The following is a 72,089-nucleotide window of genomic DNA, read 5'->3' on the forward strand; positions in this document are numbered from 1 at the left end:
AGGAACTTTCTGATGGCGTCGACCTTGGTTGTCATGGGTTTTACCCCGCATGAGGATACGCGGTGACCAAGGAAATCCACTCCTTCCGCACTGAATGTGTATTTGTCGAAACGTACGACCAGGCCGTTCTCCTGTAGGCGTTTGAGGACGGTGTGATCGTGCCTCCTGTGTTCCTCCTTGGTTTTTGAGAATATCAGGATGTCGTCGACGTAGCAGACGCAGAAAGGTAGGTCACCAGAATGCTATCCATTAGTCGTTGGAAAGTCGCCCCAGCGTTGCGTAGACCGAAGGTTGAGTATGCGAAGGTGTAGGATCCAAACGGCGTTACAATGGCAGTTTTCGGGATGTCTTCCGGAATTACGGGGACCTGGAAGTAAGACTTGAGGAGGTCCATCTTGGTAAAATACTTCGCGCCGTGCAATGCGTTCGTTAGGTCCTGCATGTTGGGCAGCGGGTAGTGATCGGGCGTTGTGATGAGGTTGAGGCGCCTGTAGTCGCCGCAAGGTCTCCAGGACCCGTCCGGCTTTTTTACCATGTGTAGGGGCGATGCCCAGGGGCTCGATGGTTTCTTACAGATACCCATGCGTTCCATGTCCTCGAAGGCGCGTTTGGCATCCTTCAGTTTCTGGGGCGGGAGGCGGCGGAATTTGGCGTGAGTAGGAGGTCCTGTCGTGATGTGGTGGTAGATCCCGTGCTTGGACGGGGAACCTGGCGAGTGTCGGAGCTCGGGCTTGAAAACCTCGGGAAATTCTCGTAGGAAGTCGGCGTAGGGGTGCGTCGTTACGGCGGATACGGACATTTTCTAGTTCTATATTTGTTCCGTAACCGAAATACAAACCACGCTATTTACAAAGGGTATTAATTTTAGCGCAGCTGAAATGACGAGCCAATAGTTTTTAACGAGGGTTAATTACCCCCGCGCTAGTTAGCGGGGGGTGGGGAAGGGTAGCTTGCTACCCCTCCCCCCTCCACACACCGGTGACTTGCTTCACTTCACTTTTGGCTCGGCGGTGATCAGACGTGTCTGTTCATCGCCTTCGTGACAGCCTTTAATTTTCTTCTTTTTCTTTTCAGCTTGTGTGATTGGTTGGAAGTTGACCTTCAGTTATTTTCTTTTATTTAATATGCGGACATGCCCTGGAGTTGCCGGCCGTCCTTGTGGGACTTTCATGTCGGACGTGATTACGGATCCTCACACCCTCTGCCCTCAATGTCGGGGCCGACGGTGCGACCAGGATAACATGTGCCGTGAGTGCAGGGAGTGGTCTGCCTCCCAGTGGGAGAGGTTTGGCCGTCGGCGTAAGAAGAAGTCCAAGAGAGACCGTTCTCCTCCGGGGTTAGCCTTGAAGGAGGAAGGTTCTCGGGACTCTTCTTCCGCCGCCCAAACCTCCTCCGAAGCTCCCTCTCGTCCGCCTCCTAAGGAGAGTCGTCCGAGTGGGAGCGCAGGCCCTTGTTCTATTTCCCTACCTTCGGTGGGGGGAGAGGGCGTCGCCTCCCATAGCGAGGCGGTTCCCCCTCCTCCTCCGGGGGAGGTTATTGATAATAATGCCTTATCCAGTGATGATCTTTTACAGATTTGGTCGTCCCTGGGGCTTAAGGGCTTGCCCTCCAGGGTCGCTCTTATTGACCTTGTCTCGTTGGGGGCCGCTGTTAAACAGTCGCCGGTGGTAGCGGAGGTAGACCCTCTGTCTATTGTCGACGTCGTGGTGACAGAGGCCTCCGACGTGGCTGGGCCTTCCGACGCAGGTGCTGTTGCTGGTGATGGTGCTCTAGGCTCTCCTCCTCCTTCCGTGCATCCTTCGAAGGGGGAAGTGAGTCCTTCGGTCTCGACTGCTGCCCAGCTTCCTTCTGAGGGAAGTGTTTTGACGGAGACCCCTTCGGAGGACCGATGGTCCCGACGATCTCCCCCGAGGCCGCCTCCGCCGTAAGGCTCACCGCCCTCTACGCCACAAGGGTCTCCCTTCCCCTTACAGGGGGACTAAGAGGCGCCTTTTTGGGTCTTCGTCCTCCGGGGGGGACTCTCCTCGTCAGCCTCAACCGACTGCTCCGCCCTCCTTGAACCTCTCTGCAGACCGCTCACCATCTCCTGCCGGATCTTCGCCTTCTGGAGAACTCGTCACCCGACGGGCAACGGTCCCTTCGGGGCTAAGGGATTCTTCCCTTACGCGAGCAGGGCTAGCGCACAAGCGCTCTCCTGCTCGCCAGCGATCTCCTGCTCGCCAGCGATCTCCTGCTCGTCGACGATCTCCTGCTCGCCAAGACTCTCCTGCTCGCCGACGCTCACCTGCTCGTCGGCTCTCTCCTGATGTTCGCCCCCCTCGCCAGCGCTCTCCTGCTCGTCAGCTCTCTTCCGAGCGTCAGCGCTCATTTGAGGACCATCGCCCTGCGGTCTCTGACCACCCTTTAGTTCCTGCTGAACTCCCTGCTCACCATCCACCTGGTCCTGTGGCTACGCAACATCGTGCTGCGCGTGTGTCAGAAACACATGTTCGCCAACGCGCCAGCGATCTTCCCGTTCCTGCTCGTGAAAGGGCCGCACCACCTGTCCTCTCACAGGACACGCGTCGACCTTCTTCTCGCCAGCGATCACCAGCTCGCCAGCGATCACCTACACATGCTGCCCGCCATCGCACGACCCTGCATGATCGCCCGCTTACGCATGCTGCTCCTCATCGCACTACCCTGAACGATCGCCCTCCTGCGGATGCTGATCACCATCGCACCCTTTCACGCGATCATTCACCTGCGCATGCTGCTCGCCATCGCACAACCCTGCACGATCGCCCGCTTACGCATGCTGCTCCTCATCGCACAACCCTGAACGATCGCCCTCCTGCGGATGCTGATCACCATCGCACCCTTTCACGCGATCATTCACCTGCGCATGCTGCTCGCCATCGCACAACCCTGCACGATCGCCCGCTTACGCATGCTGCTCCTCATCGCACAACCCTGAACGATCACCCTCCTGCGGATGCTGATCACCATCGCACCCTTTCACGCGATCATTCACCTGCGCATGCTGCTCGCCATCGCACAACCCTGCACGATCGCCCGCTTACGCATGCTGCTCCTCATCGCACAACCCTGAACGACCGCCCTCTTGCGGATGCTGATCACCATCGTACCCTATCACGCGATCATTCACCTACACATGCTGCTCGCCATCGCTTACCATCACGCGGTCATTATCGCCAGCGATCTTCTTCACCTACGCGGCAGCACGATCCCTCGCCGTCGCGCCATCGCTTGCGTTCGTCGCCTCGGACACGTGTTCATTTACCTGCCCACCCTCACGCCCACTCGCCTGCGCACCCGCGCGATCGCTCGCCTGCGCGCCCGCGCGACCGCTCGCCTGCGCACCCGCGCGACCGCTCGCCTGTGCGCCCGCGCGACCGCTCGCCTGTGCGCCCGCGCGATCACCCGCGCAACCATTCGCCTTTGCGCGACCGTTCGCCCTCGAGCGACCATAGTTCGCGGCGAATTCCACAGCCGGTGGTAGCAGCAGGGACGCGTGCTCCTAGACGGCACTCGGGATCACCTCCATCCAAGCACAGGTTGGTATTGCAGGACGAAGACAGGTCAGTACAGCATTCTTCCCCACCTTCTTTTCAGGCAGGTACCGTCGTGTCCACTCCAAAGGATCGCCCGATCCCTTTCACCTTAGCGAGGATTTCGGACTCTGTGTCCTTTGAGCAGCAGACTTGGTTTGGTCCGCTGGCACGGGCGTTAGTGAGGGTTATGAAACCAGCACTTGCCGGCCAGGGTAACAAACCAGCGGCTGTCTCTCCTACGCTGAAGAGAAAGAGAGGAGTGGACTTCGTGGTGACTTCCCCCAGGGCGAAGTTGGTTCCCAAGAGGTCGGTCTCGAGGGTCCCGTCTCCTGCACGAGTACTCTCTCCTTCTCCCGTGGACGAGGCCTTTCCGTCCTCAGGTGACTCCAGTGGGGCGGTAGTCTTCCCCTCGGCACCAGGGGGGGAGACTTCGCTTCAGGCAGGAGAATCGTCTCGTGAGGAAGGGGCCCCTCGAACCTCGTTGTTGGGATCCTGTATCCCTCCTAGGAGGGAACCCAAGGATTCCAAGACCATCCCTAAATCCTCTGCAAGGATTCGTCAGGAACCCACGACTACCCAGGGGAATGTCCACGTATCACCCCAGGAAGAGATTCCTGGGGCAGGAGACTTAGCTGCCAGCCCGCAGGGAGGAGAACAGCAAGAGTCCGAACATGCCTTCTGGCAGGTCTTAAGCCTGATAAGGCAACTTAACAGTCTTACGGATCCAGTCATCCCCCCCGTGAAGGCAAAGACACGATTCTGGATGAAGTGTTTGACGTTCGGAAGGCCCCTAAGACCAGTGCAGCTCTGCCCTGGTCTCGGGGGCTGAAGAGTGCCAGAGCTAGGGCCAATGCTCAGCTCGCACTTCTTGCCTCCTCCAGTCGTTCCACTGCCGGGAACAAACTCATCCCTCCTCCTCGCCTTCAGCAGAGGAGGTATTTCGAGATCCTGGGTGAGCAAAACCTCGCTCTTCCTCTCCATCACTCTGTGGAGGAGCTGGCGAAGGGAGTTCCCTTGGAGAAACTCTCTGCCCGGCAGGTGTCGTTCTCGGCGGCAGAGATCCTTAACCACGAGAAGTTCGCTAAGTGTGCCATGCAGGCCACTTCGTGGCTAGACTTCTGGTTAGGATCTCTGGGCATCCTATTGCGATCGGAGGACTTGTCCAAGGAGACCAATAGGAAGGCCCTAGAGACCTTCTTGCTCTCGGGCACCCGCTCCATCGAGTTTTTGGCCCACCAGGTTACCACCCTGTGGGCCAACTCGGTGTTGAAGCGTCGCGATGCTGTGTCCGAGAGATTCCATCCGAAGGTCCCCGCCGTAGATGTGTGTAGGCTCCGACATGCCTCCCTCCTGGGGGAGAGCCTGTTTGAGCCTCAAGACTTGGAGCGAACGGCTGAGAGGTGGAGGAAATCCAGCACGGACTCCCTCCTCCACAGGGCCCTTACAACTCGGCCCTATAAGCCTCCAGCCCCGCCACAACAGCAGCAACAGCCTCGTAAGGCTCCCAAACAGGCACCGGCAGCTAAGAAAGTGGTGTCTAAGCCCCAGCCCTTTCCAGCCAAGGTCAAGAGGGGCGGTAAGTCCTCCAGGGGAGGCAAGACTTCTAGAGGTGGCGGCCGCGGCTGCAAGCCCTAGGGGTGGCAGTCCCCCTGCGTGTCCACCTGTGGGGGGATGCCTTCAGCGTTGCGTCCGCAGGTGGCAACATCTCGGGGCCGATGCTTGGACGGTCTCAGTGATCGGCCAAGGTTATCGCGTCCCGTTCACGTCATCTCAACCTCCCCTGACAGCGAATCCAGTGTCGTTGAGCTCCTATGCCATGGGATCGGCAAAGGGGCTGGCCCTTCAGGCCGAAGTCGAGACCATGTTCGAGAAGGGTGCTCTCCAGGAGGTCGTGGACGGCTCTCCAGGCTTCTTCAGTCGACTCTTTCTTGTAAAGAAGGCTACTGGAGGCTGGAGACCCGTCATCGATCTCTCGGCTCTGAACAGGTTTGTCAAACAAACCCGGTTCAGCATGGAGACAGCAGACACTGTCAGACTTGCGGTGAGACCACAAGACTTCATGTGTACACTGGATCTAAAGGATGCGTACTTCCAGATCCCAATCCATCCATCTTTCAGGAAGTACCTGAGATTCTGCCTAGACAACAAGATCTACCAGTTCAAGGTGCTGTGTTTCGGTCTCTCCACAGCTTCTCAGGTGTTCACCAGAGTGTTCACCCTGATTTCGACTTGGGCGCACAGGAACGGCATTCGTCTCCTTCGTTACCTAGACGATTGGCTGATCCTAGCAGACTCTAGTCGACCCTTCTTCGACACCGAGACAGGCTTCTAGATCTTTGCCAGGATCTGGGGATCGTGGTAAACCTCGAGAAGTCCTCTCTGCAGCCGTCCCAACGACTGGTTTATCTAGGCATGCTAATAGACACCAATCTCCACAAAGCCTTTCCATCAGACGACCGGATAGCAAGGCTGAGGAGGGTGGCGGAACCTTTCCTCAGGCGAAAAGAACTCCCCGCCCAATCGTGGTTGTGTCTCTTAGGCCACCTATCCTCCCTGGCCCGTCTGGTTCCAAACAGCCGCCTCAGGATGAGATCCCTTCAATGACGGCTCAAGTCCCGGTGGAATCAAGGATCCGATTCCCCGGACACTCTGATCCCAATGGGGTCTCTGGAACAGACGGACTTGCGGTGGTGGCTGGCCGACGAGAACCTGCGAAAGGGAGTGAGTCTTCTCGTCCTCCCCCCGGAATTGACTCTGTTTTCGGACGCGTCAAAAGAAGGGTGGGGGGCGCACGTTCTGAACCAGAGGGCCTCAGGCCTTTGGTCAGAATCAGAAAAGTGCCTACACATCAACCTGCTAGAATTGAAGGCCGTCTTTCTGGCCCTTCAACAGTTCCAACGGTTCCTGGCGGGTCACTCCGTGGTGGTGATGAGCGACAACACCACGGTAGTGGCTTATATCAACAAGCAGGGAGGCACTTTTTCGCAACAGCTATCCCATCTTGCAGTAGAGACTCTGAGGTGGACCGAAACCCACTCGATAACACTATCAGCTCGCTTCATTCCTGGCAAGAGGAATGTGCTCGCCGACAGTCTGAGCAGGCCTTCGCAGATAGTGAGTACCGAGTGGTCTTTGGATCCTCAGATAGCCAACAAAGTCCTGACTTTGTGGGGTTCCCCGACGGTGGACTTGTTCGCGACAGCCTTGAACTTCAAGCTGCCCCTGTACTGCTCACCAGTCCCGGACCCCAAGGCACTCTGGCAAGATGCTTTCCAGCAACGGTGGGACAACATCGACGTGTACGCCTTCCCACCATTCTGTCTGATGAGAAGGGTGCTCAACAGGACCAGACTATCGGTCAACTGTTCCATGACTCTAGTAGCTCCGCCATGGCATCACGCGGAATGGTTTCCGGACCTTCTGCAACTCCTGACGGAACTCCCAAGGGAGCTTCCTCCACGACACGAGCTTCTCAGACAACCCCACTCCGGTGTCCCTCACAGGGCCGTAGCCTCGCTTCGGCTTCACGCCTGGAGACTATCCAGCATCTCCTCGCGGAGAGAGGCTTTTCGCAACAGGTTGCGGAGAGAATGTCTCGGCACCTGCGAAGGTCCTCTGAGGGAGTCTACCAAGCGAAGTGGAGAGTCTTTTGTGGTTGGTGTCGTGGAAGGGGTATCTCTCCACTCGATGCCACTATTCCAGCAATAGCGGACTTCCTTGTGTATCTGCGAGAAGAAATGCGCCTTTCTGTCTCGGCAGTGAAAGGCTATCGCTCAGCCTTAAGCTTGGCCTTCAGATTGAAGGGCGTTGATATTTCTTCATCGCTAGAACTCTCTTTACTCATATGTAGCTATGAGCTTACCTGCCCCCAGTCGGAAGTGAGACCCCCTCCTTGGAACGTGGTTCGAGTCCTCAGGTCTCTCAAGAGACCTCCCTTCGAGCCATTACGCCAGGCCTCCGATCGCCACCTGTCTTGGAAGACGGCTTTCCTACTCGCCTTGGCCTCGGCCAAGCGAGTTAGTGAACTTCATGGTCTCTCGTACGACATCGCCCATTCAAGGGGATGGGGGGAGGTAACGTTCAGGTTCGTCCCTGAGTTTGTGGCCAAGACTCAGAATCCTGGAGTGCCGGATCCTCGGTTCGACTCTTTCAGGATCGCGAGTCTCCGTTCTGTAACAAACGACCCAGACCAGCTGCTACTATGCCCAGTGAGGTGTCTGAGGTACTACTTGAAGAGAACGGCTGCAGTCCGTCCTCATGTGCGAGCTTTGTTTGTGAGCACAGGCAGGACAAAGAGGAGGGTCACCAGGAACACCATCTCTGCTTGGATTCGAAGGGTTATCCACCATGCCCTGAATCCTGACCCTCCTCCGTCACGTCGCCCTCGGGCCCACGATGTCAGGGGTATTGCTACATCCCTGGCCTTCAAGAGAAACTTCTCTGTGACGCAGGTACTTGAGCTGGGGTCTGGAAGCGTCAAACGACCTTCACAGCCCACTACCTGCAAGACGTGACCCACAGGAGCCTCGATACGTTCTCTATCGGCCCTGTGGTGGCTGCACAACAGCTGGTCTAACCTCAGGCTCCTTTTTGGACAAGTAGCAGTAGGTTGAGGGCGTTGTTACCCGGTCTTAGTCTGTGTGAATGAAAGAGTATGTCTGACCCTTACTTCTTTCTTCATTCTCCCCTCTCTTGGGGAAGCAGCGTCCTGGTCCTCGCATAGCTGACCTCGACCTCTGCAGGTAACCCATGCTTCTTTGTGCTCCTAGTATTAAGCTTAATACTGTTGCGTCTCCCATACCCTGACGAGGTGGTATGGGGAACGTCCTATCCTAGAATTCCTATCTGAAGGTCTCAAGGTCAACTTCATAGGACGAGTCACACTCTCCTCCTCACACTACTTATGTAGGCCACTCGTTCCTAGCGATGCTAGGAACCTGTGAGGTACAGGGGCTCCCTCTCTCTAGTGCTGCTCACTGAGGGATCGAGCCCCCGGGCAAGCCGAAGTCAGTAAGGCTGGGGACTTTCCACCCTTCCTAAGGGGTAAGTCACCCTTTGTAAATAGCGTGGTTTGTATTTCGGTTACGGAACAAATGACAAATTCGAAGATAATTTGTATTTTTCCTAACCATACAAACCTTAGCTATTTACACATATGTGCCCGCCATCCCTGACCCCCAAGTCAAGTCCTACCTCTAAGTGAAGTGAAGCAAGTCACCGGTGTGTGGAGGGGGGAGGGGTAGCAAGCTACCCTTCCCCACCCCCGCTAACTAGCACGGGGGTAATTAACCCTCGTTAAAAACTATTGGCTCGTCATTTCAGCTGCGCTAAAAGTAATACCCTTTGTAAATAGCTAAGGTTTGTATGGTTAGGAAAAATACAAATTATCTTCGAATTTGTCATTTTTTTGTGTAAATTCTCTCTAGCTTTGGGAAATCTTCTACATAGGACACAGCATACAATAAGAAATCTGACTTGCTTTTTCTGCATTTGTTCACCTGACAAAGAAACAGTACAGGTGAATCTTCATCAAGGAACAAAACGTACTAGAGCAAGTCAGACTTCTTCCCTCTGCTGAGTACATCTTGTAGAATATTCCTTAGGTGTTCAGAATAGATTGGGAACAGTCGCCATTTTTTTATTTCTCTGCTGCCATCTTCTTTTTCTTCTTCTTTTGTATTTTCTAGTTCTATATTTTTTTGTGTAATTTCTCTCTAGCTTTGGGGAATCTTCTACATAGGACACAGCATACAATAAGAAATCTGACTTGCTTTTTCTGCATTTGTTCACCTGACAAAGAACCAGTACAGGTGAATCTTCATCAAGGAACAAAGCGTACTAGAGCGAGTCAGACTTCTTCCCTCTGCTGAGTACATCTCGTAGAATATCCCTTTTGTATCCAGAGTAAGTTGGGAACAGTCGCCATCTTTTGGGAATCTCCTACTTAGAACACAGCATACAGGAAGTCAGACTTGTTTCTTTTGCATGTGTTCACCTGACAAAGAAACAGTACAAGTGAATCTTCATCAAGGAACAAAGCATACTTGAGCAAGTCGGACTTCTTTCCTCTGCGGAGTCCATCTTGTAGAATATCCTTTAGGTGTCCAGATTGGTTTGGGAACAATCGCTATTTTGTTGTTTCTCTGCTGCCATCTTCTTCTTTTTCCTCGTCTTCTTCTTCCTCTTTTCCTTCTTCTTCTTCTTTTGTATTTTCTATTTCTATATTTTTTTGTTTGTATTTTCTCTCCAGCTTTGTGAAATCTTCTACATAGAACACAGCATACAAGAAGAAGTCAGACTTGCTTGTTCTGCATTTGTTCACCTGGCAAAGAAATAGTACAGGTGAATCTTCATGTAGGATCATAGCTTACCATTGCAAGTCACACTTCTTCCCTCTACTGAGTCCATCTTGTAGAATATTCCTTAGGTGTCCAGAATAGATTGGGAACAGTAGCCCTCTTTTTTTTTTTTTTTTTTTTTTTTTTTTTGCATTCTTCTTCTTCTTCTTCTTCTTCTTCTTCTTCTTCTTCTTCTTCTTCTTCTTTTTTTTTTTTTGGGAGGGGGGTTCTAGTTATACATATTTTGTATTTTCTATCAAGTTTTGGGGAATCTTCTTCAGAGAACACATCATACTAGAAGTCAGACTCGTTTCTTCTGCATTTGTCGAACTGACAAGGAAACAGTACAGGTGAATCTTCATCAAGGAACAAAGCATACTAAAGAAAGTCAGACTTCTTCCCCCTGCTGAGTCCATCCTGTAGAATATTCCTTATCCAGAATAAATTGGTAACAGTCACCATTTTGTTGTTTCCCTGCTGCCATTTTCCTCTTCTTCTTCTTCTTCTTCTTCTTCTGGACATCTAGTTCCATATAATATTTTGAATTTTTTTTTTTTTTGTGGGGGAGGGGAAGTTAGTTTATATGTTTTATGGATCTTTTAGTTTTTATATATTTTGATATTTTAATATAAATTTATTCTCTTTATTTTTACTCTTTCCATTGAATAACCTGTTTATTTCTTGTATTCTAGATAAAGCTGCCTCCTTAGCATCTCTTCTTAGAATTTCTTTCAGTACCACATATTCTTCCACATCCTTTAGTTTAAAGTTATTCACATTTTCAGTATTTCCTGTTCCCTCAAAAAGCTTTATAAATTCTTTCACTTGTCCTTTTTGAACTTCTACTGGGTTTGTTTTCTTTTTCCATATTCCCTTTTCTCTATCAAATTCTCATACTTTTGAACGAGCTCTTCAACTATTCCTGTCACGTGTGACCTCTCGTATTCCAATATTTCCCGTATTCTAGCAAAGGCTGAGTCCTTAGCACCTCTTCTTAGAATTTCTCTTGGTACCACATATTCTTCCTCACCCATTAGTTTGATATTCACTTCAGTATTTCCCGTTCCCTCAAAATGGCTTATAAGTTCTTTCACTTGTCCTTTTTGAACTTCTTCTGGGTTTGTTTTCTTTTTCCTTATTCCATTTTCTCTCTCTATCATATTTTCATACTTTTGAACGAGCTCTTCAACTATTCCTGTCACGTGTGACCTCTCGTATTCCAGTATTTCCCATATTCTAGCTAAGGGAGAGTCTTGAGCATCTCTTATCAGAATTTCTCGCATTGCTGTATATTCTTCATCAACTTTCTTCATATTAGTTTGATTTCCGACAACATTAACGTTTTCATCGAATTCTTGAACCCTTTGTTTTACATTACCTTTTTTTCCTTGTATAGCAATTCTCTCCTTCTTCCTTATTTCTTCATGGCTTTCCATAATAGATTCGTATTTTTCAATTAAACCTTCTACAACAGTCTTGTTTCTATTATAGAGTTTTCTCCTTCCTTTTGGGCCTTATAAGATCGTGATTCATTCTCAGACATTCCTCTTGCTTGTGAAATAAATGTTCCTGAATCTAAGACGGAACAATAGTAACAACATAAAAGCTTACCTTGTGAAGCTCCAATAAGATCCTCCATCAAATCTATAACGAGTCCTTCCTTTTGGGCCTTATAAGATCGTGATTCATTCTCAGACATTCCTCTTGCTTGTGAAATAAATGTTCCGGAATCTAAGACGGAACAATAGTAACAACATAAAAGCTTACCTTGTGAAGCTCCAATAAGATCCTTAAGAGTTTGTTCCAATTCAGAAACAATTTTAGCATCCAAACCGTCACCACAATAACAATTACCCTTAAAACTCTCCATATTCAATCTAACTTCTTTCTGCCCATCACCACCTTTAGTTTTAAAAAACGGAGTCTTCACTGAAGTCTTCTGAATGTCTTCACAACGAAACTAGATCCCAGCGACATCTGTCATTTGACGAAAGATTTTTTATATTCTTTTCCTAATTTGTATTTGAAATATTGAGCATATATATATATATATATATATATATATACATATATATATATATATATATATATATATATATATATATATATATATATATATATATATAATATATATATATATATATATATATATATATATATATATATATATATATATATTATACACACACAAGAGTAGACAATATCTTAGTGGAGTCCAAATATCAAAGACAAAATCTCTTCGGACATAGTGAACTCCTGCAGGTTTTCAGGATGAGAAAAGTACAGCGATCTGACCGGATTTCTCACTGAAGTTTCCTGGATGTCTTCACACCGAAACTGGATCCTGAAGGCATCTGGGATCTGACGAACGATTTTTGATTCTATCTTCCTAATTTATATTTGAAATATCGATTATATAATATATATATATATATATATATATATATATATATATATATATATATATATATATACATACACAAAATAGTAGACAATATCCAAAAATCCCTCCGGACATACTGAGCTCCAGTTAGTTTTTAGGATAAGAAAACTACAATTACATACATCCATTTATTTGGTGTCGACAAGCATTTTGAATCACTTTTTCATTCTTGCAACGGAAAAGAAATCGATTCTTCAGGAATGCCTCTCGTGTTCAAAGCAGAACGAATTGGGAGGCTTGCTAGCCGCGCCATAAGTTTATGTCCGGATCTGCGGCTATCTCCGGTTCGATTCTCTTTGGAATGGCGTCTCTCGTATGACAGTCTCGTCGCTCGAATGTTTTCTCCTCAGTGAAGATGTTTCTGCAACCCCCGTCCATGATTTTTCTCTTCAGTCTCCGATGGAGTTCAAGATTCCACAGTTGGGAAGGGGTTGATGTTCAAATTGGGTCTTGCTTGTGCAGGGCAGTTTAGAATGAGAGGCTTTCTCGCAATTCCCCCTCACAATTTTTTACACTTGATCCATAGGTCCACTTCATCTGGAACGGTTTCAATCCCGCAACAGCTAAAATGGTTTGTGGCTGCAGGATTTTTCGGGAAGTCTTGGCTGCAGGATTCTTCGGGAAGTCTTGGCTGCAGGATTCTTCGGGAAGTCTTGGCTGCAGGATTCTTCGGAAAGTCTTGGCTGTAGGATTCTCCGGGAAGTCTCGCAGCTTCAGCGTTTTCTTTCCAGTGAAAAATCTTCTGCTCTTTCATTCAGTTTATGCACGACTTGCCACTACTAAATGCGGTACTTGAGCATGTTACTTCACGTTTATAGAGAGTAGATAATCCCTGTAATGGCGTCCAAAGGAGCGAAGACAGGATCTTTCTGGACAAATTGATCCTCAGGAAAACTGTATTTGCTTCCCTCCATTCCATTTTCGTTGTCTTCTAAAGGACTCATCATTTCCTCGAGAAGGAGGTTATCGAGCGTCGTCAGGAATACTTTGGCTGAGTGATGGAATTACGCTTTAATATAAAGGCTGTGGCGGTGGAAATCAAAATTTATTCGGATACTCTGAAATTAATTATCAAATATTGATAGATGAGAACTTTCGAAATACAAATGATTTTCGTATTTTCGCAATTTCTTCAGGTTTTCAGGTGTGAGCGCTCTTTTTCAATTTTAGAAACACGCGCAGAGAGAGAGAGAGAGAGAGAGAGAGAGAGAGAGAGAGAGAGAGAGACGGGGCTATTTATTTACAAACTAAAATATTAATAGAGAGAGAGAGAGAGAGAGAGAGAGAGAGAGAGAGAGAGAGAGAGAGAGAGAGAGAGAGAGAGAGGGGTTATTTATTTACAAACGAAAATATTTGGAGAGAGTGAACTAAGATGAAACAAGTTACATTTTCCTTTTTAGGATAGAAAGAGAGAGCGAGAGCGGAGTGCGTATTCATTTACAGACAAAAAAGAATTAAGAAATAGCAAACTAAGAAAAGTTACTTTTTCTTCATCAAACTTGATGCTAATAACATTAATTTATGACCTAGTCAATGTCATAGTATTATTGTAGCAGTAATACTTGCTCTAGTAGTGAGGAAGGTGTTACAGCAGTAGTAGTCGTAAAATATGTAGCCTTAGGAGCTGGTAAAAAGATGGAAAAAATATACCAGCATTTATAGTCTACGTATTTTATTTTCTATTTTAAGCGTATTATCAGATCATATTCAGTTGTATTAATTCCCTTAAACAAACCTCGTATCTATTGAACTCTCATTCAATTACAATTTCAATTTTTTACCTCCGTCAACGAGGTTGGAAGGAGGTTGTGTTTCACCCCCTGTTTGTGTTTGTTTGTTTGTTTTTTTAGTGAAAACCTTCCTGCCCACAATTTTAATCGTAGAGTAATGAAACTTGCATGAATTAACTGTTATGTAAAAAGGCTGAAATGATTGAATTTTGGAAGGGCAAGGTCAAATATCAAGGTCACGGTCAAGCAAAATGTCCGATTCATGTAATCAGTCAAAAGTATGGACATGGTTGTCACAGAGACCCCAAACTTGGTTCATATTTGACATTATGAAAATCCCCGCCAATTAATACATGTTAAGGTTGAAGGTCAACGTCGAGTCCATGGTCAAGGTCAAGCAAAAGGACAAATTCCGAGCATTAACCATACGGCCACAATTTTAATCGTAAAGTAATGAAAGTTGCAGGGATTATAAACTTTTATGTAAAGAGCTTGAAATTATTAAATTTTGGAATGTCAAAGGTCAAGGTCCCTGACGAACAAAACATCCATATCGCGTAATCAGCCTTATATTTGGACATCGTTGTCACAGAGACTTCAAACTTGGTTCATATTTGGGTAGGAAAATCCACGCCAATTAATACATGTTAAGGTCAAAGGTTAAGGTCATCGTCGAGCAAAAGGTTGAGAAATAAATTGCTGTGGCGGAGGCCTGCACTCTATTGAGTGCCCCTCTATTTTCGTATAATTTGGCGCTAAAACTTATTTAGTTGAAGGATAGATATTACACCGCTCCCACATTGTATTAATTCAGAGTAAACCATTATATGACGCAAGCTACCTTAAACACAAGCAACAACCAATCACGGAAGAGCATGACGTACGAAGCTAGTCAACACAAACAACCAATCACAACTGAGAATGGCGTAGCCAGTTTGATTTGGGAAAAGACAAGCTTTTACTAATGGGTTTATGAACTGCTGTTTGCAGAATCGATCACATTGTGTGCCACGTCATTCAATATTTTTTTTTATTCTTCGATTTTTTTTAATTATCTTTAATTATATTTTCCTGGAATACATGTAGTCAATGTGCAGCGTAAAATTTCTTAATCAGCTGTGTATTAGTTATTAATTTCCAATTTCCCGTATATATATATATATATATATATATATATATATATATATATATATATATATATACTGTGTATATATATATATATATATATATATATATATATATATATATATATATATATATATACTGTGTATATATATATATTATATATATATACTGTATATATATATATATATATATATATATACTGTATATATATATATATATATATATATATATATATATATATATATACTGTGTTTATATATATATATATATATATTATATATATATATATATATATATATATATATATATATATATATATATATACTGTATATATATATATATATATATATATATATGTATATATATATATACTGTATATATATATATATATATATATATATATTTATATACATATCTCTATGTAAGTATGTATGTATGTATGTATATGTTACACCCGATCTGTGAAATTGCCCATTTCATGAAGTGGGCTAACCACTTGCCCATTTCATGAAGTGAGCAAACTACTTGCCCAGTTCATGAAATGGGCAAGTGGTTAGCCCACTTCATGAAATGGGCAAATGAACCCTCACCCATTTCATGAAATGGGCTGCCATGATGCATGAAAATATATCTTTGGTACAAAAAGAACCTTTTTATATAAATGAATCTCGCGCTGCTGCTCCAAGATCAAATCTTTCTGCACTTCAATGTCATACAATATTATTCAGAGAAATTCAAATAAATGATCGTTATAACGACCATTAAAGTGTTTGTGCAGGAAGGGGGAAAAACTAACCAACACGAAAGGACTTTACTTAATGAAACAAGCTACTTTAAACACAACTTAGTGAAAGAAATATTACTACAACTGAACAGCAATAAATACGGACTTACACAAACTTATATATTTTTTTTCTTAGTATTTGGGTCAAAATAAGGAAACCTAATACAAATATTGTAAGTTGAAAAAAAATCTTTTGATAAAATAAAATACAATTTTTTTTAACAGCTGTTTTAATCATTAAAAATATAGGCAAAATTCACGTCTATGTAAGCTAAGGTCATACATATCAAACAAATTTACAGTAATTATTTGTTAATATTGTCACATTATTTGTGGCTGTGGCAAGCACTGTTGCATCGAAGGCTAGCTTTCAAACAAGAACACCGCTTTGACAAGCAATTGCTCCTGCAAAGACATCTTTGGTAGCCTTGGCCACCACACACACCTTCTGCTCGAACTACTATGAGATTCAGGGCCTCTGTAACACGGTTTTTTGGACTTTGCTCCTTATCAAAGCATCGGATGTAGCTGAAAGTTGACATATGTATATTTTACAACCACACACAAATTTTGTCAGCATTATCAATAGCCTAAACCCGATAGTTTTAATTTTTATAGAGTAAAAATGATCTAGTCGACGCCATGGCCAGTGATAAGGAGCCAAGAGTTGAAAACATTCATTACGTAAGCAACGTAAACACCTTTTGACAAAATTTTGCCCCGCCCATCCACCAGACACCCATTCACCTTGTTCCATCTGCTCTGAAACCCATAACAGTCAAGAATGGCTAACAGGATTTGGAATTGCCCCCGTAGTTGCAAAACTGCATTTTTCTTACGACTTGCAACTTTATACAGTCAAGAGAAAGCCCGTGGCCATATTTACTATACCCTGAATAGGTAATTAATCAGTTTCTAGTTTAAATCCAATGTTTATGGTCTGATTTGTATTTAGCGCAACATGATTATAATACTTGTAATGTCATTCAGGCTTTTGAACATTTCCATTAACTATTCACTATGCCACCAAGAGAGAGAGAGAGAGATTGTATGTAAACAGTCTTTATATAACTATTTTTGTTAAAATAAGAATTTTGTGTTAAACTCTCCATCAGACCAACGGATCATCCGATATCATTTTTTTTCTTCTTCTTAGTCCGTACGACCGTGTTGGCTATGTTTTGGGCATGACTGCATTTTGTAAATAAATCAGGAATATTTTTAGGAGTTTTATTTGTACATCTAATGGGAATTTATAGAAGTAAAGTGAACATAATTCATTTATCCTTTCAAATAATTACTACATGTAGCAAAACGAATAGTAGTAAAGATGATAATGCAATGAAGGAATGATACCATACTTTATCTTTAGCTTCAACATCGGCAATAACATACCCAGTTGCCATAATTTGTTAGCTTAATGAAATAACCTATCATCTAATGTTAAACTTAATTTCTGAGGATACCATGGCTTATTGCACAGTGAAAAAAACATTATAAAGACTTTATGAATGGCGGAACGATACATAAATGTGGGTGGGGTATCTGTGCTAGCGTAGTAATACTACTGTAGCAGTAGTGCCGCAACAGTAGTATACATGAATTAAACGTTTAGCCCAACTGCTGGGATCCTTGAGGATCATTTAGCACTTCTTAAAACTACTCGAGAAATTAGTTTTTATAGCCAGAATTTAAATTTTCTGATCCAACAATGCCCATGATAGCCTTCAGTGTTATCCTGAATTATAACCAGGCCAAAGTGGGTGGAGCCTTATGAAGTCATCATTCTGACGATAATTATTGGTGAAGGTTTAAAGCCAAAATACGGTACCGGCTATTTTTTTGTTTCTTTTTTTTACAGTAAATAGGTAGGTAGATAGACAATAAATTAAAATTGCTTGACATTGGATATAGCAGTTATCAAATCAAGCTTGTTCACTACGTTTTTGAAAATTACCAACTATTCCTTACACCTTGTCAATCTGATTGTGACCTATAAAGTAGACTGTAATTTCTTAGGAAACTTATTTTGTGAGTTAGACTAATAATCCAAGTGTTTTTGTATTTATTAACATATTTTGTTGGTTTGTTCGTTATGACAATTATCAGTGGAGAGGTTTCAGAGTTCATAAAGGTGTACTGCTTTGCTTTTATTTAAACTTTTGTGTCATTGTTGGCAGAGGTATAGCCTTCGTTACGTATAGCCAATCATCGATCGAGAAAGAGGGAAGAAATGCCGTCATAAGTTACGTAACGAGTGCGTTCGAAACCTTTTCTCTGAGTAAGTTGGCCCGTCTTCAAAAAACGTCACTTTTACATTATAAGTACCAAATTTATTCAACCTACGTAATGCAGAATATAGTCAAAATTTATGTGTAGATATAATGTGCATTCTGAAGAAGCGTTATATTTATGAAATTCATAGATAAAAAGTTATTGCGAAAAAACCGTGTTACAGAGGCCCTGAATCTCATAGTAGTTCGCGAATACTTAACTGTTGTTTGGGGATATTTTCAGGCAAAAGTCCTTTGTACTGAACAAATTCGAATTGATTTCTGGCAAGTTTACCATTGATAATTCCAATTTGTGCCAATCACATAACCACTGTCTTCAACTGCTAATACAACACCTACTATGTTAGTGGGGGGGGGGGGGGTCTCCTTTACTACGGTTAAATTGAGACACCAGTACAGACACATTGTCTCCAACATCAACTGCTCGCATTGATCAAGTGCTGCGTACTAACATACGTTGAGCTTGCTCCCTTTCTTGCCTTTTTTGCTGGATGCAGTACTTCGGTTGAGATATTTTCTTGTTCCATAGCAGGTTGCTCATGAGAGTCTGCAACTGGATGTGGTTCACGTTCAAATTCAGGGTCTACTGATATTAGGTCATCCCGAGCTGAATCTCCGGTAAGTGGAAGCCTTTCACGTTCTTCTTCAATATCAGACGATATTTTGCTGATGAATGCATCTGCTAAATTTGACTTAAGACAACATCTTGGCTTGTTGCCAGTGAGCGCTTGATAGGGAGTCATCTTGATTGCCTCATGATATGAAATGTTCATGGCCCACTGAACAAAACGGACACCATAACTCCATTTAGCACAATTATTGTCTCTTATCCATGCCATGAGCTTGAGTTTCATATCCCCATTACCTCTTTCAATAGATCCCAGACTCCGGGGATGCCGAGGACGCCCATTTACTAAGATGAGTTCAGGCCATAGTGAGGTTAGTTCTTGGATCACTTCAACTGTAAATTCACGTCCATTGTCAGACTGAAGGATGTGTGGTGCACCTATATCCAAGAAGATGAAAAGAAGTTCATTGACAACCTCAGCTGCAATCTTTGATTTCAGGGGACGAATTACATGAAACTTCGTTAGATACTCCATATAGTGTAGAATAAAGCGATAACTTCCATCCTTCATAGTCTGCATGTCGACCAGATCTACTTGTCCTCTTTCAGTGAGATCTCTTACGGACAGTGGTCTGACCACAACTCCTGCTGCCGTTTCTTTTCTGCGGCGCTTTTCAACAAAGCGCTCACAATGCACGATATATAATGATACAATTGATCTTGGAATATTTCCATATTTTTCACACACCTCCTTGTAGGTCTTCTTATCGCCACCATGGCCGGTGTTAATGTGGGCTTGTTGGATAATTCCTATGACTGATTCTTTAGTTGCCATATATTTTCCATTCTTCTTTTTAACTGTTTCTATTTCACCAAAGGAGGCAATCTGAAAAGTTTGCAAGATGTGGTAGTGTTCTCTTTTAAGCGTCTGTCTAGTCTTTCCTCTCTTCAAAATGGCAATTACAGTCTTATCATATTCAGTAGACCACAAGGTAGCACAACTTGCTATTTCTTCTTCCATGACTAAAGCTTGAAAGGGTTATACTTTGAAAATGCCAGCATATATTATGCTAAAAGTGTTTGTATTACATCACTTAATAAAAGACTTTAAAATAACTTTTTCTGGTTTAACAACTCGTTTAGAACAAATTTTAAGTTTCATGCATGAAACTGACCATTTCAGGAAGTGGGCAAGTGGTTTGCTCACTTCATGAAATGGACAAGTGGTTAGCCTAATTCATGAAATGGGCAATTTCACAGATTGGGTGTAACACACACACACACACACATATATATATATATATATATATATATATATATATATATATACTATATATATATATATATATATATATATATATATACTATATATATATATATATACTATATATATATATATATATATATATATATATATATATATATATATATATATATATATATATATATATATGTTACACCCAATCTGTGAAATTGCCCATTTCATGAATTGGGCTAACCACTTGTCCATTTCATGAAGTGAGCAAACCACTTGCCCAGTTCATGAAATGGGCAAGTGGTTAGCCCACTTCATGAAATGGGCAATTTCACAGATCGGGTGTAACATATATATATATATATATATATATATATATATATATATATATGCGCCCATGTAAATTATTAGCCTTTTAAACTAGAATATTGACATTTGGTTGACCACATGAGTAACGAAGTTATGTTTTACACAAAAAAGTAAATAAATAAAATGGTAACCTTTGTGTGGTCTAGTATATCCAGTCATTCATTCATTGACTTATTCATATATTCATTTGTACATTTTCATTTATTCTTTTTGTCAGAACGCCTCCTCCATATAGAGGCGTTGACGCTTTGTCCTCGAAAAAATCATGTTCTCTGTCACCCGTATCTTTTTAGGTTTATTTTGTTCCATTTTTTATTCATTTTTTATACAGCAGATAAAATGGCTTTGTTTTTCCTGCATATTTATTTTGCATTCGATATTTATTTATCTTTTTTTGTTTCATCGTAAAATCTTGCATGATTCAATATTTAATATTCCATTTATTGTTAGTATTTTTTTAGTAGCCTTCGTTACAAATATTTTGATTTCGTTGTAGTTTCTCAGTTTATTACCACTCAATATATTTCTTATTTATTTATCATCCTTTTTTCCAACTTTTCTTTTACTTCAATTTTCGTTTGTTTTCGTCATTTTTTCGTAGTTTAACGATCTCCATCCTCAATTCGTCTCGGCATTTCAATTTCGTCTGCCTTATTTGGTGTGACACCAGTTTGTTTTGCTAAATTATCTCTCTCTCTCTCTCTCTCTCTCTCTCTCTCTCTCTCTCTCTCTCTCTCTCTCCACACACATACATATACTGTATATGTACTGTATATAAATATATGAATTTTATATATATATATATATATATATATATATATATTTATTTAAATATATATATATATATATATATATATATACACGTACTTATATATACATATATATATATATATATACATATATATAAATATATATACATATACATATATATATATACATATATATATATATATATATATATATATATATATATATACTGTATATATATATATATATATGTGTGTGTGTGCTTGTGTGTATGTGTTTGTTTGTTTAGATTTATAACCTTTTCTATAAAACGAAGTTCGATGAACCAAGGTTTTAACTTACAAATTCTCACCCACTGAGAAGAAAAAGAAAAAGAGAAAAGAAGGGGTAGAAAAAGTTGCATACCTCGATCATCATCATCATCGCCGTCGTCTGTTTGCAAGCAGGAATAGATGATTTATTTCCAACAGAAAATAATCCTGTTGTTTATCCGCCGTAGAACAAAATACTTCCATTTTGTTTAAGCTAAAAAAAAATTTTGGTGACGCTGTATATGTTTATGGAACCTAAATGTCACTTATCTTGGGAGGAAAAAGTGCCCAGCCTTTTCTCAATGACTTTTCTGTGTTGTTTAGTAATTAGTATATATTGTCAATATTTGCTGCCCGATATGTATATTTATATAGGCTTGATGTTGGATAAAGTACTCGATTCTTTTTCGAAGTAGTCTGCCTGCTTAATGAAGGTAGGGTAATTTTTAGGTTATAGGTAGTGATTTTGGTTTTTTTTCGGTTTTGGGCAAATATTCGGGAAAAAAAAATGTTTTTCAGTTCGTAAAATAGTGGATTTAACTTGTTATTGCACTCCCCGTTGGGTATAATTAATTTAATTATATCTGATTTTTGTGGAGAATTTTATTCTATAGATTTAAATTAGGTTGCAATTGAGAGTAGGTATGACCAATTCAACACCATCCCTTCTTGTGTTGCGAATTGCATGATTACTTAAGGACTTGTTCTTCTTGGTCTGAACAGAGGACAGAGTAAAGCAAGTAGAAAAGCCACAAGCAAATCAGGTGAGAGAGGAAGAGAAACAAAAAACCTGGTATGCCCGAGAAATAAAAATGGTAGGTGGAGGCCGCATAGTATACTAATATATGCAGCTTGTGTGTTAGGGCAGGTGGGTGTGGCCTGAATATTGTGTAGCCTAGAGCTGCCTCCCTACCACATATATATTGTACCAGTATCTCCACCACAGACAGCCACTGCCATAACGAAGAACCGCTATCGTTCAAGAAAAAAAAGATAGAAAGGATAGGAAGAGAAGAAATTTCATCCTAACCTCGACTCCTTGACTACTCTTCGTCCTCCAGAAAATGTAGTCATGTCTCTATGATTTCCAAGAGTTTCCTTATTCTAACACTCAAACGGTTTACAAGGATGATTCGACCAGCTGCTGTACCCACTATTGTATCGGTTGGAGTTCATTCAATGCGGACCATCTTAGAGAGAGAGAGAGAGAGAGAGAGAGAGAGAGAGAGAGAGAGAGAGAGAGAGAGAGAGAGAGAGAGAGACCATCTGGCTCAGGGGTCCTTATTCGGGCGTGTTTGTCAGCCGGTCGAGGCGCAACCGAGAGAGGAGGAGGTGGGGTTCAAAAAGCAGAAAAAGGTGGTGGGGTTTGGGGACCTGGGAAGGGAAAGGGGTGGGCTGGGCATGGAAAACAGCGTCAAGCCACAGGTGCAAGGCGTCTGTCTGTCTTCTTCGCATATAAAGGTCAGAACAACCATGCACTGGTCGTAAAAAATTAGCGAAGGAAAGATGAAGCATTGTAGGACATAACCGCTTTGCTCTGCGTCTAGTTTTCACACCTTGGCCCCGTGCGGTTTTGCGTCGCTGATGGGACGATTGCGTTTGACTTTTGTTGTCTTCTAGACTGTTAGCGTCTGGAACCATTAGGAAACAACTGTTATTGCTATCAATTTAATAAAATTTGAGAATAAATATGTAAAAAAAGAAAAAAAATACGAATAAATCACCCGCACATTATTGTAAGCGTTAATTCGTTTAAAAACCTTAACCACATCAACAGATTTATAAAGTTAAAGCATTCATTATAAGTGAATGAACTTCCTTACATATAAAAAATACACGCTCCTCCGTCTTCTTCGCTCTTCTGCATGGCATTTTTATTATGGTCTTTCTTTTCAATTTTTGTGTTGATATGTCACTAGTTTGGTATGAGATCCATTAAATTTACTTTACCTGTACTTTTAATGTACCCTTAATATTATTTTTATTTATATCATTAACATAGTTGTATTGATTGTTAAATTTATTTCTACTAACAATAGCTTATTACAAATAGTAATGCTAGCATGATTGCCATAACATTATTATTATGGTAATGATTTTGTTAATGATCAAATTCATTGCTGTCATGAATTTTAAGCTGTAGCATATGTCATATTCGCATTATTGTTATTACTCGGGTAGTTACTATTACTGATTTTTAGTGTACCTTGGTCTCAGTTGTATCTACATTTAGTACTGCTCTTTGGCATTGAGCTTAAGCAATATTACATATAATGATGATGATAATTATTATTATTAATATTACTGTTATTTTTATTATTAATGTTGTTGTTGTTGTTGTTGTTATTTGTTTGAAGACTCGACCATAGGTTGGTTATCCTGTACACATATTTCTGTGTTTATTTTCGGAAGATGAAGGTTATAGAAGGTTTATACCGGGACTTCTCTCTGGAAGTTTTTTGTCAACAGATTTACATGTAGATACTACTACTCTCTCTCTCTCTCTCTCTCTCTCTCTCTCTCTCTCTCTCTCTCTCTCTCTCTCTCTCTCTCTCTCTCTCTCTCTCTCTCAAAAGGACGGCAGATTTTTATGACCTACATATGTGTTTGAAATAGGTAAAAAGTGGCAGGGTAATACAACAGTGATTACGTTCATTTGGAGTCAAGTGCTTGATGCTCATCGGTTGATCTATAATTCTTTCAAAGCAGGCAGTTCACTTTGATGTTCAAGATTACACTGCTTTATCATAGGTCATCGCTTCTCCGATGGCGCTTAGTCTGGAACTAACTTCCTGCTCGACAGTCTCATTAGCTGTTTTTTTTTTTTTTTTTTTTTTTTCTATTTTTAGTTAGGTAAATAATGGTTCGGCATAATATGTGGTTCCACATAAACTCTTGGCGGCATTCCCCTAAGCTTTATAGTAATGATTGAAGAGGTATATTATGTTTATAATGGTGTCAGTTCGTGGGACCTGGTTTATAAGGAGTGCCGCTATAAACTATAAGAAACAACCCTCCTAATGTGTCTAGTGAGGACTTTACTCTTATAGTGTTCTGGGTCTGGCTATGGACGCATAGCTAGATTGCCGTTCTTCACCCAGATCTAGATTGTTCTTCATATACATATCCTTTCGGTTTTGTTTTTGCAAAAATTCAAGGATATTTGTTACCTATACTGCCCCTTTCATGGCTATAATACATACTCATACATAAATATATATATATATATATATATATATATATATATATATAATATATATATATATATATATAATATATATATATATATATATATATATAATATATATATATATATATATATATATATACACAGTATGTACACATAAACATATACACATTTATATATTCTTACGAAGTTGGTCTAGCGTAGAGTAAATATTTATTTGTGTATTTCATGTGTGTATTTAAGAGGTGAATAGCCAGCTCATAAGGTGATTTCCTCTCATGTAGGTTTAAGTTTTGTATGTAAATTATGTAAGACTTTCGTCGTTCATTTATTCTTCATTCAAGTTAGTGTATGTAAATTTACGTTATTTTTAAGAATTAACTTTTAATTTCACGAAGTTTTACATAGTCTGTTTAAGAGTTCTTTACGACCCTACGAGGTATGAATGAGGGCTTATGTAATTTTTTTTTTATGTTTTCATGAGGTATTGCGTCATGTTTGTGAGAAAATACGCAATTCTTATATTTGCCACGTGTTTTTGAATGTTCTCGAAAACCCCAGCATTAGGGTTAATTTTTTTTAAATTCTGAGAACGGGGTGGGCGGAGCTGCTGAGAGAGGGTTGCCCTGCAAGCGAGGTTAGATTCTGTTCGATACGTGATAGTTGGTAACTGAGCCAGCCAGCTCCCAAACTTCTAGATCTCTGACCTAGAATAATCTAGAAGTTACTAAGTTCATATATATACACCCCCAGGGATGTGTAGCAGCAGATAGAGAATTCCAGCCTTAAGTCATAAGCCATCGACCCTCCCTCTCTCCCTCTCTCACAGGCCTCTCGTATTAGATCGGTGTATTTTTTAAAAGTGTTCAGTGATTGTGAAAATTCAAAGTTTTGGTGTGACGGGTTTTTGTAAACATAGCAAGTATTTCATAAGAAATTGTCTTAGATATTTTTGTAACTGGCCCTAGGATACTTATATGAAATCGTGAAGTATGTTTGTATCGCTATCTGGTTAAACTTCGTGTGAGCTAAAAACTCGTAAGTTTATCAATTACTTTATGTAATTTCTTTAAGAGTTTAATCCGTAGAGTGTTAAACGTTATAATCCTTAGAGTGTTAAAGGTTATCTATTTTCATTAGTTATTGAGACAATATTTGTGTAAAATTTAATTTCCAGTGAAACAAGTGATTATATAATTTTCAGAGTGTAATAATTTCTTTTTTCTTAGTGTAAGGTTTTATTCAGATTTAATATTTCGAGTCAAGTGATTATATAATTTTCAGAGTGTAACATTTTCTTGTTTTAATCTAAGTTTTGCTCAAACTTAATATTTCGAGTGGTTTATTTTTTATATAAATTCTTTCAAAGTGTTGTGATTTTTATAGAATATAATATTTATTTTAGTAAAGAGTGTATTAATTCGATCACCAGTGTTTTTCACAGAACTCTCTTGTATCCCTGTTAAAAAATCGAAGTAAGAGGAGGTTTTGAATTGTTCTTATTAATAATTACCCAGTTTTGCTTTGAGTGTACTTAAGGAACCTTTGGATATTCAGTATTTTTATATATTGCCGCCTGGGAGTTATATAATTTTCTGAGTTCGGGTATTATTCAAGTATAACAGATTAATGTAAAAACAGACCGGTGAGTTTGGAACTCAAGAGGTTGTGTAGTTCTCCAGCCGTAATATATATATATATATATATATATATATATATATATATATATATATATATATATATATATATATATATATATATATATACTTTTGGTTCCCAGACCACTGGACCATAATATATAATATATATATATATATATATATATATATATATATATATATATATATATATATATATATATATATTCTTTTGGTTCCCAGACCACTGGACCATAATATATATAATATATATATATATATATATATATATATATATATATATATATATATATATATATATATATATATATATATATCAGAAATCACTGCACTCCTTGATGGTACATTCTTATTTCTTCAATATTACTTCCTCTAAGGAAGGTACCATGAAGGGACCTGCAGTAGATAGCTGTTTCAGGTAGACCCATTCTTTGACTATGTCAAAATTGGCAGAGAATTCTGGATGGTGATCCCCTAACTATAATGTTGCTCAATTTCATGCAGATGTAATTCGTTGATGATGAGCTCTTTGGTTTCATCCTTGATTGTGTGATGAAAAATAAAATTATATATATTTTTTTGTCTATTACTTTCTTGTAGTTTAGTTTTATTGTCAGTTTTTTTCCCAAAACAAGACATCTTGTGTACTTCATGAAAACGGACTCACAACAAATATAGGCCAACATCGAAGATAATTTAGTTTATTCCAGGAAAGACTGGATTTTAACCATAAAATAAACTAACATTTGATAAATAATATTGCAAGCTTTCAATTCAGAGGATTCGAATGAATCTGTTCCTGTGAATAAAATATATTCCAAGCGTTTACCAGGTGTGTAGAAACACCTGGGCTGTAATAGTGTACCTTTTTAGACACGTGTTTCAATCTACCTTTCTGCTTGCAAGGAGTGGTTTTGTGTCAGACTTCTGTGTAAATAATTCAGGACAGGCATTCAGTTAATCTCGGCTAGCATTTCCATCCAAACTATGACTAGCATATTGGTGATCCTAGAATGATTGGAAATGTTCGACCCCACCAACTCTCCCGACAAAATTAGCGCCAAATCCTCTGTCCACCAGCCTTCTATCACAACACACAACCTAGAAACCTGGTTAATTCAAGGGGAAAAATATCTTAAGGTCGAAGATCAAATTGTCGTCACAGAAAGCTGATGCTATACCTGAATTTTAACCTGACAATGTCTTTGAACAAATAGCAGAATGGTTAGCTAAGGCAGACCACCATCACATACAAAATTCTGAAGGCCCAACTAAGGTCATCTTTCAGTATGCCTCCAGCCCTCAATGACAGAAAATTTCGGGACAACATAGGAATGGCAATAGGAGATTAGTGGCCCTCGCAAGACTATAAAAAATTCTGATGACTAGTAACAATACACATTACAGACGGCCAACAAAAGACGGGCCAATTCACAAAACATCCATTATGCCCCATAAGGATTTCCTTCAAATGGTAGATGGTGTTCATTTGGCCCAGATAGCAGCAGAATCCACTTAACCGCCCATAGCAATGACTGCCACACACCCTCTACCTCAAAGGGACGAGGAGGCATGATGAGCTATATTTCTCTGCTGCTTGCATACACTGTTCAAAGAACAAGTGTTTTATCAAGCAACTGCCACAACAGAAGATACAGCTAGAAAAACCAAAGGGCCTTTGTTTATTTCATTTGGAAAATGGGGGGTGAGGCTCAAAAGTGTGAATAAAAAAAACATGCTGCTAACTAATTGCGTTATATGGGTAAACAAGTCTCTCTTTCAGGAAATGGAAAAGACTGATGTGTGTTTCTACATCACCGAAAAAATATCTGACACAGAATTCCATGTTGATACGGCCACATGTAAGTCGCTTGTCTCCGGTACCCCAAATGAATGATTGAGTCCAGCTCCCAAAACTCTCCTTCTGTCTTCCACAAACAGTGCATCGCTAAAGATACTTGGAACCAGAAACATGTAAGTAGCTTTCACCGGCAAACCATACGGTTGGACATTCATCACGTCAGATGTCACCTTTGCAGTACTTCAAGCAGATTTCCTGAAGGCACATGACATGCTGGTAGGTGTAGTCTGACAGCAACAAGCTCCTCACCAGAATCAGAAATCCCTCGCATCCTTCGGGAATTTCCTGAAGCATTCAAGAACGACTTTCAGCATGACCTTATGCCCCCTACAAAACAACACATCAAACATCATATTGCCACAGAGGGTCCCCCAGTGCACGCACAATTCATACAGCTGGCTTCAGACAAACTAACCCACACAAAGCAATCATTTCAGGGCATGGACCAGGTAGGAATCTCCCAAAAATCCTCGAATTCGTGGCCATGTCCTCTACACATGGTGTCTAATGAAGACGCATAGGGTGACATTGTGGGGACTACCGGGTACTTCGCATTCAAACAGTACCAGACAGATACCCTCTTCCTAACAGCACGGGTAACTGACCTACTAGATGATTTGAAAACTGAACTCCTCAAGTCCTGTTAGTGGAAGATGTTAAAAAGACAGCAATCATTGCCATCCTCAGGACATATACTTTTAATTACAGCTGTTTTGGCATTTGAAATACAGGTGCCATGGCAACATTCTGGGACCTGTACCTCCTAAGCTGAAATTTGAACATTCTACAATGGTAGTTAGGAAAACTCTTCAAAACAATTCACCAAATTTATTATAAACATTTCAGAGAAGTAAAAATGCAATAAATTGTCTATTCCGATTGCTTGAAGGTGGTTATATCTAGGGGTAATTTCCAAACTACTTTCAGCTTTTCCAACCTCACCTGTATAAACAACAAAAAGGAATATATCAAAATATAATAAAAGAAAGGAAATTATATAAATCCAATTTGAACAACGTATATATGAATAAATCGTAAATTGCATATATGATCTATATAAACCTAATAAGCCATTACCGATAATGTTGGAAGTGCTCGCCAATGTAAGAAACAGGGAATTTATCCTCGGACTAAGCCACTTCAATTAAACATATGGATAAATGATATCCTGGAAAATGAAATACATTCCGACATCAAACACTGTCCTGAGGCTATAAATATAAGCAATATAATTTTGTATAATGTACTCACTATAACATTCACCCTTCGAATTAAATCTTAATATAAAGTCTTACCAATAATGTAAATAAGAAAGATGAACGCAGGATGATAACCCAGGACGACCTAGCTTCACCAATTATACCTAAGCGAAAGTATTGTACAAGTATCAAAATTAGTTTAATAGTACACAATATATATATCTATCAGAGAGGAAGGAATTTATTTTAATACTGGTGCTTTGAAGGCTTAAGGCAACGGATAATGATTACCATAAAACATTACGAAACCCCTAACAATGCTTGGTTCTCACCTTTATCCATGCAAGCTATGAGACGAGTCGAATGCCCTCGAAGTTTAAAATTTCATGCCGAAGGAAGCTCAGAGTCCAAATTAAGGGAAGTTAGATCATGTTGAATAACTTCGTCAATGCGGAAACACTTGAATTGCTCAACCCAAACATCGTACGGTAAAATAGCAGCACAGCACAAATTCAATAATAAAAATCTTGTAGCACGAATCTAGCAGCTCAAATCTTCGTGCCGAAATACTGCCAGTGAAGATATGGACGGTATGGTTTGCTAGGCCAGACTGCCTTGGGTATATCCATGAACCTCCCAAGTAAAGAGAAAATGGCATGATTAGCAGGCTTGTTAGCTAATTACTTAGCTCGTAGTAAGCAAGCAGGACTTAGATGGTACCAAGCATATAAATGTAATTCAACTAGTTATTTTAATAGTTTAAGAGAAAAGTCCTCCTTACTTCAATAAATACATATATACATATACTAATAAACAAATGTAAGAAATCTTAATTTCCGTTTAGTCCACGGAAGAGGATGAAGATTTTTCAAAGGTAAAAAATCTTCATCGCTGTAAATGAACATATGAAATTAGAGCAACACTTTTCTTGTTCTTTCCTCACTTATCGTAGCAGCTTTTCTTTTAGGCCGTGCGGAAATTTTCTTTCTAACAGCACCAGGAACATTCTTAGTATCAGTATTACAAACTATATCATCAGTAGTATTACTCTCAAGGAAAGGAATTATTTGACTTGCATGTAACTTGCTAATCTTTTTAGTTTTCCCTTTCAGTACAGTTACTTGGGTCGCCTCTCCCAAATCATTACTTACAACTTCGCGAACTATTCCTTGGGGATAATTACTCCTTTTACTTCACAAGAACTACATCTCCTGGCTTTATCAATGCATGAGAAACCGGACGATACCTGTCCTTTTGGTCAATAGCTTGATATAATAAATTACCTAAAAACTCATTATGATAAATATTATTAAGATTTTTTTTAACCTTGCACAACTCCTGGCAACTCCTCTCTATGTCTCTGGAATCAAAATCTGGATCTTGTGGAATGCTCTGCAATTCAGGAATCAAATTTAAAGAAGACAGCTCATACCCTCTGATCAAATGTTCAGGGGTGATTGGTTCAGGAAGAGAATCTTTACTATCATTTCTAACAACTTCCTTAAAAGCTATGGGACGTCTATTAGTGAGATGGATCACATTACATACTAAAAATTCAAAATCCGAATAGGATAAAATGTTATTCTTTATTGCTCCAAAAATTAACCTTTTTACCATTTTAACGCACACCTCAACCATAGATCCCAACTGACTAGCACCTTTGGAATATTGTTGAAAGGAAAGAGGGGCAACATTATTTTCTTCAAAATAAAGCAGAGTTTCTGGATCCCTGATAAATGAGGTAATAATATTAGCTCCGGCTACAAGCTGCTATCCCTGATCACTAATGCACAACTGAGGGATCCCATACTCCAAGCAATGCATCTGAAAAGCTCTTAAAAATTCACATACAATTAAACTTTTAACTATCTTCATATTAATTGCTCTAGACCAAGTACAAGTCAAAGATAATAACCATACTTTATGTGTCCCACCACTAACTTTAACTGAAAATGGACTAAGATAATCTATAAATATATTGGCAAAAGGTACATTAGGTGGATTACAACGGAAAGCTCTATAGGAATTCTGATTAAGTTTAATGCTACGACTATTGAACCGACGGCAATGAACACACTGCTTCAAAGCTTTCTTAACAGTAGAAAAATGTTTGGGTATGAAATAATTTCTTCTTAATTCGGTCAATACGGCATAACTACCAGAATGAAGTAATTTATCATGAGCATTCATTATAATAAGTCTTGTGAGATAACTATCATTAGGCAGTAGAATGGGAAACTTTTTATCTTTGTTTAAATACCACTTCTTAAATTTACTTCTTACTCTAAGTAAACCTTGCTCATCAAAAAATATGTTGAACTTTGTCACAATAGAAGGAATGTCTTTAATAGGCACATTAACTTGACTGAAATATTCAAAAACCTCAGGAAAATGTTTCTTCTGCTCAAAAGATATCAATAAATTAATGGCTTGAGCAAAGTAGGGAGTACTAGAATCATCATTATCACACTTCAACCCTGCTCTGACTTTCCATTTCTGGACACACATCAAAACTCTCCGATATACTAGCACTAGTCTCCTAAAAGTGGAAAACTTGTTAATATCAATGAGAGGCTCCGCACTGGACAAAAGCACAGAAAGACCATGGGAACAATTGCTCTCTTCACCAATTTCAAATGCTGGTATTGAGACTGATAGCTCTGGAATATTGGCTTCATCCAAACTAGGTCCTGAAAAATAATTTGAATTCATAAGTTGATTATACGACACACATCTTGTCACCAAATCTGCAGGATTTGCCTTACCAGAAACAAATTTAAAAGTAACAGGAAACATTTCACACTTTCTCTGAATATTATGAATCCTGTTGCGAACAAATGTTGTGTGTTTATTCATTTTATCTAGTTTAGATGCAGATGCATTAAGCCAATATAAAGCACAAATGGAATCTGTATATAAAGTCATATTCATAATCTGTAGAGGCTTCATGCAATGTGACCCAGACAAGTCATTGAAAATTTCCATAGCACATTCTACTCCCAAACTTATTGCATTTAACTCAAGGGCTGGTATCGACTTGCCATCTAGCTGTTTATTAACTAGCCTATTCTTGGCATGAACGAAGCTAAGCTTATTAGATTCCTTATGAAGCAAATAAAGGACACATCCATATATATCACGACTGGCATCTGTAAACACTACAATACTATATTCACCATTACGAGGACCAACAGATCTAGAAATACGTAAAGGTGCTGCTCTGTTACACTGCTTCGAAATATTTTGCCATTCCTTCTGCAACTCCTGAGATAGTATTTGATCCCATCCAAGTTTCTTTCGACACTGTAATTTATGCATAAATAATCTACACCTGTTAAATAATGGCATATTAAATCCAAAGATATCGAACTGGGAAGCAATCGTTTGCAATATGGACCTTTTAGTCTTAGCTTCAGCATTTAGATTAATGGGCTTTGTAAATATCTCATCAGAGTACCTATCCCATGTTAGACCGAACAGTTTATTTATTTCAGGAGTGACTACTTTATTCTCTACATCAATTACATCCTGTAAATCCCTATCATTAGTGACAATCTGCTGAACCTTGAAATTGTATGGCTCAAAAATACATGGAATCTGTTTATAAGCCCAATATAAACTCTCTGAATCATTGAAAGTGACAGCTCCATTATCCATATATATAAGTGAATATATTGAATGCTTCAATTCAGACAACATTGACTGGTCAGATGCTTGTGCAACTAATATGTAATACAGAGATATCATAAGTAAAAATGGGCTGCATCTTAATCCAAACGGAAGCCTAACATTCTTGAATGCAACCAAGGAAAAATCTCCCTTACTAACATTCTTGTACCAGTAAAACAGTAATCTAGCTTGGTCAGCTTCACTTAAAGCAAGCATATTAAACGCCTTCTGCAAATCAAAAACTAACAAATTCTTATCAAACCGTAAATTAAGGAAAGATGATGACAATTTCTGATTCAAAATAGGTCCTGAAAACATACACTGGTTATGTGATAAATATGTGCTTTTAGAAGATTCCTTGAGATTAGACAAAAACACTACCCTACATTTAGTCGACTCTCTGTCTGGCTTAAAAATAGGCATATGAGGCAAAAAAGAGAAGTAGGGATGTTCAGCCTTGTAAACCTCTAAATCATATATTGGCTCAATGATACCCAACTTAATCTGCTCTTTAAAAGTTTGATCAACTAATTGTAAATGACCTTCATTCTTCCTGAGTTTCTTAAGGTTTGACTTAAGTATGAGCTTAGATAACACCTCATTTTTAGAAATTAAATGAGACACTTTGGTATTCCATGACAAAGGAACTTCTATCCTTCCGTCAGATCTTCTACTAATCTGTTTTAAAGTAAATTCAGTTAACTTTTCGTCAAGGTCTGTATTAGTTTCACAATAATTCATTTGATCATAATTCAAGAAATATTTGCACTCAGATTCGAGAATTTGATCAGTGGCACGCTGCAATTGTCCCTCCAAAATATCACCCTTATCATTAAGGACTGAAAAAAATGTATTAGTAGTAAACCCTGATAGGCAATTTTCTTCCAAAATATCAACAATATTGCTAAGAAAAAAAGAATTGCTATAAACATGGATATTTGAACAATTAGCTTCCTTACTTACTGATAAACAAGCTCCCAATCCCCCATCTGTACCTCTGAAATTGGCAAGCAAAGCTTCAATATTACCAGTGAGCATTATTCCTGCTTTAGATTCAATGTACACAGAGGGACTCACATTACCAATCACTATCTCTTTTCCTGTTAGGCAACTGAAAGAATCTGTGCCCAGCAAAAGATGCACATTATCAATTTTCCTCAAATTACTATTCAACAATTTATCAGCAAGTACTAACCCTTTACTGTGCACAGCTTCAACAAGTTCACCAAGAAAGGGTAACTCCAAATTAATGCTTATCTCCGGAACCACAATTGCCGAAATATGCTCCACTGAATCTCCAATCCTAAGAGGCATCTTAATAACTTTAGTACAGTACTTTTTACTCTCATTAAATCCCTTGACAGTGAGCTCAATGTTTGAGTGAACAATTTTAAACTTTCGTGAATTTGCTAATCTAGCAGACACAAATGTACTCTGAGAACCGCTGTCCTTCAAACCCCTATAGACACTATCATTGTCCTCAAGAGAAAAAGTAAATGTGGGCAATATGGAATTCGTCGAATACTGTTGGGTTACAGCAACTCCACTGCTAGCCTCCTGTTTGGCATTAGAATTATGTTTATTAGTCCGAGATGATCCATCCCTTGCAGATTCTGACACACAAAGGTAACTCATGTGTAACCATTACAATTTATGCAACGCTTTTTAAACCTAAACCTACACTCGCTAGACATATGGTTTAACATTCCACATTTTACACAACCTCCGAAAGACTCAATTATGTGAACTTTTTCTGCAGGAGTAGAGAATTTTTGACATTTATTAACATAATGATTAGTTTCCTTACTATCACTTCTACTACAAAGGAGACAGTTTGGTACAGAAGATTTACTTTCCATTACTTTAGTTTTAACGGCCAAACTATCAGTACTGTCTTTAACAGGAGTATTTCTGAACTTATTTCTGAACTTAATCTCTTGAGGAGTTTTACATTTAGTACTTTCGTACCTCTCACTAGCATTGAAAAAATTATCAAGAATATCATCCAAAGAGGGGTGAGTTTTCGTGGTGATTTGAACCAAGTGACTCTTGAAATTATCATTAATACCACGCCAAGCAAAAAACCTTGTAAACTCATTAGCATCAATTTTTAACGTCCTAACAGCCTCGCAAATAGTTCTCAGATTTGAGATATATATGAAAGGATCATCCTTCTCTCCAAGCTTAAGATTCAACAATTTCTGGATGGTAGAATTTATTCTAGCTTCTTTAGAAGCAAAAGCTGAAACCAACAACTCCTTGGCATCTTTATAAGATTGCTTGTCAGCTTCTAAGCTATACAACAAATACGTAGCCCTACCATCTATTTGCTGTTTTAGTAAGAGCAACAAATCCCTATCTGGATAACTAAATGCGCTGGTTGTGTTTTCAAACTCGGTTATGAACCTTAAAAAATCTTCCCCTTCTCTACTACTAAATTTTGGAAGAGGAGCTGTGGGCTGCTTAAGCAAGCTTCTAGCAGTATCAGTTACATTAGAACAAGGATTTGCAGGAACATCAAGCAAGGGCAATAACCTTTCAATTTTATCCAAATAATCTTGACATGAATTTAATTCAGTTTCCAAATCAGCCTCGATAACAGTTTCTCTATCAAAAAATTTCTCAGCTATAATCTTACTATCGAGATCAGACAACTTTTCCTTATAATGTAAGAGAATAGCTCTCTCAGACAAACGCTCAGAAGGATTAAAGGAATCATAATTATTAACATTATTAAAACATTCAGTGACCTTTTTCCTAATAGTCTTCCGCTGACCTACAAATACCTGTAACTTATTCATAATTAACAAAATATAACGAGCTAGAAAAGAAAATTGATTATTGGACTCTGAGCAACCCTTAAACACAAGAAATTTACTCCGGCAAATTCGGCAGTCTCCATCAAAGCCCCACGTTGGGCGCCATAAGCTGAAATTTGAACATTCTACAATGGTAGTTAGGAAAACTCTTCAAAACAATTCACCAAATTTATTATAAACATTTCAGAGAAGTAAAAATGCAATAAATTGTCTATTCCGATTGCTTGAAGGTGGTTATATCTAGGGGTAATTTCCAAACTACTTTCAGCTTTTCCAACCTCACCTGTATAAACAACAAAAAGGAATATATCAAAATATAATAAAAGAAAGGAAATTATATAAATCCAATTTGAACAACGTATATATGAATAAATCGTAAATTGCATATATGATCTATATAAACCTAATAAGCCATTACCGATAATGTTGGAAGTGCTCGCCAATGTAAGAAACAGGGAATTTATCCTCGGACTAAGCCACTTCAATTAAACATATGGATAAATGATATCCTGGAAAATGAAATACATTCCGACATCAAACACTGTCCTGAGGCTATAAATATAAGCAATATAATTTTATATAATGTACTCACTATAACATTCACCCTTCGAATTAAATCTTAATATAAAGTCTTACCAATAATGTAAATAAGAAAGATGAACGCAGGATGATAACCCAGGACGACCTAGCTTCACCAATTATACCTAAGCGAAAGTATTGTACAAGTATCAAAATTAGTTTAATAGTACACAATATATATATCTATCAGAGAGGAAGGAATTTATTTTAATACTGGTGCTTTGAAGGCTTAAGGCAACGGATAATGATTACCATAAAACATTACGAAACCCCTAACAATGCTTGGTTCTCACCTTTATCCATGCAAGCTATGAGACGAGTCGAATGCCCTCGAAGTTTAAAATTTCATGCCGAAGGAAGCTCAGAGTCCAAATTAAGGGAAGTTAGATCATGTTGAATAACTTCGTCAATGCGGAAACACTTGAATTGCTCAACCCAAACATCGTACGGTAAAATAGCAGCACAGCACAAATTCAATAATAAAAATCTTGTAGCACGAATCTAGCAGCTCAAATCTTCGTGCCGAAATACTGCCAGTGAAGATATGGACGGTATGGTTTGCTAGGCCAGACTGCCTTGGGTATATCCATGAACCTCCCAAGTAAAGAGAAAATGGCATGATTAGCAGGCTTGTTAGCTAATTACTTAGCTCGTAGTAAGCAAGCAGGACTTAGATGGTACCAAGCATATAAATGTAATTCAACTAGTTATTTTAATAGTTTAAGAGAAAAGTCCTCCTTACTTCAATAAATACATATATACATATACTAATAAACAAATGTAAGAAATCTTAATTTCCGTTTAGTCCACGGAAGAGGATGAAGATTTTTCAAAGGTAAAAAATCTTCATCGCTGTAAATGAACATATGAAATTAGAGCAACACTTTTCTTGTTCTTTCCTCACTTATCGTAGCAGCTTTTCTTTTAGGCCGTGCGGAAATTTTCTTTCTAACAGCACCAGGAACATTCTTAGTATCAGTATTACAAACTATATCATCAGTAGTATTACTCTCAAGGAAAGGAATTATTTGACTTGCATGTAACTTGCTAATCTTTTTAGTTTTCCCTTTCAGTACAGTTACTTGGGTCGCCTCTCCCAAATCATTACTTACAACTTCGCGAACTATTCCTTGGGGATAATTACTCCTTTTACTTCACAAGAACTACATCTCCTGGCTTTATCAATGCATGAGAAACCGGACGATACCTGTCCTTTTGGTCAATAGCTTGATATAATAAATTACCTAAAAACTCATTATGATAAATATTATTAAGATTTTTTTTAACCTTGCACAACTCCTGGCAACTCCTCTCTATGTCTCTGGAATCAAAATCTGGATCTTGTGGAATGCTCTGCAATTCAGGAATCAAATTTAAAGAAGACAGCTCATACCCTCTGATCAAATGTTCAGGGGTGATTGGTTCAGGAAGAGAATCTTTACTATCATTTCTAACAACTTCCTTAAAAGCTATGGGACGTCTATTAGTGAGATGGATCACATTACATACTAAAAATTCAAAATCCGAATAGGATAAAATGTTATTCTTTATTGCTCCAAAAATTAACCTTTTTACCATTTTAACGCACACCTCAACCATAGATCCCAACTGACTAGCACCTTTGGAATATTGTTGAAAGGAAAGAGGGGCAACATTATTTTCTTCAAAATAAAGCAGAGTTTCTGGATCCCTGATAAATGAGGTAATAATATTAGCTCCGGCTACAAGCTGCTATCCCTGATCACTAATGCACAACTGAGGGATCCCATACTCCAAGCAATGCATCTGAAAAGCTCTTAAAAATTCACATACAATTAAACTTTTAACTATCTTCATATTAATTGCTCTAGACCAAGTACAAGTCAAAGATAATAACCATACTTTATGTGTCCCACCACTAACTTTAACTGAAAATGGACTAAGATAATCTATAAATATATTGGCAAAAGGTACATTAGGTGGATTACAACGGAAAGCTCTATAGGAATTCTGATTAAGTTTAATGCTACGACTATTGAACCGACGGCAATGAACACACTGCTTCAAAGCTTTCTTAACAGTAGAAAAATGTTTGGGTATGAAATAATTTCTTCTTAATTCGGTCAATACGGCATAACTACCAGAATGAAGTAATTTATCATGAGCATTCATTATAATAAGTCTTGTGAGATAACTATCATTAGGCAGTAGAATGGGAAACTTTTTATCTTTGTTTAAATACCACTTCTTAAATTTACTTCTTACTCTAAGTAAACCTTGCTCATCAAAAAATATGTTGAACTTTGTCACAATAGAAGGAATGTCTTTAATAGGCACATTAACTTGACTGAAATATTCAAAAACCTCAGGAAAATGTTTCTTCTGCTCAAAAGATATCAATAAATTAATGGCTTGAGCAAAGTAGGGAGTACTAGAATCATCATTATCACACTTCAACCCTGCTCTGACTTTCCATTTCTGGACACACATCAAAACTCTCCGATATACTAGCACTAGTCTCCTAAAAGTGGAAAACTTGTTAATATCAATGAGAGGCTCCGCACTGGACAAAAGCACAGAAAGACCATGGGAACAATTGCTCTCTTCACCAATTTCAAATGCTGGTATTGAGACTGATAGCTCTGGAATATTGGCTTCATCCAAACTAGGTCCTGAAAAATAATTTGAATTCATAAGTTGATTATACGACACACATCTTGTCACCAAATCTGCAGGATTTGCCTTACCAGAAACAAATTTAAAAGTAACAGGAAACATTTCACACTTTCTCTGAATATTATGAATCCTGTTGCGAACAAATGTTGTGTGTTTATTCATTTTATCTAGTTTAGATGCAGATGCATTAAGCCAATATAAAGCACAAATGGAATCTGTATATAAAGTCATATTCATAATCTGTAGAGGCTTCATGCAATGTGACCCAGACAAGTCATTGAAAATTTCCATAGCACATTCTACTCCCAAACTTATTGCATTTAACTCAAGGGCTGGTATCGACTTGCCATCTAGCTGTTTATTAACTAGCCTATTCTTGGCATGAACGAAGCTAAGCTTATTAGATTCCTTATGAAGCAAATAAAGGACACATCCATATATATCACGACTGGCATCTGTAAACACTACAATACTATATTCACCATTACGAGGACCAACAGATCTAGAAATACGTAAAGGTGCTGCTCTGTTACACTGCTTCGAAATATTTTGCCATTCCTTCTGCAACTCCTGAGATAGTATTTGATCCCATCCAAGTTTCTTTCGACACTGTAATTTATGCATAAATAATCTACACCTGTTAAATAATGGCATATTAAATCCAAAGATATCGAACTGGGAAGCAATCGTTTGCAATATGGACCTTTTAGTCTTAGCTTCAGCATTTAGATTAATGGGCTTTGTAAATATCTCATCAGAGTACCTATCCCATGTTAGACCGAACAGTTTATTTATTTCAGGAGTGACTACTTTATTCTCTACATCAATTACATCCTGTAAATCCCTATCATTAGTGACAATCTGCTGAACCTTGAAATTGTATGGCTCAAAAATACATGGAATCTGTTTATAAGCCCAATATAAACTCTCTGAATCATTGAAAGTGACAGCTCCATTATCCATATATATAAGTGAATATATTGAATGCTTCAATTCAGACAACATTGACTGGTCAGATGCTTGTGCAACTAATATGTAATACAGAGATATCATAAGTAAAAATGGGCTGCATCTTAATCCAAACGGAAGCCTAACATTCTTGAATGCAACCAAGGAAAAATCTCCCTTACTAACATTCTTGTACCAGTAAAACAGTAATCTAGCTTGGTCAGCTTCACTTAAAGCAAGCATATTAAACGCCTTCTGCAAATCAAAAACTAACAAATTCTTATCAAACCGTAAATTAAGGAAAGATGATGACAATTTCTGATTCAAAATAGGTCCTGAAAACATACACTGGTTATGTGATAAATATGTGCTTTTAGAAGATTCCTTGAGATTAGACAAAAACACTACCCTACATTTAGTCGACTCTCTGTCTGGCTTAAAAATAGGCATATGAGGCAAAAAAGAGAAGTAGGGATGTTCAGCCTTGTAAACCTCTAAATCATATATTGGCTCAATGATACCCAACTTAATCTGCTCTTTAAAAGTTTGATCAACTAATTGTAAATGACCTTCATTCTTCCTGAGTTTCTTAAGGTTTGACTTAAGTATGAGCTTAGATAACACCTCATTTTTAGAAATTAAATGAGACACTTTGGTATTCCATGACAAAGGAACTTCTATCCTTCCGTCAGATCTTCTACTAATCTGTTTTAAAGTAAATTCAGTTAACTTTTCGTCAAGGTCTGTATTAGTTTCACAATAATTCATTTGATCATAATTCAAGAAATATTTGCACTCAGATTCGAGAATTTGATCAGTGGCACGCTGCAATTGTCCCTCCAAAATATCACCCTTATCATTAAGGACTGAAAAAAATGTATTAGTAGTAAACCCTGATAGGCAATTTTCTTCCAAAATATCAACAATATTGCTAAGAAAAAAAGAATTGCTATAAACATGGATATTTGAACAATTAGCTTCCTTACTTACTGATAAACAAGCTCCCAATCCCCCATCTGTACCTCTGAAATTGGCAAGCAAAGCTTCAATATTACCAGTGAGCATTATTCCTGCTTTAGATTCAATGTACACAGAGGGACTCACATTACCAATCACTATCTCTTTTCCTGTTAGGCAACTGAAAGAATCTGTGCCCAGCAAAAGATGCACATTATCAATTTTCCTCAAATTACTATTCAACAATTTATCAGCAAGTACTAACCCTTTACTGTGCACAGCTTCAACAAGTTCACCAAGAAAGGGTAACTCCAAATTAATGCTTATCTCCGGAACCACAATTGCCGAAATATGCTCCACTGAATCTCCAATCCTAAGAGGCATCTTAATAACTTTAGTACAGTACTTTTTACTCTCATTAAATCCCTTGACAGTGAGCTCAATGTTTGAGTGAACAATTTTAAACTTTCGTGAATTTGCTAATCTAGCAGACACAAATGTACTCTGAGAACCGCTGTCCTTCAAACCCCTATAGACACTATCATTGTCCTCAAGAGAAAAAGTAAATGTGGGCAATATGGAATTCGTCGAATACTGTTGGGTTACAGCAACTCCACTGCTAGCCTCCTGTTTGGCATTAGAATTATGTTTATTAGTCCGAGATGATCCATCCCTTGCAGATTCTGACACACAAAGGTAACTCATGTGTAACCATTACAATTTATGCAACGCTTTTTAAACCTAAACCTACACTCGCTAGACATATGGTTTAACATTCCACATTTTACACAACCTCCGAAAGACTCAATTATGTGAACTTTTTCTGCAGGAGTAGAGAATTTTTGACATTTATTAACATAATGATTAGTTTCCTTACTATCACTTCTACTACAAAGGAGACAGTTTGGTACAGAAGATTTACTTTCCATTACTTTAGTTTTAACGGCCAAACTATCAGTACTGTCTTTAACAGGAGTATTTCTGAACTTATTTCTGAACTTAATCTCTTGAGGAGTTTTACATTTAGTACTTTCGTACCTCTCACTAGCATTGAAAAAATTATCAAGAATATCATCCAAAGAGGGGTGAGTTTTCGTGGTGATTTGAACCAAGTGACTCTTGAAATTATCATTAATACCACGCCAAGCAAAAAACCTTGTAAACTCATTAGCATCAATTTTTAACGTCCTAACAGCCTCGCAAATAGTTCTCAGATTTGAGATATATATGAAAGGATCATCCTTCTCTCCAAGCTTAAGATTCAACAATTTCTGGATGGTAGAATTTATTCTAGCTTCTTTAGAAGCAAAAGCTGAAACCAACAACTCCTTGGCATCTTTATAAGATTGCTTGTCAGCTTCTAAGCTATACAACAAATACGTAGCCCTACCATCTATTTGCTGTTTTAGTAAGAGCAACAAATCCCTATCTGGATAACTAAATGCGCTGGTTGTGTTTTCAAACTCGGTTATGAACCTTAAAAAATCTTCCCCTTCTCTACTACTAAATTTTGGAAGAGGAGCTGTGGGCTGCTTAAGCAAGCTTCTAGCAGTATCAGTTACATTAGAACAAGGATTTGCAGGAACATCAAGCAAGGGCAATAACCTTTCAATTTTATCCAAATAATCTTGACATGAATTTAATTCAGTTTCCAAATCAGCCTCGATAACAGTTTCTCTATCAAAAAATTTCTCAGCTATAATCTTACTATCGAGATCAGACAACTTTTCCTTATAATGTAAGAGAATAGCTCTCTCAGACAAACGCTCAGAAGGATTAAAGGAATCATAATTATTAACATTATTAAAACATTCAGTGACCTTTTTCCTAATAGTCTTCCGCTGACCTACAAATACCTGTAACTTATTCATAATTAACAAAATATAACGAGCTAGAAAAGAAAATTGATTATTGGACTCTGAGCAACCCTTAAACACAAGAAATTTACTCCGGCAAATTCGGCAGTCTCCATCAAAGCCCCACGTTGGGCGCCATAAGCTGAAATTTGAACATTCTACAATGGTAGTTAGGAAAACTCTTCAAAACAATTCACCAAATTTATTATAAACATTTCAGAGAAGTAAAAATGCAATAAATTGTCTATTCCGATTGCTTGAAGGTGGTTATATCTAGGGGTAATTTCCAAACTACTTTCAGCTTTTCCAACCTCACCTGTATAAACAACAAAAAGGAATATATCAAAATATAATAAAAGAAAGGAAATTATATAAATCCAATTTGAACAACGTATATATGAATAAATCGTAAATTGCATATATGATCTATATAAACCTAATAAGCCATTACCGATAATGTTGGAAGTGCTCGCCAATGTAAGAAACAGGGAATTTATCCTCGGACTAAGCCACTTCAATTAAACATATGGATAAATGATATCCTGGAAAATGAAATACATTCCGACATCAAACACTGTCCTGAGGCTATAAATATAAGCAATATAATTTTGTATAATGTACTCACTATAACATTCACCCTTCGAATTAAATCTTAATATAAAGTCTTACCAATAATGTAAATAAGAAAGATGAACGCAGGATGATAACCCAGGACGACCTAGCTTCACCAATTATACCTAAGCGAAAGTATTGTACAAGTATCAAAATTAGTTTAATAGTACACAATATATATATCTATCAGAGAGGAAGGAATTTATTTTAATACTGGTGCTTTGAAGGCTTAAGGCAACGGATAATGATTACCATAAAACATTACGAAACCCCTAACAATGCTTGGTTCTCACCTTTATCCATGCAAGCTATGAGACGAGTCGAATGCCCTCGAAGTTTAAAGTTTCATGCCGAAGGAAGCTCAGAGTCCAAATTAAGGGAAGTTAGATCATGTTGAATAACTTCGTCAATGCGGAAACACTTGAATTGCTCAACCCAAACATCGTACGGTAAAATAGCAGCACAGCACAAATTCAATAATAAAAATCTTGTAGCACGAATCTAGCAGCTCAAATCTTCGTGCCGAAATACTGCCAGTGAAGATATGGACGGTATGGTTTGCTAGGCCAGACTGCCTTGGGTATATCCATGAACCTCCCAAGTAAAGAGAAAATGGCGTGATTAGCAGGCTTGTTAGCTAATTACTTAGCTCGTAGTAAGCAAGCAGGACTTAGATGGTACCAAGCATATAAATGTAATTTAACTAGTTATTTTAATAGTTTAAGAGAAAAGTCCTCCTTACTTCAATAAATACATATATACATATACTAATAAACAAATGTAAGAAATCTTAATTTCCGTTTACCTCCCCCCCCATTCTGAGGGATACAGATATCTTTTCACTATCAACTGGAGCATCAGATAGCTCCAGGCAACACCTGTCAAACAACAGAAAGTGAAAAGCTTAGTAAAACCTCTTATCAACTAGATCAGCAAACTTGGAGTTCCCTAATACATGTATAGTGATCAATCAATCAATCAATATACCAAGGCACTTCCCCCAATTTTGGGGGGTAGCCGACACCAACAATGAAACAAAAGAAAAAGGGGACCTCTACTCTCTATGTTCCTTCAGCCTAATCAGGGACTCAACCGAGTTCAGCTGGTACTGCTAGGGTGCCACAGCCCAACCTCCCACATTTCCACCACAGATGAAGCTTCATAATGCTGACTCCCCTACTGCTGCTACCTCCGCGGTCATCTAAGGCACCGGAGGAAGCAGCAGGGCCTACTGGAACTGCGTCACAATCGCTCGCCATTCATTCCTATTTCTAGCACGCTCTCTTGCCTCTCTCACATCTATCCTCCTATCACCCAGAGCTTTCTTCACACCATCCATCCACCCAAACCTTGGCCTTCCTCTTGTACTTCTCCCATCAACTCTTGCATTCATCACCTTCTTTAGCAGACAACCACTTTCCATTCTCTCAACATGGCCAAACCACCTCAACACATTCATATCCACTCAAGCCGCTAACTCATTTCTTACACCCGTTCTCTCCCTCACCACTTCGTTCCTAACCCTATCTACTCGAGATACACCAGCCATACTCCTTAGACACTTCATCTCAAACACATTCAATTTCTGTCTCTCCCTCACTTTCATTCCCCACGACTCCGATCCATACATCACAGTTGGTACAATCACTTTCTCATACAGAACTCTCTTTACATTCATGCCCAACCCTCTATTTTTTACTACTCCCTTAACTGCCCCCAACACTTTGCAACTTTCATTCACTCTCTGACGTACATCTGCTTCCACTCCACCATTTGCTGCAACAATAGACCCCAAGTACTTAAACTGATCCACCTCCTCAAGTAACTCTCCATTCAACATGACATTCAACCTTGCACCACCTTCCCTTCTCGTACATCTCATAACCTTACTCTTACCCACATTGACTCTCAATTTCCTTCTCTCACACACCCTTCCAAATTCTGTCACTAGTCGGTCAAGCTTCTCTTCTGTGTCTGCTACCAGTACAGTATCATCCGCAAACAACAACTGATTTACCTCCCATTCATGGTCATTCTCGCCTACCAGTTTTAATCCTCGTCCAAGCACTCGAGCATTCACCTCTCTCACCACTCCATCAACATACAATTTAAACAACCACGGCGACATCACACATCCCTGTCTCAGCCCCACTCTCACCGGAAACCAATCACTCACTTCATTTCCTATTCTAACACATGCTTTACTACCTTTGTATAAACTTTTCACTGCTTGCAACAACCTTCCACCAACTCCATATAACCTCATCACATTCCACATTGCTTCCCTATCAACTCTATCATATGCTTTCTCCAGATCCATAAACGCAACATACACCTCCTTACCTTTTACTAAATATTTCTCGCATATCTGCCTAACTGTAAAAATCTGATTCATACAACCCCTACCTCTTCTAAAACCACCCTGTACTTCCAAGATTGCATTCTCTGTTTTATCCTTAATCCTATTAATCAATACTCTACCATACACTTTTCCAACTACACTCAACAAACTAATACCTCTTGAATTACAACACTCATGCACATCTCCCTTACCCTTATATAGTGGTACAATACATGCACAAACCCAATCTACTGGTACCATTGACAACACAAAACACATATTAAACAATCTCACCAACCATTCAAGTACAGTCACACCCCCTTCCTTCAACATCTCAGCTTTCACACCATCCATACCAGATGCTTTTCCTACTCTCGTTTCATCTAGTGCTCTCCTCACTTCATCTATTGTTATCTCTCTCTCATTCTCATCTCCCATCACTGGCACCTCAACACCTGGAACAGCAATTATATCTGCCTCCCTATTATCCTCAACATTCAGCAAACTTTCAAAATATTCCGCCCACCTTTTCCTTGCCTCCTCTCCTTTTAACAAAGGGGCTAATTTCACGTCAGTTCTATGGAGTTCTCTTGCCGCCAGCCTCGGGACAAAATTAAACCAAATGACGGAATACAAAACCCTGGAGCCAATGGTATGGTCAAGCCGCTCGAGAGTTTCCATCACTACCTTAAATTGGCGCTCACCGCCAAATGTCGTGATTGAAGGGAAAAAAAAAAGGATTTACCATGGATCCTATTAGGATTGAGAATAGCCCCACACACAGCCTCAACTCTTCACCGGTGGAAGCACTCTACAGTCAATCGTTAGCTATAGCCTATACCCACAGACGTATTTCTCGACCCAAATGAGCTGACCATCCCCTTCAATGTCCGTAAAGCAATAGAAGAAATTCTTTCAGCAAGAAAAATGGGCATCTCAGATAAGAAATCCTACGTCTCACAGATTTAGAATGTAGTAAATGTGTATTTTTCAAAATCGAATCCCACCAACACCCTGTCATCCGTATACTCGGGACCTCGCCGCATACTACGGTGAAAACAGAGGTGCTATAAAATGTCAGTAGAATTGCTTCATCTGACATTTCGTAGACAGGCTTAAACCACTATACAGTACATCCCAGAGCATGCTCCTCCCAGCGTCTCACAGCAATATTCGGGTCACCAAAACATGATATGTTATGGATGGCAAGAAAATGGACATTGAAGGTATTTTTGTTTATTCCAGGAACGGCGGCATTTATTTTTAAAACTGAAACTAATACTTATTAAAGAATATTGGAATCTTTCAATTCAATTTGAAGTATTCAAGTGGTTCTGTATCATTAAATAAGATATATTCCAAGTGTTTACCAGGAATGCCGAAACACACCTGAGTAGTAATCTTTTACCTTTTTAGTTATTAAATATTCCCTTCTACCTTTCTGCTTGCAAGGAGTGACTACACGTCAGATTGCTATGTAAATAAATCCTACGAGCTGCAAAATTGTAAGAGCCCAAGTCTGACTGGAAGGGACAGGCAATCCACAACAAGAAAAAGTAAATAGATTTATTACGGGCTTGCAAGATTGCAAAAGCCTTTATCTGCCAGAAGGGCCAGCCAGTCTACAAGAAGGAGAAGAAGAAGTAAATATGTTTATTATGGGCTGCAAGATTGCACGATCCCATGTATGGCCAGAAGGGCAAGGCAATCTTCAATAACAAAAAGTAAAAAGATAAACTGTATTCCTGGTTGTAAGATTGCAAGAACCAGTGCGTGCATGGTAGATGAGTCAAGCCTTCTACAATAACAACATAAAAATAGAATCAGGAAAATAGAACACAACTGCTTGGCTATGAAGATGTTCGCTAAACTCTTATCTCATAAAGGAAATGCTTGATCAAAATTTTTTATATTTTTTTTTTTGCAATAGTCAGAAGGTATTCCTAGTTATATGATTTTTTTTCTCTGTTTTACGTCATGTAGTAATTTATGAAGTATCCACAAGTATTGGTTATAAAATCATATACCTGGCAGATATATACTAATGACACACTATAGAGAAATGATGCCGTGTCCCTCCTCCTGTTTGCTTTAGGCATTATTATTATTATTATTATTATTATTATTATTATTATTATTATTATTATTATTATTATTATTATTACTTAAGCTATAACTCTAGTTGAAAAAGCAGGATGCTATAAGCCGAAGGTCTCCAACAGGGAACAATAACCCAGTGAGAAAAGGAAATAAATAAATTACAAGAGAAGTAGGGAAAAATTAATATAGAATATTTTAATTATTATTATTATTATTATTATTATTATTATTATTATTATTATTATTATTACTTAAGCTATAACTCTAGTTGAAAAAGCAGGATGCTATAAGCCGAAGGTCTCCAACAGGGAACAATAACCCAGTGAGAAAAGGAAATAAATAAATTACAAGAGAAGTAGGGAAAAATTAATATAGAATATTTTAATTATTATTATTATTATTATTATTATTATTATTATTATTATTACTTAAGCTATAACTCTAGTTGAAAAAGCAGGATGCTATAAGCCGAAGGTCTCCAACAGGGAACAATAACCCAGTGAGAAAAGGAAATAAATAAATTACAAGAGAAGTAGGGAAAAATTAATATAGAATATTTTAATTATTATTATTATTATTATTATTATTATTATTATTATTATTATTATTACTTAAGCTATAACTCTAGTTGAAAAAGCAGGATGCTATAAGCCGAAGGTCTCCAACAGGGAACAATAACCCAGTGAGAAAAGGAAATAAATAAATTACAGGAGAAGTAGGGAAGCATTAATATAGAATATTTTAAGAACAGTAACAACAATAAAACATAATTTTCCTATATAAACTAAAATGAGAAACATATGTCAGCCTGTTTGACATAAAAGCATTTACTGCAAGTTGTAACTTTTTAAGTTCCAGCGATTCAACTGCCTGATTAGGCATATCATTCCACAACTTATTCATAGGCTCATAACGGGAATAAAGATTCTAGAATGCTTCTCCTTATGATGGAGAAGACATAGATATTAGAATTAAGTGCATATTAGGTATTGCGAACAGTATGGTACTGTCTGGGAAGATCTGAATGCAAAGGATGGTCAAAGTTATGAAAAATCTTATGCGACATGTATATAGAGCTAACTGAACAATGTCGCCAGAGATTAATATCTAGGTCAGGAATAAGAAATTCAATAAACTGCAAGTTCTTGTCCAATGAATTAATGTGAGGATTATTATTTTAAGATCAGACAGAAGAACACTACTCAAAACAAGGCAAAATAAAAAAAATTAAAACACTTCTTCAGAATATATTGATACCGAAATTCATAGGACTTTCTCAGTAAGTCATTTTTTGTGCAAATGAATAAGAAACAGACCAATATATTTGTTAAAAGTAAATTTGCTATCAAGAATCACAGTAGAATTTTAAGAGTCGTATGTAGTTAAAGAAACATCAATGCTGACATCCCGACGTGGAGGAACCACAATCATATATATTTTGCGTTTTGTTAGAGTTGGACTTAATGCTCCATAATTTGCACTTTGCAAATATTTTTAGTTAGATCTCTATTAAGGGATTCAGCAATACAAGATTCATATTCATGAGATGGAATTGAAGCAAAGAGAGTAGCATCATCTGCATATGCATATACAGGTCGTGTATATAGTATGAAAATAATGGGCCAAGAACACTACTCTGAGGAACACCAGATATCACATTTCTATACACACTATGGTGCCCATCAACATCAACAACTGAAATCTATTACTCAAAAACTCAACAGTCATGCTAAGAAAAGACCCACCCACTCCCAACTGTTTAAGTTTTAAAACAAGGCTTCATGATTAACACAGTCAAAGGCACCACTAAAATCAAGGCCAATCATAAACTTCCTAACCTCAATAAATGGATTTCTTTATAGCATTGGAGATTGTAAGAAGGTAATCACATGCTCCAAGGCCTTTACAAAAGCCAAATTGCAAACTAGGGAGCAGATGATTACCTTCATCATGTCTATTTAAACCGTTTGCCAAAAGACGTTCAAAAACTTTAGATATGGTGGCGGGGGTATGGAAATTGGGCAGTAATGTGCTGAACTAAGGGTACCACAAACACATTTACATAATGGAGTAACATTACCAATTCTCCAACAAGTGCTAAAAGACCCTCTTCTTTTCTTGCTAACTTGTTGAAAATAACATATCTTAGGAGTTAAGAAATCAGCAGTCTTCATAAAAAAAAAACAAAGGAAAAATGCTATTCGGGCCTACACCTCCATAAGCATCAAGGTCCATCAAGAGTTTAGCTAGTTTATCTTCAGGCAAAGAAGAATGAGGAAGATCGAGTTTCTCATTACCCTACTTGCTGCCAAACACATCAGCCAAGAGAGTTGCCCTTATCCTTTGAACAGTGATTGACTGAGCCATCTGGTTAAATAAAGGAGAAACTGTGTCTTTGCAACGTCTCTTCGCTTTGGACTTCTACAGTCGACCCCCCCCCCCCCCCCCCGCCCTATTCTAGTGCCGGGCCATATGGCCCAAATTCCATGAATCCATCCAACCATCTATATTTATGAAGTCCAACTGTCTATGAAAGGATTTACACTGAAGTAGCCGATCAGTATGCGACACAAAATGACTCGTTTAACGCTAGAGGCCATTTTGCGTAATGTAATCGTGGTAAAACTGTATAATGGCCCTATTCCTGGCAATAGTGCTGTCTTCGATGTACCTAAGCTTGAGAGATGTTGTAACAGTACTATAAAACACCACGAGCTGTTCACTTGAATTTTAATTTCATATTTACATTTAGGTTTTTATGTAAATCTTTATTTGGTTAGTTTAGTTGTATTCAATTGTTATTTTTAGAATATACAAAATATTGATGACAAGTTTATGAATGACTTTTAAACCTTATGAGTTAGGAATGAATAAGTCTTGATTCAAATGAGAAATGGTTAAATTAGAATAATAATAATGGTAGTAATGATAATGCCCTTTCTTACGTTTTTATGCAAAACACACAAGTATGCATATGTACTCTTGCAACAGCGATGACTTGACAAATTAGTTCGCAGAACTAAAGGGTTTGAAGGCCTTGAAATGTGTAAACAAAAGGAATGTGTAGCGAACAAAGCAAAATCTCATTATTCCTAAGTTAGAATGACTGGAAACTTAAATGGAATGGTCAAAATCACGAATAGGCCTTCGTTTTCACCTCAAGGGTTAAAATTATGAATAGCAATAAAAAGAGTGAAATACTTGAGCACAAATTATATTAATCCTACTTACATTGTTTAAATGTGACCGATTCTCACCCATGTTAATTTACCAGTCTCCATTGTGTAATTTTAACCACAATTATAAGTCCTCGGTATCCCATTCTAATTCTCCAACCTTTGTTCTCAGACTACCAGTCCCAAGCTAATGATGACTTCAATTTTCAACCTCTGGCTGTCGGTCCACTATTATAGTATTATTACTGTAGAAGTATTCTCAAATTTCTGTTACTGTAATAAAAACTTCTCAGAATCGTTGTTTATATCAGTTAAAGACTTTTTCTCCTTTTAATGTCTAGGATATGAATACCATAGAATGAAATGATCATGCGACAAAAGAAGGAATGAACCTTAGATTATGGAAGTGTAGTAAAATGGAGGTAGAAATTCTAAATAGGTCTCTCTCTCTCTCTCTCTCTCTCTCTCTCTCTCTCTCTCTCTCTCTCTCTCTCTCTCTCTCTCTCTCTCTCTCTCTCTATATATATATATATATATATATATATATATATATATACAATCTAATGAGAAATAGGCTGTAGAGGTTTATTTTTCTTGAAATTAACAAACAACACTATTACTGCCAGGTTAACCGTTCTGTTTTTTTTTAGAATGAAATAATGATATGCTGTACAGCGAGCCCAGCTTTAACGTGTGATGGTCATTCACTAGGTTTTTGAACTTTAAAAAATGGGGAATGTGAATTTAGAATTTGAATTAAGAAAATTGAAAGAGGTCGGGGTCGGAGGTTAAAGAAAATCAAAGCCAAAGTTGGCTGTTGACGTCTTAGTATTTCGCAATTCCCAATTTGTGTATTATAATCACATCCTAAGAGACGAATTTCCTACCATCAGATGCTAGTTGCTGAATATTTCATAGAGGTGGAGGTTGAAAACCAATGTCTTTCATGTTTATGATGGTGATTCTACATTTCGTCTTGAGCTACTGATTACCTGTAGATATTTTCTGCATCTGCATGGGAAGAGTCAACAGTGTCCTAAAAGTTTAGCTTTGGTCAGCTTATGTTATGGTATACAGCCTGCAGATTGTCAAGGCGTTAGTCAAAATAGTGTCCGCTGAGGCAGCACTGCTGAACACACGGCGATTTCTTTTAAAACCATCCGTAAAGTGTCATCCGCTTTTTCCTCATTGGTGGAATTGTTGCGGAACATACCGAACAGTGATCATCTGGTACGGTGTCCTTGCCTATTTTTGGTTCACCGGCTCACTCCTTGATGTCTGAAGAATGGATGCCTCCACCTAGTTTATTGGTACAATTTTTGTGGATATTTTGGTGGAGTCGTATTCTTTCCAAATGCAAAAATAGTGCGTTTCTCAACTTGAAGAATAAAATGATGGTGCATCCTCCAGATGAAGAAATACTATAATTGGAGATTTACTATGAACAGAGAAATCATGAAAAATTAATGCATGCAATGATATACTGTACTAGCTGCGAGGTTTAATTTTTATGTTTATATTTTTTCCTGGAATTTTTCCAAGTCTCGCCCGCAATGCTATAACCACAAACAGTTGAAGTTTTATCATATTTTTATTATTATTATTACTTGCTAAGCTACAGCCCTAGTTGGAAAAGCAGGATGCTATAAGCCCAGGGGCTCCAACACGGAAAATAGCCCAGTGAGGAGAATCTGTAAAGAATAGTCTAGACTATTCAGTGTATGTGTAAGCAAAGAGAAAATGAACCGTAACCAGAGAGAAGGATCCAATGTAATACTGTTTGGCCAGTCAAAGAACCCCATAACTCTCTAGCGGTAGTATTTCTACTGGTTGAAGACTGAAGTCGCACCAGGTTCTAGTTGTCGTCCTTTTTGGAAAAGGCCGAAAACTAATTGTATGATCCTCATCGGCATTCATTCACTTCAGTGTCTACAATGAAAGAAGCACTGCTTCTCATCCATTCTGTCAAATGGTTAGGGAAAGACGAGCTAATGAAGTCATACATATTTATAAAAAGAAATATAGAAAATGTGCAGCAGCGCCAAGCGATTATTGAGAAATATTCGCCTTCACTAAAGGGGCCGAAAATAAGGACATCAAGATTATCTGCCCTTTGTTAAGAAGTAAGAGGACAATTTACATGGCAGTTTATAACAAATTCATGACTGATCCAAGGTATCACGACAATAAACGATGGTCATATCTTAAACGTGGGTAAAATGTACTGTGGTAGCACCTCCAGAAGTGACCAACCATTGATATCTATGTATGCAATAGTCTTTTGAAGAGCTAATGAATTTCATTATTTAGTCAGGTTATATTCGGTAAAAATCATTGCTGCTTTTGTTTGAGGATCGAATGGATCTTGTAGTTTTCCTGGTGGGACCAATTACAATTCTGGCTAATATTCAGAGTCGTAAGATTTTCATCTCTTGGAATTTTAAAACCAAGTATTTTAAGCACATATCCGTTTCATTATTGAATAGTATGTTTTAAAAATGTATAATGTCACTATAAAACCGTAGACAGTCATATTTTGTGTCATTGTATTAGGTATTTCTCATAGCTAGTGTAGTAATCAATTTTCAATTAAAGATGCCTTGTCTGCACACTTCGTAAGGTCTAAGTGCCCTTCTTTTTTCATTGTGATTTAGTCTTTGCTTCTCTCATTGCTGTCACTGATTTTTTTTACAACACTTTGCTTCATGATCTGTAACTGAATTTAATTTTGGAACTCACATACTCTTCATTATTAACAGGGCTCGGTTATCTCTAAAGTAATACTTTTTATTCACAACAAAATGTAACTGGAACGGAAGTAGGCTGACCCTTTACTTATTAAAGAAGCACTATGGTTATTTTATATTAGAATCTATTTAATTTGGTATAAAGTATTACGGCTTTAGCACTTCAACCCGATCAGTATAAAGCGTCGGCCAATGATTTGTGTTGTCCGTTTGTGTACTCGCTCGTCTATCAAACATGCTGACATGGCCATACCTGAGAAGACAAGTGTATTCTTACTAGTTCTACCTTAAAACATTCGATCTTTAAGAGATTTTTAGTGATCGGGACTGGAAAGCATGGCAGTTTACGCCCACGATTCTCTCTCTCTCTCTCTCTCTCTCTCTCTCTCTCTCTCTCTCTCTCTCTCTCTCTCTCTCTCTCTCTCTCTCTCTCTCTCTCTCTCTCTCTCTCCTAAGAATGTAAAAAGTCCGAAATATATCAAAGACTTTACTTGATATGAAAAAAATGCCCTTACGAAGTGCTTGCCATTGGTACAATGACATTCTCAAAGTAAAACTAAACTTTGCTTCTGTGTAGCGTTCTAGACTCCCAATTTAATTCAATCAGATATGGAAGACGTAGAGGAACTGAAAGAAACAAGTATAAGACGAACAAAAGAAAGCATAACTCTACTGCTTAAATTTGCCATGTTAATTTAATCTCTCCGCCCACCCTATGAAGATACTCAGCCAGGAGGAATACATTAGAATTTTAATGACTCTCGATGGGCGGGTTTATTATGTGTAACCCAAAAGAAATAGTATACTTTGTAGTCAATTTAATTTTTCAAATAAATTTCCTTTATTGTCATCCCGAAAGACACTAAAATCATGTCGATGGCGTTTTAAGTGTCAAATGTCTTCTATTTTTGTAACTTTTAATTATGAAAAAAATAATTGAACTATATATGGAGTTGAGATACTATCGCTAGAGTTATGGATCCTTTGACTGGCCAGATAGTACTACTGTATATTGGATCTCTTTATTGTTACGACGACTCATTTTTCAAATGAGTACACACAACGAATAGTGTTGCATATTCTTTACACATTCTCATCTGTCCTGATACACATGACAACACTAATATAATAAAAAAAAATTCTTCCTCGCTCAAAAAGTTAACTACTGAACTGTAATTGTTCAGTGCGTACTTCCTACTTGGAAAGAATAGAAGAGACTTTTTAGCTATGGCAAGCAACTCTTCTATTAGAAGGACACTCCGAAATCAGACCGTTGTTGTCTAGTCTTGGGTAGTGCCATAGCCTCTGCACTATGGTCTTCCACTGTTTAGGGCTAGAGTTCTCTTACTTGAGCCAGCACTCGGGTATACTTCTCTTTTCATTATTCATGTGTGACAGATCTATTTCAACGTTGTTACTAATCCTAAAATATTTTATATTGTTATTCATTACTTCTTATAGTCCATATAATTTATTTATTTCCTTATTTCCTTTCCTCACAGGAGAACTTACCCTGTTGGAGCCTTCGGGCTTATGGCACCCTACTTTGCCAAATATCTATCTATCTATCTATCTATATATATATATATATATATATATATATATATATATATATATATTATATATATATATTATATATATACAGTATATATATACATATATATATATTATATATATACAGTATATATATATACATATATATATATATATATATATATATATATATATATATATATATACACACACATACTTTCCTAACTTCAACACGCCAATCGTGGTTTTCTTGTGTACCTCTCTGGGTATCCCCTCTTACTAGGGTATGCCTACTTCCTCACCCCCTTACCTGAAGGACTTGGAGAGCCCGGATAGTTATACGTCTGAAGTTGCAGTTCAGTATGACTAATATATATATATATATATATATATATATATATATATATAATATATATGTATATATATATACATATATATATACATATATATATATATATATATATATATATATATATAAATATATATCATCAAAAAGAGAGATGGATCTGTCATAACAACAGAGGATGAAGAAAGGCAACTTTGGATGGAACACTTTAGTGAGGTCATGAATAGGAGATACGAAGGGAATAAATTGAAGGATATACATGAAGCTGATGAAAACTTTAATGTGCCCATGAATGAATTCAGTATGTTTGAGGTCGAAGCTATCATTAAAAAAAAATCAGGAGATGGAAAGCCCCGGTTACGATGGAATAAATGCAGAGATGATTTAGGCCGAAAATAAAGTGACTCAGAATACTTATAAGATTATTTTGTAGAATTTAGCATGAAGAGGTAAAACCTGATGAATGGGAGTTAGGAGTGTTGGTAAAAATGGCAAAAAAAAAAAAAAAAAAAAAAAAAAAAAGAGAGAGACCTGAGTGATTGCAATAATTAGAGGCATCATACTTACATCAGTTGTCATGAAAATATATAGTATGCTTATCCTAAAGAGACTAGAGAGAAAATTGATGAAAAGCTCAGAGATAAACAAGCAGGATTTAGAAAAGATAGAAGCTGTACTGATCATATTTTTATTTTGAGACATGTTGTACAGGAATGCGTAGAATATAGAAATCTATTTTTGATGGCATTTGTAGACTATGAAAAAGCCTTTGATAGTGTGCACCGGCAAATTTTGTGGAGAGTCCTGTGTTATTTTGGGGTTCCTCTTAAATATGTAAATTTGATTAAGTCTGTTCATGAGAATAGCAAGTGCAAAGTTAATGTTAGTCAAGTCCTATCAAATGAATTTCCAGTGAACAGTGGTGTACTCCAAGGGAGTGTGTTCACCTATGTTGTTTATCCTTCTCATGGATTGTGTAATGTGTGTAACAGATGGAGAGGGTGAAAGATTAGACTTGATTGGTAATAGGAAATTAGCTGACCTAGAGTATGCTTATGACGCTGTCCTTATTAGCAGAACACCTCAGGATTTGCTGTTTGCTTACCAGAATGAATGAAATATCGCGGGAGGTTAGGCTAAAGATAAATACTCATAAAAGAAAACAGAGATGATGAGAACGGAATATGCAGTGGAACTATGATATCCAATATCGGGCCATTAGAAATGAAGTTTTGAGAAAAACTGAAAAAGCAAACCAGTCAATGGCTAGTGTAAGTAAAATTTGGAAATCAAATGGCCTGTAATTACACATAAAAATCAGACTATGTATATGAGTTTAGTGAGATCTGTGTTACTGTATAGACTTGAGTCGTGGTATGACAACGAAACAATGTCCAACAGATTTTGTAGATTTGAGAACAAAGTCCTCAGAAGAATATTGGGAGGTAAATGGCTGGACAGGATTAGAAATGAAACTATAAGAGATATTACTTGAGTGCCTTATGTGGATGAGATCATGGGCGGTATTCATAAAGAAAGGGATATGCTTATACTTGCAAAATATGAAGGAAATCCTTCTACTTGCATTCATAAACATTTCAAGCAAAAGCTTCTACTTTTAGAGCAAAAGCATATCCTTATAATCACATAAAAGTAAATGGTTATACATAAAGAAGACCCTTTACTTCATATAAAGAGCATATGCTTCGAAAAAGCTGAGTCTGGTCAGTAGCAGACTGCAGTTCGAAGAGAAAGGTTGTTCTGTCCGATTCTCAGCACGATGGCAGATTTTGTGGATGTGAGGCATGTTAAACAATACATGCCCCGTTTACCCACACTTGATCGTGATTTCAAGATTTTATTCCGTTTTGAAGAACAAAATGTACAGTAGCTTGCGAACAGATATCTTGCCCACACCTGGAATCTCGATGAAATATCAAGGTTAAGCCATAACTTGGTGATATGCATTTTACATTTGCTTTTGCATGTATAAACAGTTGGGAGAATACGAAGGATGCTGTATTTAGGGATGTATATATGTACAAACAGTATATATGTATGTATGTATGTATATATGTATGTATATGTATGTGTATGTATATATATATATATATATATATATATATATATATATATATATATGTGTGTGTGTGTGTACAGTACATGCAAATATACTGTATTCATATAATATATGAATATAGTTATATATATATTATATATGTATATGTATATATATATATATATATATATATATCTGTGTATATATAATTATATATACATCGTATAAATATACATATGTACATAGAATATTCATATACTGCAAAAGCTTATATACATGCATGTATATACACATATATAAACTATATATATATATGTGTATATATATATATATATATATATATATATATATATATATATATATATATATATATATATATATCGATTCGTACCAGGAATAGGTTGTTCTAAATCCCAAACCTGAAATAATTTAGCTGAAATCAACTATTTCAATTCGGTTTGCTTTAAACCTCAATTACCCTTCACCCTTCGTCCGGGTATCTTAAAGTTTCCTTCAAACTGCAAAGTTGAGCGTTTAGCGTCTTCAAAACTTTTCAACTCAAATCCACAAATCAAATCACGTAGTTAATTATTATTATTATTATTATTATTATTATTATTATTATTATTATTTCATTATCATTATTATTATTGTTGTTGTTGTTGTTATGAAACAAGAATGGAATTTTTCGCGTGTCTTAAAAGAATTCGGAAGAAAATCTTCTCGGATTTCCAAAAGCTTCAGAAGAAATAGCCATAGACATAGCATGGAATTCTGAATGCCTCCAGAACGGACTCTCAGAACGGTATCGGAAGAAAACTTTCCCGGATTTCCAAATGGCTTCAGAAAAAATAGCCATAGACTTAGCATGGAATTCTTAATGCCTCCAGAATGGAATCTCAGAACGGTTTCGGAAGAAAACTTTCCCGAATTTCCAAAAGTCTTCAAAGGACATAGCCGTATACTTAACGAGAATTTCTGAATGACTCCAGAACTGAAATTTCCAGGAGCAGTCCTGAACAACTCCTCCCCGAGCTTCAAATGACTTCTGAAGACCTGATCTTCATTTTTTCAAACGTAGCCTGCAACACCTCACATGATCTGTATGTAGCTGGCGAAATCTAACCAAGGAATTGCGCGTCAATAGGAGTAAGAGGAAATGAGTTGATGACTGGGAGAAGGATTTCACTTAACTCACAGAGATTGCGTTCTGGCGGAATAGGAAGCTGCCGGTAAGAATTATGTGTTACGTCTTCGGAACACCATCAACTACAGATGGTTTTGGTTGTTGCCGGAGTTGCCGATCGTTCGTTTTATATTGCCCGATCTTCCGTTGGCAGCTGAGCTTTGAAGATCATAATGTATGCGCTTTGAAGGATCCTTTGCTTGGGCTTTTGCGACGATGTCTTATTAAAGGAGACTCTTGGAAAAAGTACGAGGCTTTGTATCGGTGCAAAAACGGATTGCGGGGAATGAGGATGGAGGCAGGATGGTTCAACTGAACGGTGAGTGACGTGTAGTTCTTCAACAGGATTGTCCCAAAATTCGCCATTGAAGTAAGGACATATCCAGACGACATTGGTAAATATATCATGTTGCTTGTCATTTACTTTGGCAAGATAGTGTATGCGGAGAAATCGATTGTATTTATCTCTTAACTCATTGCCCAGATAGGTAAAGAATAAATGCCTTCGATTTCCCTGAGGAATCTGACGAAGTGAGGACTCGCGGCACTGAAATCTCTTTTGAAATCTAGAGGAACACTGATGAACTAAGGAAAAGAGACAATGAAATCTCGAAAGAAACAGATAATCTAATGAAAGAAGATCTTGAAAACTAGAAGACAGGAGAGAACAGCGAAGAGGAGCCTCTAATGCCAGAGGTAAGACACCTAAAAATAGAGAGCCTCTAATGCTAGAATTAAAGGCACCTCAAAATATAGATCGAAGACCCTCTAATGCTAATAGTATGGAACCTATAAATATATGTCAAAGAACTTCTAATGCTAGAAGTGTGGGAGCTAAAGAGAGAGGTCAAAGAACTTCTAATGTTAGAGGTGTGGGAGCTATAAAGAGAGGTCAAAGAACTTCTAATGCTTGAGGTAAGGGAGCTGAAAAGAGGTCAAAGAACTTCTAATGCTAGAGGTGTGGAAGCTAAAAAGAAGTCAAAGAACTTCTAATGCTAGAGGTGTGGGAGCTAAAAAGAGGTCAAAGAACTTCTAATGCTAGAGGTGTGGGAGCTAAAAAGAGGTCAAAGAACTTCTAATGCTAGAGGTGTGGGAGCTAAAAAGAAGTCAAAGAACTTCTAATGCTAGAGGTGTGGGAGCTAAAAAGAGGTCAAAGAACTTCTAATGCTAGAGGTGTGAGAGCTAAAAATAGGTCAAAGAACTTCTAATGCAAGGGGTGTGGGAGCTAAAAAGAGGTCAAAGAACTTCTAATGCAAGGGGTGTGGGAGCTAAAAAGAGGTCAAAGAACTTCTAATGCAAGGGGTGGGGAAGCTAAAAAGAGGTCAAAGAACTTCCAATGCAAGGGGGTGGGAGCTAAAAAGAGAAAGAACTTCTAATGCAAGGGGTGTGGGAGCTAAAAAGAGGTCAAAGAACTTCTAATGCAAGGGGTGGGGGAGCTAAAAAGAGGTCAAAGAACTTCTAATGCAAGGGGTGGGGGAGCTAAAAAGAGGTTAAAGAACTTCTAATGCAAGGGGTGGGGGATAGATGTCGCCAGCGAGGCTTTGGGGAAGGCGCGGCGGCGTCTGTGTTCTTTCTGATGCGTAAACTTAATTAAATACAAGTAAAAACAGGGCATTAAATACGTATTATAAATACTAAACTCTTTCTTATCTTGACAGCACAAATGAAATCTTACAAGTTCCAACATGTAACTAAGCGCTCCCGAAACACGAGTCAACCTTTTACTTTTGCTTGGAGGATATCCTCGCAAGTAAAAGGTAATCATTATGAATATGGAAAGAAAGATTTGCTTATACTTCTACTTTTTGCTTCAGAGAACTACCTTGTACTTCTACCTTATGCTTACAAGGATATCCTTCATTTTTATGAATACCTCCCCATGGTGAGGGGTAGATGGAGATGGTATGGGCATGGTTTTTGCACTTCCCAAAAGAGATTAGTTCACCAAACATTCAACTAAAAAGTTGGAAGACCCAGGCCTACATGGCTGAGAACTATGGAGCTTGAAGTAGGAGATGATGAGTGGAGAAGTATTGAATTAAAAGCTGAAGATAGAGACGACTGGCGAAATCTAACCGAGGCCCCTTGTGTCAATAGGCGTAGGAGATGAAGATGATATATATATATATATATATATATATATATATATATATATATATATATATATATATATATATATATATATATATTATATTTATATATACATATATATATATATATATATATATATATATTATATATATATATATGTATATATATGATATATATAAATAAATATATATATATATATATATATATATATATATATATATATATATATTAGTGTATTACCAGATACGTAACTACTCTGTGTCTCCTCGTCTCTTTAAAACAATATTATTCATGTCTATTTTATATGATTTGTCTTCGACTAATCTTCTGAATGTTATTACTTATTTACCAGGGACTATCTCATATTTCTATACTATATATCAGATGCACTCTTCCTTGGGAATAAATTACGCCAGAATAAGAAATATAATTGAATGCAGTTGTAGAATTCAAACATTTTTTCTTTACGCCTTTCATACTTGAATGTCAAAGATTTATCCATTCAGTCACAAAGAGAAATGTAAAAGTTTTGTGCTTAAAATCGAAATCAACCTAACTTCAACTAGTCAGTTTTACAATATATATATATATATATATATATATATATATAAATGTGTGTCTATTTATACTGTGTATATATATATATATATATATATATATATATATATATATATATATAAATGTGTGTCTATTTATACTGTGTATATATATATATATATATATATATATATATATATATATATATATATATATATATATAAATGTGTGTCTATTTATACTGTGTGTGTATATATATATATATATTTATATATTTATATATACTACAATATTATTATTACTAGCTAAGCGAGTTGAAAAGGCAGGATGCTGTAAACCAATTGGCTTCAACGGGGAAAATAGCTCAGTAAAGGAAATAAGGAAACCAATAAACTAGACCTATATAAGAAAAGCAATGTGTAAAATTTATGAAATATCTTAAGATCAGTGTCAACGTTAAAATAGGTCTCATATAAAAACATGTGCTGCAAGTTTGAACTTCAGAATTTCCAACGATTTATCTGCCTGATTTGGAAGATCATTCCACAATCTGTTCACAGATGGAAGAAAACTTATAAAATACTGTGTGGTGTTGAGCCGTATGATTGAAAAAGCAAAACTTCAGAAGTGGCGGCATATCTTTTACTATTTATAGGATTATACTGTCTGGAAAGATCTAAATGCAAAGGATGGTCAATATTCGAAGCATTATAGAATGAAAGAATTGAAACATCCCTTCAGTAAGTGAAGAAAAAACAGACCGAATGTGTTTCTCAAAAGTATAGTTGCAATCAAGAATCACACCTACGATTTTAAAGGAGTATTTTATAGATAAAGAACCATTATCAATGAAGAGATCTGGTTTTTCGGAGACAAAGTCATCGACCTACTTACAGCCATACTTTTAATTTTGTTAGGTATCAACTTGATGACCTATAATTTGCACCATGCACTAATTTGAGCTAGATCTATACTAAAGGACTCGGCAACCCCAGATATACATTTATCTGATGGAGTTGGAGCAAAGAGAGTAGCATCAACTGCATATGTAACGAGATTCTTTTCCTGGCTAAACTACATGTCATATGTATGTCGTATGAGAATTAATGGGCCGAGAACACTACCTTGAGGAAGACCATAGATTACTTTCCTATACTCGCCATGAAGCCCATCAACAACTACTTGTAATCTATTACTTGAAAATGAAAATAAGTGCCTCATTATTAACACTGTCAAATGGACCGCTAAAATTATGGCTAATATTACAAATTTCTTGTAAATCGTAAGAAGGACATCACATGCTCTAATTCTCTTGCAAAAACCAAATTGCAAATTAAGGAGCAGATACTGCCTTAAGCATTCCTATTTACACACACACATATGTGTGTATATATATATATATATATATATATATATATATATATATATATATGTATATATATGTATATATATATGTGTGTGTGTGTATATATATATGTATATTATATATATATATATATATATATATATATATATATATATATATATATATATAATAATATATACACATTTATATGATCTGTGGATAAACTTTGATATCAGTAATTTAGCCCTTTTACTGCCATTGGTGACTTAATCAAACTTTGAAAAAAGGAAGCATCTTTTAAAATCCTCCAAACCATGACAAGTTTTTATATATTAGAAAGGTCTTAATAAGAGCTTTCAAATAAATATCAACAAGCTAGGATTTGTGTGGTCTTGAAAGAATTTGCTACATCAGAAGTTTTGTTAAATTCACCACTGGCAGTGAAAGGGTTAATAGAGGCTTCTTGTCATGTTCATCAACGAAATGCAATGCGCTTGAAGTGTTCTGAGATTTGTCTTCGTGTGGCCAATGTAATATATTTAGAGGGGTATGGTCTTCCTTTCCGAACATCTGATTTTGTGAACTATATAATTATGGTCTTAGATTCCTTCATTACTTTGGATACTTGACTGATTTTTCTCTGAATGGTAGTTATCAAGTTTGGCTTGCTCTATATTCTCAGCAATACTTTTTCTAATGGTGCCTTTAGTTTTATGTCATATGCGAGGATTATTTTCATGACATATACATCTTTCCTGTAGGCCACCCATAGTCCACAATTAGATAGTAAACAGTTTCTTTTTTGTGTTTAATTGAGTCCTTTTTTGTGCAAATACATAAATTTGCTTCCTTATCATTTTCTCGATAATGTTTTGTGGTATCCATCGTCCGTTACAATTTTTCGGACAGATGTAAAGAATGTAAAATTTTATTGGTTAAAAGCTTGTGATTTAGAACTGCTTAGAGGTAGAAGTAGAGGAGGTGACAGAAGAATTGAAACAAAGAACGCTGATATTCAGGAACCACAAAAAGTTAATGGCGCAATGTGTGTATGTGTTGGTTGTGAAGGAGGTACTGAATAGCAGGATTCATTCACGTTATAGTAATTGTTGACTTTTTCAGTAGTTACCCACTGTTAGGGGTGGGCTAATGTTGAAGAATTATGTATTATATGTGCAATATAAATATATGTGTATGTGTTCGTGTATTACATACATACATACAGTTACACACACAAACACTCTCACACACGCACACACACAATATATATATATATATATATATATATATATATATATATATATATGTATGTATGTATGTAAAATATCAAACATTAAGCCATCCCCTAACAGTGGAGAACTTATGAAAAGATGATAAAAAAATAACTTTTCCATTCATTCTTTAATAGCTGAGTCGTGGATGAATCCCGCTATGCAGTAAAACCTTCACAGCATTAGGCACTTTATACACCCATAGGAAAGCCTCATCTCCAGCTAGTTAAACTCTGTCCTCTGCACAGATTGTGCCATTAAATCTGAAGTGACCAATTTTGTCCTTCATGAATATCAAGATCGTTTTTTTCCCACTATATCTTTCACATCAAACCCCCTCCAGTTCATCCTCTCTATATACCTCGAAGCAGTTATGAATTACATACGTTTTACCAACATATTTATTTTCTATTCTTTTCCTCTGACTGAACCACGGCATAATACACTTGATCCCCCTTTTCACCTAAGCTAACATTTTCTACCACCTCTACCTATCAACTTGTTTTTCACCCTATTACTTCTTAATACCGCTTATGATAGCAACCAGTTTATCTTAACAGGTTCAACAGTTTTTCTTTCATTCCCAGTCAATATCCAAGACATCACTTTCATAGAAGAGAGTTGACTCAACAGTCCCTGCATAAATTGCCCACATGGCTTCCTCAGGTAATTCTAATCTTATCAATATTCTCATACATTCTGCTTCCATTCTTTCATCTCCTATTCTTTTACTCGGTTCCTTTCTGCATGCTGGCGTCTTATCAACTGACACATTTAAAGTACTCCCAGATACTTACATAAACGATTTCCAATCTTCCACCCTCCACGTAACATTCATTATACTTAAACTTTCCAGCCTCAACTCATTCTTTTCACTTTCCTCTTACAGCACAATGCCATATACAAACATCGGCCATTCAACAAATAATTTACTTATCCGAAAACTTTGCATGAACATCCAGTCTCCTCGTTCGGACATTTCTCATAATTCCATCCTTAAACAAGTGTAGCAGCCAAGGAAACACGGGGCACCATTACCACACACAACAAACAAGCGTAACATATATTACACACAGAATTTATTACTCAGTTTATAGTCAATTGTGATATATAGGCTAGAGAGTAGTGGATGGGGTTGATTGGTGATCAGATAAAAATTAAGGTTGGAGATATATATATATATATATATATATATATATATATATATATATATATATAAATAAATATATAAGTATATACATATAATGGTAATTTTATCACTAACTCGAGATTTACAATTTTTACAGCCGAGTGGTCTTTCCGAGAGTGCCGTTAGGTTGTAAGCGAGAGGCGAGGTAAATGCGACCAAACTTTATTGAACAATCATTGAGTTTATACACACGGACTTGCGAGCTAGAATGTCACAAAAATTCAAACATAACCAAACCTGAGCTAGCATGCTTACATAGGATGGTCTATTGACAGTGCAGGGGAGAGTGAATGATAAGATAAAAAAGGAAACCCATTACAGTGTATGAGCATGTATGGAACATATGCAATACATGGCTCCCCCCTTAAAAATGACATGCGTGTGAATTAGGGCGCCCTGCTCTAGAGACGCATAGTGCAGGTGGGTCATTTGGCAGGAGATATGTAGGTTTAGGCGATCAATGGAGACAGATTATTCTTTGCCATGAATGTTAATTAAAAATTATTTTGACGTATGACAGATCACGAGGAAAGGGCCCATGTAAGGAGGCTTTAGTGGTAGATTGCTAGTGTCGTTGTGCAGGAAAATGTGTGTTGCTGAGTGCAGATCTGTTGGTATGTGTTGCTTCGCTGGGGGCTTGTAAGTCTGACGGCATGTTGTAAATTTTCCCACGATGTTAAATAGGTGCTGGAGATTATTGAAGGAGGTTGTAGATGGAAAAAAAAATTGGCAGGAACAACCAACGGGTGGCCATACACCATTTCAGATGCTGAGACATCCAGAGCATCTTTAGGAGTGGTCCTTAGTCTCAGGAAGACCCAGGAAAATTGGATATACGAGTTGGTGTCCTTACAGCAGAACATTAAAGCTGCTCTGACCGTGTGATGACTTCAACCATTCCGTTGGCAGCAGGGTTGTATACAGTTGTTTGGATGTAGGGTGATTCCAGGAGATTCGTTAATGATGTCAACAATTGAGAGGTGAAAGTGGTATTCCTGTCGGAAGTAATATGCTCAGGGATACCAAATCTCGCTATCCATCCTGAGAGTAAGGTAGATGTACATGAGAATGGAATTTTTCATGAGAATGGGTTCAGGCCAATGAATGTAGCAGTCGATGTGGTGAACAAGTAACAATGTCCTTGTGATGTGGGTAGGGGACCACCTACATCGACACGAATGTGGGCAAAACAACGTTGAGGTTGAGGAAAGGTGTCCACTCCTGAATCCACGTGTCATTGTACTTCTGAAGTTTGGAAGGAAGTATAGTCACAGACCCAATCTTTAGCATCCATAGTAATGCTATGCCAAATGAACTTTGTTTTCAGTAGCTGTGTAGTAGATAGGCACGAGTGATGTAAAAGGCCATGGATGAAATCGAACACCTGTCGGTACATGGGAGCAGGTATCCACGGTCTAGCTTGCCAGTACTGACGTCATACAGGAGGGTGGCGTTGGAGATATCTTCCCAACTGAGGGATGTGTAGGATGTCCCACATGCTTGGCACTCTGAATCTTTTTGTTGGGCTTCTGCCAAGATGTTGTAATTCCATCCCAGGTGAATGGCTGCCAATTTGTTTCTTGAGGGGGCTTCGGCTACAGGATTAATTTCCCAGGGATGTGTTGAAAGGTGCAATTGTATTCAGCCACAGCAGACAGATGTCGCCATTGACATGTGGACCAGGCATCGGACTGTCGAGTAAAGGCGTGCACGAGAGGCATGTGGTCCATGTGAATGATGAAGGGCGTACCTTCCAAGAAGCTGCGCAAGTGACAGACAGCCAAGTGCACCACCAGTAATTCGCGGTTGAAGGTAGAGTAGCTGTAGTCTACCTTTGACAGTTTTCTACTGAAGAAGCCCAAGTACTACTACACCAGTTGCGACATCGCTGGCATCGGTGGAGAGAAAGAGAGGTGCATGTGTCACGGGAAAAGTGAGAGCAGCAGCAGTTGATAGGGCATTCTTTGCGTGCAGAAGGCAGCTTTTTAAATGGGACTCAGCTTCAGGCCTTTTGGCTTGCCCTTGAGGGAGGTGTAGAGAGGGCCAAGAGTAGCGGTGATGGCTAGCAGGAAATGGTGATAATAGTTGATTATGCCCAAGAATTTTTACATTGCTTTGAGATTTGAGGGCGCAGGGAAGATCTGAACGGCTGCTACCTTCTCAGGGAGGGGGTGGACTCCTTCAGGAGTGATGCCATGCTCTAAGAACGATACCTCATTGATGCCAAAGGTACACTTGTCGTATCGAACTACAAGACCGTTCTGTTGTAGGCGGTCGAGCATGATGTTTAGGTGACGGAGATGTTCCTCTTTGGAGGAAGAGAACGCAAGTGTGTCATCCATGTAGCATACACAGAAGGGGAGGTCCCCTAAGATGCCATCCATGAGGCATTGAAACGTGGCAACCGGCATTTTGAAGGCCAAAAAAAGGAGTAATTGAAGGTGTATGTACTAAAGGGGGTGCTGATAGCGATCTTGGGGATGTTTTGTGGGTTCATGGGCACTTGATAATACCCCTTCAGGAGCTCAAGCGTGGTGAAATTCTTTGCTTTATACAAGTAGGAGGTCACGTCGGCGATGTTTGGAAATGGGTTTGTGATTGGGTTCCATCTGCATGTTCAGGTGCCTTTAATCCCCACACGGACACAGAGAGCCATCTTTCTTCAAGGTGATGTGTAAGGGTGATGTCCATTGGCTTGAGGGGTTTTGGCAAAGACTCATTTCTTCCATTCCGGTGAACGTTTGTTTAGCGGCTGCAAAATGATCCGGTGCCAGACACCTGATTCTGGTGAACACGGGGGCCCCCCCGTGTCTTGATATGGTGATAAATTTTGTGTTTGGTGGGAACCTTGGGTATTTGACGAAGTTCTGGACGGAAAACCTCCGGGTACGACATGAGGAGGTGGGTGTAGGCATACATGAATGTGCTGATGTGGAGAGTAAGGTTGAAGGGTGTGAGTTGGAGAGGTGTCGAGGAGTACGAATCTGTGTTGAATAACCGTTGGTGAGCGACATCTACCAGGAGGTGGAAATGTGAGAGGAAACCCGCACCGAGGATTGGCAATGTAACGTCAACGAGAAACTTCCAATTATATTTGGCTCTTCCAAATGATTATGTGAGGGTTTCATAACTGGGGATGAGTATCGCAGATCCGGTGGCAGGTACTAGGCGGAGTTGGCAGACTTAAACAGACTACGTCATGTCCTGGAGAGTTCCTTGGCAGTAGACAACGAAAAGCACCCTTGTCTACCAAAAATTGTACGTCTGTACATAAAAAGAAATGTTTAATGACGGAAAGCCACCGCCACAAGTGATGGCCTACTTACAGGTTTTTTGGCCACTGACAAATGTTCGTACATTTCTTTGCAGCAACCCCAAATCTGGAGTGGTAGTAGCATAATATCGGCTGATGGCTGTTTGTAAGTGGCTGGAGAAGTCGTTTGGTTGGGGCGTAAGCGATGGGTGGTATATGTTGATGGTGGGTGGCTTTGTCGCTGCTCTGGCACATCACCGGGTGGGCGTCTGTGTCTTACCGCATTCATGTCAGCCTTGGTTGATGCTGAATAGTTGTCCACTTGCTTAGGAGTGGAGGCATTGATGTAGGTCTTGAAGATGAAGTGAATGTTCATAAGGGCATCACCTGTGGTCATTAGGTCCTTAATGGGCAAAATATTGACATTGGGATGGCAGCACGTGTAGGTTCCGGTAGGCACAGTACCCAAAGGTCTTGAAGTAGATTCACTTCAGAAGGAGAACCATCTGAGGCAGGTTACAGGCATGCAATACTGGTCATTTTCCTGAAGGCGAGCGAAGCCATTTGGTGGACAGCATCATCAAACAGTAGGGCACAGCAGTGATGGGAATGGCCGGAGGAAGCTAATCCTCTGGTGATTAATTGTTCGAAAGAGCCGTTAGACTGTAACTGAAAGGTGAGGTTAATGCAACCAAATTTGATTAAACAATCACCCAGTTTATATACACGGACTTGTGAACAAGAACGTCACAAAAATCATACAATCAAACATGAGCTTGCATGCTTACGGAGCTTGGTATATTAACAGTGCAGGGAAGAGCGAGTGATAAGATAAAAAAGAAAGCCGTTACAGTGTACGAGCGTTCATGAAACACGTGTGGTACAGGTCTGAACAGTAATATTTATTCTTATTTCTATTGGTCATGAGTTCGAGTCATTGGCCAGTCAGAAATATTTCTCAGTAAAGGAATTTTCCTATGGGTTTGAGATCCCATGGCAAGGGAATTCAATACTAAAGGGTATTTGTGGCTTATTTGAATGTATGTATGTATATATATATATATATATATATATATATATATATATATATATATATATATATATAATATTTACAGATGTGTACGTGTTATATATATATTCTTACAAAGCTGGTCGACTTGAAAATAGAATATTTTATTCACTTATTTTATTTGTGTATATGACAGATGTATAATCAGCTCGTAAGGTGAGTTCCACTCACGTAGGATCAATTAGTGTATGTAAATTACATAAGACTTTCATCATTCCTTTAGTTGTATTTTCATTCAGTTTTGTATATGTAAATTTACGTTATTTTAAAGAATTAAATTTTCATTTCACGTAGTTTTGTTACGAAGTCTTCTGTAAATTGTATGACACAAACACTAGGGTTGCATCATGTTTAAACGTGGTTGGAAAATGCATGAAATTCTAGACTAAAGTTTAATTTTTTTTTTTTAATGTTACGAGGGGAGGGGGAGAAGTTAACGGAGAGAGAATTGCCTCCCAAGCAACGTTAGTACCCTTTCTTCAAATTCCTAAGTTGGCAACTTTATGCTGCTAGAGCCATGCCCCACGCTACGAGAATGATTTACTAGAAATTTTAAGTTAATATAGAAGATCTAGCAATGCATAGGGGACAGAAGAGATCCAGCCTATCCCTTTGAAAGAGCCAACATCAGCCAGTCCTTTCTCCAGCCACTACATAATTCCTTTCAAATGTGAATAGTGATTTTTCTCCAACATATACTGTGTATAGTGTTGTTCAAACATTGGTGATATTATTGTGTACCTAAGTTAAAAGTGTATTGTGTTAATGTAAATACATTTTGTACTATACATTTTTGTAACTGGCCCTGTAAGATTAAGTTGAACAGTGAAGTGTGTTTATTTTGCCTAACTATTCAGTAATCTTGCGTGAGCCAAAGGACATAAGAGTAACAGTTACATATATGTAGGTGTAATTCTGATTTATTTTCTATATAGAATATAGAATATAATTATTTTTGTAAAGTGTGTATTATGTCAATCACCAATATATTTCTCTGTGCTTTGCTCATATCCTCTGACTAAGAACCGAAGTAAGAGGTTGATTTAAGGATAGTTCCCATTAAAAGTAAAGTAATTATCCAGTTTTGTTTTGAGTGTAAAGTAAAGAGACCTTTTTCGATATTCAGTGTTCATATATTTTATCGTCGGGGAGTGTGTATTATTTTCAGAGCTCTTAGGTTTTTTATATTGTGTATTAAATTATATAATAAATAGACAGGTGAGTTTGGGAGCTCGGGAATTTACATAATTTGCTAGTCGTAATATATATTTTTTGGTGCCCAGGCCCTGGGATCGAGCAAGTCTTTTTTTTTTTTTTTCAATATTGGTGATAACAGGGCTGTGTTTTGATTAAAGGTTTGATTAGTTTAGTGTTGATATGATTCTGTGTATTGATGAGACATAATTTTTGGAGAGTAATGTTTTTTTGTAAAGTGTATCAGATGACCCATGAATATTATAATGAAGTTTCTGAAGTTTGCAGAAGGATGAGAAAATAACTTTCCTGGATTACGCTTATCAGGTACGTCAATGTTTTAAGAGATGTTTAGAGGCTGCCAGAGTGAGAGGGATGGCTGATTTAGAAGAACTGACAGTGCTGGAACAATATTTACGAGTCGTAAACCCTTCTCGGATATTAAGTTTCAATAGTCGTTCCGACAAAATGTCAAATATTCGCTGAACTATTTGAAACTAGTTCAGTAATAACTATGGGAACAAGTTCAATAGTTACAGCTGAAGTACCACTGGTGTTGTTACAAAGCAGAATGCGATAGTACCACTGTAAACAATCGTTGAATCGTCCTCTTTCAGGTGTTGTGAAAGATGTGCAGAAGATTAATATTGTTTGCTATAAGTGGGGCAAAAAAGGCCATATCAGTAAGGAATGTTGGTCGAACCAACCGAAAGCAGTCGCCCAAGTGGTTAAGGGTAATTCAACTCCATAGAAATACGAAAACTAGGAATCAAACCGGAAAGGTCGACAAAGAAAATAAACAGGCCAACGTTTACACGTACAGGACAACCCCAAACAGCGTGGATGCCTTTAAACCGTATATTCATGAAGGTATGTTAGCCGCTCTGGTTGGTAGTGAGCAGATCCCGGTCAAGATACTGTGCGTCACAGGATCTAATCAAACCGCGGTGACATGAGGTTTACACCTGTTTGTGGAATAGTCTCTCACAGGAGATTCGGTCATATTGAAGGGAATAGAAGGTGAGGAGGTTACTCCTATTTGCAATTTGAAACTGTCATGCGAGTCGGTGAGAGGTCATTTTGATTTTGCGGTAAAGAATTCATTGGCTGTTGAAGGAGTGGAAGTCCTCCTGG

General features: G+C 38.1%; 3 long non-coding RNA genes across 3 annotated transcripts; all 3 read right to left on the reverse strand.

Annotated features, from left to right (window-relative positions):
- Positions 1–29,014: 29,014 nt before the first annotated feature.
- Positions 29,015–29,808, reverse strand: LOC137644599 (uncharacterized). Its single transcript, XR_011045165.1, has 3 exons — positions 29,756–29,808; positions 29,520–29,587; positions 29,015–29,392 (listed from the first exon to the last, which is right to left on the reverse strand). It is a non-coding gene; the product is annotated as an uncharacterized lncRNA (long non-coding RNA).
- Positions 29,809–35,679: 5,871 nt separating this feature from the next.
- LOC137644605 (uncharacterized) lies at positions 35,680–36,836 on the reverse strand. Its single transcript, XR_011045166.1, has 3 exons — positions 36,784–36,836; positions 36,548–36,615; positions 35,680–36,420 (listed from the first exon to the last, which is right to left on the reverse strand). It is a non-coding gene; the product is annotated as an uncharacterized lncRNA (long non-coding RNA).
- A 5,895-nt stretch (positions 36,837–42,731) lies between these two features.
- LOC137644612 (uncharacterized) lies at positions 42,732–44,312 on the reverse strand. Its single transcript, XR_011045167.1, has 3 exons — positions 43,812–44,312; positions 43,576–43,643; positions 42,732–43,448 (listed from the first exon to the last, which is right to left on the reverse strand). It is a non-coding gene; the product is annotated as an uncharacterized lncRNA (long non-coding RNA).
- Between the last annotated feature and the right edge of the window lie 27,777 nt (positions 44,313–72,089).

Source organism: Palaemon carinicauda, chromosome 1, assembly GCF_036898095.1.
Source record: "Palaemon carinicauda isolate YSFRI2023 chromosome 1, ASM3689809v2, whole genome shotgun sequence".
Lineage (NCBI taxonomy): Eukaryota > Metazoa > Arthropoda > Malacostraca > Decapoda > Palaemonidae > Palaemon > Palaemon carinicauda.